Genomic DNA, 72,089 nt, shown 5'->3' with positions numbered 1-72,089 from the left:
TACTAAAATAGTTTCTTAATGCTTTTCTTTGTTCTTGTAAGAGATTAAAACTCTCTTTATGGTTAATTCTCTTGTGATTTCACAATGAATTCTATGGTTTTGTGCAATTAACATTTTATTCTTCAATATTTGTAACATATTAGACTATACAATCTGGTATTTTTGAGTTCTAATGCTTGTTTTGGGAATTGTTTTTGAACGCATATAGATAATTCAATTTTGTTCTTTAATTTGAATTTTGGTTTAGTTTGCATTATTTTGAACAATCTCTTGGATGCGTGATTCAAGAGATGAAAAATTAAAAACCTTATAAGGAGTCATATGGAGACAATGCTAACTAGGATTGAGGGTCTAACCACGCAATTAACACGTGTAGCACACTAAACAACCCACAAAGCACAACTAACGATACATATGTCTCATTGGACCTACCCTACTCATCCATATAAGTAGAAATCCAATAAAATCACTATAAATAGGTGAATACCCTGAGATAAAAGATAATGAATCTTTGACTTTTACTATATATCATTTATTTAAACTAAGAACTGACTTAATTGTCTAAGTATAATCACAAATACTCCTACCAAAATTTAAAGTCAAAGACCAAAAAACCTAAAGATTGAAAACCCTAAAGACCAAAACCAAAAATTCTCAAATATAAAAAATTATCCGATTATGCATCAATAATCATCACTATAAATATTGTAGAATTGGTGCAACCTCATGTAAACTATCTCAACAATGTACTAAAAGACACTTTTGTAGCTGCACATAATAACTTTAAACACTTAAAAATATTTATTGAAAAAAAATACACTTATTTTAACTTCATCTTTATCAATTATAAAGTTAATAATCAATATCTCCCAAGTTTATAAAATTAGATGGAGTGTGTCCCCCTTCTTTTCATGACTTTGTGGCTTTTATTGCATGCACCACTGGTAAAATCGCTCCATCACAAGTTATTGGTTTATAGCATTTCAGAAAAGAAAAATAGCAAAACATAGTCATTAGCTCATTTGGGGAAGTTTCTCTCTTTAATTGGGTCAAAACTCTTTGACTGGTAACGGTAATCTTATTTACCTTGATCGATGAGACCAACAACCCGTCTTAATTGTTGCATTCTCTGAGATGCTGAAACCGTTTTCTTGACAAAGTCTGGTCAACGGTCAGAGATTACAATAAACACAGTATTAATGTGGCTAAAATTAACTTTTTTTTTCTTTTTTCCAAATTTGGAAAATGTGACCAAACCCAAGTACACGAAACAGGGTAGAAACTAGGAACAGAAGATGAGAAACTGCAAAAGGGGATTCCCAATTTCAAATGAGGGGCCTCCTTTTGTACTATTACTAAAATACACAGACATAATTGGATACTGCAAAATGAAATAATTAATTGAACAATGCAATAGTGAAGTTCTCATTTGAGAGGAATCTAAAGTTCTTCTCAGAAATCACCCATAAACTCATATGCTCTTTATATATATATATAGATCACAAAGACTAAAAGCACTTAGCTTCAGTATTGCTATATAAATGAGTTGCATGAATATGAAATATTAGAGGAAAATACAGGTCCTTTTCTTGCGTGGTTTCTTCTTTGGCTTTGGTGGCCTCAATGCAACCTTTATTGCAGCATCAAAAACTGTTTTCACATTCTGCAAAAAAAATAAAAATAAATAAATAAAATAAAATAAAATAAAATTCATTGTACTGTTATACACTATTAAAAAAAATTATTAAATAAAAATTAATTTTTAAAATAATATTTAATTTAATTAATATAATAACTAATTGTTTTTTTTTTATCTAAAATTAGTTTTTATTTGATTTGCTCATTAAATTTTATAAATAAAATTTTAATCTGTGCACTTTTAGTGCTGTTTTCTTCATCCACATATCAAATAACAATTAATCATATTACCGGATCATATTACTCACTAATATGATGTGTTAAAATGGAAAATTCTTATTGAATGTGTAAAAACAATTTTATCATTTAAACTCCGGAAAAAAAATCATTTAACTTCATCTAAGTACATGGCTTGGGTTAACTTAAAAAACTATGCCTCAAAATAGTTTAATATTAAAATTCACCTGCTGTGTTTTGGAGCTGCACTCAATATAAGTGACTGCACCAATCATTTTCTTCAATTCTTCACCCTGCTCACACCAATCATTGTTAAATCCATTATACATGCAAATAAATTTCACCTTTTTTATTTAATTTGATGATGACATGCCTGAGCAGTTGTAATTCGTGTGGCTCCGGGATGATCAATCAGAAACTGCTTATCATCTCGCAAATCTGTTCATACATAAGATTTAAATGAAAACTTGTGTTAGGTTCCATTGACGAATTTTCTTGCTTTGTAAGCACGAATGGATGAAATTTTATAAGATATTTGATGATCTTTGTACACATAGAAGCTAATTACGCTAAATAAATAAAAGATACTACCAGTTGGAAAACATAGTTTGTTTTTTTGTGGGATTAATCTCAGTGGAAATTTGGACTACCACCAATTAACCAAAATACAAAATAAAAAAGTCCACTATGGATAACTTTTGTAACTTGTTGTTACTTCCTCTGTTTTCTGCCATGGCACATAAGTCACAACATTCATTAGAATAAATGTTGATGAGTATTGCATGAATGAACATTGAGAACCAGCAAAAAGACTGTCTTTTGTATGCACAAACCGAACACCTGGTATACCCAATTTTACATTTTTCCTTAAAAGCCAAAAGAGTGAAACCAAAAAGTAAAAAAATCATTTCTTGTCAACCCATGATGACGATTGCTATGCTACTTCAATGGAATTATCTTACCTAGTTTTGTTCCCACCAGCACTATAGGCACATTTGGAGCATAATGTCTCAGCTCAGGTATCCACTGCTTGTCACGAATCCAACATGAATGTGCATATTTATTTCAGATATTTGACAATACAAATCTGAAAACCAACTGAAGTTACAAAGCAAGAGGGACCCTAACCTTTTTGGAAATGTTCTCATAACTGGCTTTGCTGATGAGAGAATAGCACAACAAAAACACATCAGCTCCTCTATAGCTTAAAGGCCTTAGCCTGTTGTAATCTTCTTGTCCTGCAATCCACAAATTATTCCAAATCCACAAATTATTCTAAATTACCAATTGTTATGTAAGTGACCGTAAGACCTCGACGCACACTGGTTAATAGTCTAACATGAATCCATCATCCAAAGATCATTCGACTAACGTGGTTGAAATGGTTCTCAAAACTCAACCAACATTCCTCAAAACTCAACCAACATTCCTCTATATAGTATGATTACCATAATCATGATACGGATATTACTATAATGTCAAAATCAACCTCATAACTTGTTTTAAGCTAGCCTAGAATTGAAGGTTTATTATAATGCTATAAATATGTATGCACTTCACTCAAACTAAAGATGCACATTTCCTGCAACAATTAATACTCCAATTACCGAACACCTAATAAAAAATTAATACTCCAACTACCGAATATCAAATTTTTTATTTGAGCGTTGGAATGAACCCCGATTATTCTTATGAATTGGCACTTAACATCAATGTAAAATATATAGCTTAACTTAAGAAAGAAGGGTGACCAACCTGCAGTATCCCATAAACCAAGATTGACCGTACTACCATCCACAGTTACATTAGCACTGAAATTGTCAAACACTGTTGGAACATAGTCCTATAAGAGAAAAGCAAAGAAAATAACATTAGCTTCATACCATGCGATGTCCAACATTGAACCTTCCATGACTAGGGAATATAGTTAACAGAAACATACAGTGGGAAACGTATTGCTGGTATAGGATATAAGCATGCATGTCTTTCCCACAGCACCATCTCCAACTGTTACACACTTGATAAACCTGGCCGTACTCATTGTTTTATCTTCTTCTTTTTCAAAATACTCCAATGCTTAGAACTAGTGAAACAATATTTATGAACAAGTTTGAGGTAGAAAAATAAGGAAAGTGAAAGAAAGTATTCAGTTGTGGCTCATAGAATTGGTCATATTTATAAATTGCAGTGATTACTCTGAAAAGCATTTCTTTTCTTTAAGTGCAAGGACACAAAAAAACTAGATATGGTTGTAGCAAAGTAGGTATAGTGGTGGCGTTAGTTGGTTAAGTGTGGGAGAAGGGAGGTAATGCATGATGAAAAGCTAAGAATTTGCCTAATTAACCAATACATTATGATGGAATTAAAGAACAAATTGAGGTATGATATGATGAAAAGTAAGTCAAATAGTTTGTTGCATTCTATTTGGTATGTTTTTGTTCCTACTTTTTAGTTATGCTAGAATGGGTTGATTGAGCCAACATCGGTTTTGTGCTTTTCTTTGTAGTGGGTCCACTTTAGTTAGAGAAATCCAAAATTGAATTGCTTTTTACTTCACCTTGTTGCAAAATACAAAACATTTAACATCTTAGAAATATAAAATGGGTTTTAATGCTTTCTTTATAAAGGAAGTAAGAAGATTAATAAGATGTTTCAGAAGGACGTTGAATATTGATTATGATTGGCAAATGAGGAAAACAAAAGACAACGTGAGTTTTTCTTTTCTTTTCTTTTTTTAATTCATGCTTTGAAGAAGAATGTTACGAACCTATGTTGATTTAAATCAATATTTTAGTTCAGTCATGCTGTCTCTAATCATGCGCACTTTCTTTTACCCAAAGTAAAGCTTTTATAATTCTAATTCATTAAAGACATGGTAAAGGAGAATTATGAAATATTTATAGGGATAATTAATTGTTACATGATTGCGTGACGTTGTGATAGAAAAAAATGGTTAAAACCTTGTTTTTATAAATAATATACAAATAAACTAGGTTTATAATGTATTTAAATGGAAAATTTTAAGAAGATGATTTATTTTTATAGAGAATTTGAAACATTCTGTATTCTGTGATAAAATATGATGTCTGGGTTTCAAAAGAAATTAAAATTCTAGAATTTTATGAGTAATTAGATTACATGAAATTGAATAATTTCAACTTTTATTTAAAAGTAAAAATTTGAAGTTTTTCATATTTTCAAATCATGTTTTTTTTTTCTCTTTTTAAATTCTCCCCTCGAACTCATTTTGGTTAGGATATCGTGATGGAATCTTCATCTCCACCCTTGCAGTTGAAAAATCCAAAAAAAATGAAAAATTCTTAAACTTTCAAATTTCTTAAAGAAATTTATATTATTCCTCTTTGAACTTAGAGCAAGATTACTTTTATGATGACCTCAAAGAACAAGAAGAATGCTTAAAAGTTACTTCAATTCTCATTAATCAATGTGAATTTTACAAAAGACAAGGAGTTTTATTGATAGATGGAGGTTTATGCTACAAAAGGATGTCAGATTAAGCTACTAAGAGTGTCAACCAAAGAAGGAGAACTAGAACCCCAAAAAAAAACTAAAATGGCTTCTCGGTTTCTAACACTGCCAACTTTCTCTTGCTTTATCCATGTCAGATTATCCTATGCAAGATCCAATTGGAGGCTCAAAGTTTGACCCAAAAAGAGGCCCATCCTTACAACATCCTAATACAAAGAAAGATAAACATATATAATTTAAACAAGAAGAAAAAGAAAAAAAATCCTAGTAATCTACTCTCCAATAACATAGAAAAGGGACTTTTTCTTCCTGCACCTCCATATGTTCTTCTGCCACCCCATACAAAATGTAAAAATACCTTTTTATCCTTCTTGTGTCACTCCCATAGAGTAGCTTTCAAATTATGTAATCTGGACACACATTTGAAAAAAGACTTCTGGATTACATAATCTGAAAGCCAAAAAAACTATCGGATTATATAATCCAAAAACTAATCATGCATCTGAAAAAAGACTTCTGAATTATGTAATATGGAAGTTGATAACGAATTTGGAAAATAACTTCCAGATTATGTAATTTAGAATATTTTTATAAATATGAAAATTTATGAAGGTGAGAGAAGGACATATGGAGGTGCAGGAAGAAACAATCTAGAAAAGATTTCTTCTTTCTATATCTCTTTAGCCACACGATTGGAAATTCAAGAGCCTTTATGACTACTCAAAGATCACATGTGATGACCATGTGGTTTTCTGCTCTTTTCTTACGTTTTATGTGCAGGTCTTGGTCCAGTCTTTTCTTCTTGAAGACTGAAACCCACTTATACCAATTGATCAATATAGGGTTCTGTTATGCTATAAAATCTGGTGCAACAATTCTCATTTACAAAAACAACCAATTGAGCCATCTCTTGCAACATCTCTTTCTCTCTGTGTGTGGGTGCCTTTGCCTTTTCTTTCTGCTATCATGGAGACCACTCCACCTACATCAAAGAGGATCAAAACAAGAGTTGTAAGGTCTGGAGGGAGGCTTGAGAGCTGGTTTTCAGGGGATAATGAGCTTATTGAAAGGTATCGCTTTGAGACAAGCACAAAAGTGATCAACAATCCAAAAGTTGTCTCTTTTGATTGGTTGAAAAGCCAAAAGCTGGACAATATTAGAAAGATTCTCAAGGATTAGTTGCTGAGAAGATTCTTAGAGATGAAGGGAAACATATATCTAGATTCGATTCGGGTATTCTTGGAGTTGTGGAAGATTTCAACAAAGTCCAATACTACAAAAGCTGTTTGAAGAATCCACAAGCTCAAGTGAGAACTTGTTATGTTGGAGGGCTGAAATTGGATGAAAGGTTGTTGACTCTTATTGTCACTTGGATTCTAACTCCAAGGGGGAGCAACCATTCTGTTTTAACAGAAGAAGATCTTGTTTATATCTACTGCATCATGAAGAAGATCAAGATCAATTGGATTCATATCATCAAAGAACATATGCAGAAATCCATAATGTTAAGTATTAAAGGAAAAGAAAGAATAGGGTAAATCCCTTGTGTATATTGAACACATAGGGTTATGTTTATATAAGAAAAAGAAACATATGGGCTAAGCCCATTACATAAATATGAGATATCTAACAATATCTATAATATCAAATAATATCTAATTATATCTAATTATATCTAATAATATCTAACACTTCCCCTCAAGCTGGTGCATATAGATCATATGTACCCAGCTTGTTACAAATGTAATCAATCCTAGGTCCTCGTAAGGGTTTAGTAAAAATATCTGCTAATTGATTATTTGAATTAACAAACTCAGTCTTGATATCTCCTGATATAATCTTTTCTCGAATGAAATGACAATCAATCTCAATATGTTTTGTCCTTTCATGAAAAACTGGATTTGAGCTAATATGAAAAGCAGCCTGATTATCACATATCAGTGTCATTTGAGTAACATCTCCAAATTGCAATTCTTTAAGTAACTGTGTAAGCCAAATAAGCTCACAAGTAGCCGAGGCCATAACTCTATATTCTGCTTCTGCACTAGATCTTGCCACAACACTTTGTTTCTTGCTCTTCCAAGAGATCAAGTTATCACCAATGGAGACACAATAACCAGAAGTTGACCTTCTATCAGATGGAGATCCTGCCCAATCAGCATCTGAATAACAAACGACTTTAGTATGGTTATTATGACCATATAACAAACCTTTTCCAGGAGAGCCTTTAATGTACTTCACTATACGAATGATTGCATTCCAATGATCTTCACATGGAGAATTAAGAAATTGACTCACCACACTGACTGCAAAGGAAATATCAGGACGAGTAATAGTGAGATAGTTCAATCTTCCAACTAATCTCCTGTACTTCTCAGGATCTGAAAGAGGCTCCCCCTGATTGGGTAGAAGCTTGACGTTGGGATCCATGGGAGTATCAACTGATTTCGAATTCATCAACCCAATTTCCTCCAAAATATCTAATGCGTATTTTCTTTGAGAGATAATAATACCAGTATTGGATTGTGCTACCTCAATCCCCAAGAAATATCTGAGTTTGCCAAGATCTTTGGTCTGAAAGTGTTGACAAAGGTGTTGTTTTACTTGTGAGATGCCATGGTGATCACTGCCTGTAAGAACAATGTCATCAACATATACTACAAGATAGATACACCCAGCACTCGAGTGACGATAAAAAACTGAATGATCGCCTTCACTGCGAGTCATACCAAATTGTTGAACAACATTGCTAAATTTTCCAAACCAAGCCCTAGGAGACTGCTTGAGGCCATATAAGGATTTGCGAAGACGACATACCAATCCAGAAGACTCCCCCTGAGCAACAAAACCGGGAGGTTGCTCCATATAAATTTCTTCCTGCAAATCCCCATTAAGAAAAGCATTTTTAACATCCAGTTGATAAAGAGGCCATTGTTGAAGAGCAGCCATAGCTATGAATAACCGAACAGAGGCCATCTTTGCTACTGGAGAAAAAGTATCACCATAGTCTAAACCAAAAATTTGGGTATAACCCTTAGCCACAAGACGAGCTTTGAGACGATCAATAGTACCATCAGGACCACTTTGATAGCAAAAATCCACCTGCAACCAACAACAGATTTCTTAGATGGTAAAGGAACAAGTTCCCAAGTTCCATTATTCTGAAGCGCATTCATTTCATCAAGCATGGCCTGACGCCAACCAGGATGAGCTAAGGCATCACCTACAGATTTTGGAAGGATATAGAAGAAATAGACGAAAGGCAGGTATAAAAGGGTTGAGATAGTCTATGGTAACTCAAAGCAGTATAATGTGGAGAGGGATTACGAGTAGAACGTATACATTTACGGATAGCAATAGGAAGATCAGGTTCAACAGTCGGAGGTTCAACTATAGGAGCCGGAGGGGGATGAGGTGTTGGCACCAGAATAGAGTCTGCTGATGGACGATGAGACGGTTGACGACGACTATACACCTGAAGAGTTGGCGGCGGTGGTGAATTGTTAGGTGCACTAGGCACAACAAGAGGAATATTAACTTGATTAGATGAAGAAATTGAAGGAGAAGGACAAGACTTAAAGTAAATGGAAGATTCACTGAAGGTGACATCTGTTGAAATAAAATAACGGTTTAAAGACGGTGAGAAACATTTATATCCTTTTTGTAATCTAGTGAACCCTAAAAAGACACATTTTTGTGACTTAGGAGATAATTTATCAAGACGAGGACTAAAATTATGAACAAAACATGTGGACCCAAAAACTTTGGGAGGTAAAGAGTGGAGAGGGTCATGTGGAAATAAAATAGAATGAGGAATTTTGTTATCTAAAACTGAAGATGGCATGCGATTAATGAGATAACATGCACTAAGAACAACATCACCCCAAAAACGCTGAGGAACATCACCATGGATTAAAATAGTATGAGTTGTTTCAACAAGATGTCTATTCTTGCGCTCAGCTACCCCATTTTGTTGAGGTATATAAGCACATGAAGTTTGATGAAGAATACCATGAGAAGCCATAAAATTTTTAAAAGAATGAGAAAGATACTCACGTCCATTATCACTGCGCAAAATTCGGATGGAAATTCCAAATTGATTTTTAATTTCATTGTAAAATATTTGAAATATAGAAAACAACTCAGAACGGTTTTTCATTAAAAATACCCAAGTACATCTTGAAAAATCATCAATAAAAGTAACAAAATACTGAAATCCTAAATTAGACTTAATACGACTTGGTCCCCAAATGTCAGAGTGAACTAAGGCAAAAGGAGATGAAGCACGTTGTGAGACACTACGAGGAAAAGAACTACGAATGTGTTTCCCTAACTGACACAACTCACACGATAAAGTAGACACATTAGACAAACTTGGAACAAGCTGTTGCATCTTGGCAAGACTAGGATGACCCAACCGAGCATGAATGAGAGATGGAGAATCCATAATTGCGCCAACATGTGCAGAGATATGTAGTTGATAAATTCCATGAGACTCACATCCGGTGCCAATCATCCGTCCCGAACTCCGGTCCTGTAAAGTAACAGAATCTTTGGTAAAAGAAATAACACAGTCAAGGAAACGAGTGAGACGACTAATGGATTATAAGTTAAATGGAGACCCAGGGACATAAAGAACATTATCAATAGATAAAGATGAAAAAAGATTAATAGTACCAACACCATGTGATGGTACCCTATATCCATTGGCCATGGTAACTGAAGGTAAATAACCCGTAGTAGATAGGGAAGAGAAAAAATATTTATTACCAGTAATGTGATCAGTGGCACCTGAATCTAGAACCCAAGGGCCATGGGAAGTGGAGTGAGTGAGGCCAACAAAAGATGTACCTGAATGTGCAACAGAAGCCATGGAACTAGGGTTCTGACGATCCTCATACCATTTAAGAAATTCATTGAAAATAGCAGGCTGGCTTGGGGTATCAATTGAAGTATGGTCCATGGTAGAAGGTTGCACAGGGGCAATTTGAGCTACCGCAACAGATATAGGAGGACGACCATGTAAGGCATAACATCTGTCAATTTTGTGGCCAAGTTTGCCACAATGGTCACACTTGTGACGCCCTTTGCCCGGCTTGTGAGGGCGAGTATGATCATTATGCTGAGAGATTAAGCAGAAGAGTCATCAACATGAGACGTTATATCAGCGGTGTGTTTACCTAGCACGCGCAAAAGGGTAGAACAAGTGGAAGTAAAATTGGGCACAATAGGAGATCCCAAAATTTGATCACGAACGTGAGAATAATCATCAGGAAGACCATGTAAACCCAATAACATGAAGAACTTGGATCTTTGTTCTAGTTCTTGAGAAGGAGTAGAGGCAGGAGGTAATAACTCATTAAAATCATGAAGAAGAGCATGAAGTTTACCTAGATATTCTGCCATTTAACCATCAAGACGTTTGGGAGCAACAATTGTGAGAAGATTTTGACACACACCGTAAAGACGTTGAGTATCATTGGTGTATAATAATTTTGCTTGTTCCCAAACTTCTGAACATGTTTCATAGGTACGAAAAATTTGTTTTAAAGATGAGTGAATGGTCGATTTGATAACAATGCATAATTGAGCATCAATTTTCGACCAACGAACAACCTCATTTTCAGCAAGAGTAGGATGAGTAAGATGATCAACATAACCTTGACTCTTAAGCCATAATTTAATATCTGATGCCCAAGTGTCATAATTGGTTCCATCCAATTTGTCAATGGAAAGATGAACATTGACGTAATTAGTATAAATAGATGAATCCGGCATAATGACTGCAGAAGAAGCCATAGTGGCAGTGAAAACGGAAGAAGCCATAAAAGATAAGGACAAATCCAATCACCGATTAATTGGCGGGAGCAACAAAGATGAAGGCTTCGACAGCGATTCCGGTGGCGGCTCCGGCGAAGGTCCGCGGCGACTCCGGCGAAGGTCCGACGGCGGCTCCGACGAAGGTCCAGCGAAGGTCCGGAGGCGGGTCCGGCGAGACAGTGGGGTGGTGGCTGGAAAATTCCATTGAATAGTGGGTTCACCAATAAAAATTGAACCCTAAACCCTAAACCCTAACCTTATGCTCTAGATACCATATTAAAGGAAAAGAAAGAATAGGGTAAATCCCTTGTGTATATTGAACATATGTTTATATAGGAAAAAGAAACATATGGGCTAAGCCCATTACATAAATATGAGATATCTAACAATATCTATAATATCAAATAATATCTAATTATATCTAATAATATCTAACATTAAGTGACTACCACTATCCATATGCTGTTTTAATCTCTAAATTCTTGCTCTATTTTAAAGTGAATCTTGAAGATGAGACCTCTGAGTTGGTTAAATCAACACAAGAGTTGAACAATGGCTCACTAAGCAAGATGAGATTCACCAAGATAAATGAAAGATGGGTGAGTAAAGATGGTGATCATGGTGGTTCATCAAGTGCTGCAGCTGCTGATCTTGATGAAGAAGATCAAGATGCTGATATGAATGTACAAAATGAGGAACAACCTGCTGCTGATAATGTTGGAACCAGTGTTGGACATCAAGGAGATAGGATTCTCTCTATGACTCCTTTTGAGAGATTCATGGTGAATAGGCTTGATACCTTTACTGAAAACCAAAGAAATCTCCATGATCTTTGTGTCACAAATTTCCAGAGCATTGACAACAGATTTCAGAGCACGGACACTCGCTTTCAGACCCTGGATGAACAGATTGAAGCTGTTCAGAACCAGATCTTTGAGCTGCAATATTGCAAGGATGACTGAAGAAAAACAACCGGTTGAATGCTCGAAACAACCAATTGTTTTTGCTCTGTACCGATTTAAGTGCTATTTCTTTTAAATTCTGTTTTATCTTGAACAATTTATGGTTTATCTCTTCTTATACATGATTAAGGAGACGCGCTGGGAAAAAGGGCTATGAATGTGGTCATAATTTTGTCGTTGCTATTAATTAAGAAGACGCACTGGGAAAAAGGTACACAACTTTGTTAAATATGATAACATTCTTTCACGCTTATAAGTATTGAATATTAAAAGCAGTCCTATTCCGGACTATTGACGTGGTCATAATTTTGTCGTTGCTATTAATTAACTTTAAGAACTTAAACGAATAGAGGAGGTTAAAGTTTGGATAGTTTGTCATAAGGGGAGATTTGGGTGAACATCAGTAATACGTGAGGATAAAATGATCGGACTTTAGCAAGCAAACGTAAGTTACATATAGTTTGAGTTTTTCAAAATGATAGAATCCAGCAATGATATTACTCATCGTCGACAAGTTGCCCATCCACGACGTTCTTGAAAGGAACATTGAGACGTCAAGGTTGAGGTTCACTGCTTTAAACTGTTCGATAGCCCCATTGAAGTCGTCCATGAAGCTTCGAGATATCTCATCTTTTGTAGTCTCCAAGGCGGTGTCCAAGGTGGAGATTTTGTTGTGAAGCATGCTCTTAGTGGATTCCCATGCTCGGTTTGCGGCTTGGCGCTCTTCTCTATGCCAAGCATAATCTTCCACACTCCTTTGTAACTTCCCAAGTACCTCATCCTGATCTTGGGTCATTGCGGAAAGCTTGCTTTCTAGTTCAGCATTGCAAAATTCGGCATCTTCAAGTGTTTTCAGAGTTTGTTGCAGCTTTATCATATCTAGCTTGATTAGGTGTTGGACTACGTAATCGATGGTGGCGAGAACATCAGTCTAAGAAGAGGGGTCGCCGATGGGTTTCGCTATTTTTTTTTCAGGGATTGGTTGGTGGAAGAGTCTTGGTGAGGAGATGAGTGTTCTGTTGGGAAAAACGGGTAATTTTCCCACTAAAACAGAACCCTAACAAAGCTACCCGACAAATAATATTGAATAAATAAAGCGGAATAATAAAAGAGATAAAGAGGAAAAAACACACCCGAAAATTGTTAACGGAGTTCGGCCTGTTTAGCCTAATCTCCGAGCACAGCAAAAACAACTCACTTTTATTATTATGAGAGAAGATATTACAAATTGGGATATATAACAGTGAAGGAGGAGAATTTAATTTATAACCCTCAAACCTCCTTCCCAAACAATGAACCCACCAATGTGGGACTTGGGATTAAGTCAAAATCAACAAATCTCCACCTTGGTTTAATTTCAAGTCCCACCTAAAACAAATCTTCTCAAAACATAACAAAAACAAACTTTACAGTGCTTCAAATTTGTGCCTCCGGACGCCAACTTCAAATGTGCAAGATATTAACCAAGTCTAAACAGTGTTCAAACTTGGTCCTTGTAACCACCTTGATGAGCATATCTGCAAGATTCTCCGTAGTGTGAATCTTTTGGAGAACAATCTCCTCTTCTTCAAGAATCTCACGCACAAAGTGATAGCGAACATTAATGTGCTTCGTCCGTGCATGAAAGACTTGATTCTTTGCTAAATGAATAGCACTCTGACTGTCAGAATATAACTCATGTTGTTTCTGACCAACTCCCAAGTCTTTAAGCAACCCATGAAGCCAAATTGCTTCCTTCACAGCCTCTGTAATCGTCATATACTCTGCCTCTGTCGTAGACAAAGCCACCGTAGACTGCAAGGTAGACTTCCAACTAACTGGCGCTTTTGCTAAAGTGAACAAATAGCCAGTTGTAGACCGTCGCTTATCCAAATCACCTGCATAATCAGAATCACAATATCCAACTATGCATTGACCAAGTGATTCATCTTGCTCAAATGCCAATCCAACATCTAAGGTATTTTGGAGGTACCGTAGAATCCATCTCACAGCTTGCCAATGACCCTTGCCCGGATTATGCATGTACCTGCTAACAACACTCACAGTCTGTGAAATATCTGGTCTTGTACACACCATTGCATACATCAAGCTTCCAACTGCATTTGCATGGGACTTTCGCCATGTATTCTCGTTCTTCATCAGTCGTCGGAGATAAACGGCTACTCAATTTCAAATGAGGAGCAAGTGGGGTACTTACAGGTTTTGTATCTTCGTGTATACCAAAACGTTGTAGTACCTTCTGCAAATGCTTCTGTGACAGCCAAAGTTTTCCCCTCTCCATGTCCCTGTTTATCTCCATGCCGAGAATCTTCTTGGCTTCCCCCAAATCCTTCATCTCGAACTCTTTATTCAACTGAGCCTTTAACCTGTCAATCTCAACTTGGCTCTTTGCTGCAATCAGCATATCATCAACACAATGATCATATTTGCTTCTCTTGTACTTTTGATCCTTCATGAACTTATCAAATCGTTTATACCACTGTCTCGGAGATTGTTTCAGTCCGTACAACGATTTGCTAAGTTTACAAACCCAATCTTCTTTACCATCAACCTTGTATCCTTCTGGTTGAGTCATATAGATTTCCTCCTTCAAATCACCGTGTAGGAACGCGGTCTTTACATCAAGTTGAGCAAGCTCCAAATTCAACTGTGCTACCAAGGCCAACAAAATTCGAATGGAGGAATGTTTAACAACTGGAGAAAATACCTCATTATAATCAATTCCCTCCCTCTGAGCAAAGCCTTTAGCAACCAACCTTGCCTTGTAGCGAACATCTTCTTTATTAGGAAATCCTTCTTTCTTTGCAAATACCCATTTGCACCCAATTGCCTTCTTACCTTTTGGTAATTGTGTCATCTTCCACGTCTTGTTCTTCTTCAAAGACTGCATCTCCTCTTCCATCGCACCTGCCCAATTACCACTCTCTGAACTCAAAATGGCTTTTGGGTAAGTGGATGGAATGTCATCAACAACTGGAAGTGCATAGGCAACCATATCCATGAAACGAGCAGGCTTCTGAATATCTCGTCTCTGTCTTCTAACTGCAATTGGCGCTGATTGCTGTTGAGATTCTTGGGTAGGAACCTCTTCTTCATCTGACTCTTCTTCTGCCATAGGAGAGTCACTTGTGGTATTTTGTGTTGGGATCACCACTGTCTGCTCAAACTCCACCTGCTTTCGGGCACACTCCACCTGTTGCGGAGTACTATCAGCTCCTTCTGGATTTACCTTCTTTAACATGGCAGATTCATCAAAGGTAACATCCCTGCTGATAATTGTCTTCTTTGCCTCTAGACACCACAAACGGTATCCCTTCACTCCAGGACTAAAGCCCATGAAAAGAGCCTTCTTTTCCCGTGGATCCAACTTTGATTCAATCACATGATAATATGCAATAGAACCAAAAACATGCAAAGAATCATAATCAGTTGCAGGTTTTCCAGACCATACCTCTAAAGGGGTTTTGCCATCTATAGCAGATGATGGCAAACGATTGACGAGATGTTAAGCGTATGTCACAGCCTCAGCCCAAAACTCTCTGCCTAACTCAGCATTAGACAACATACAACGAACTTTCTCCACAAGTGTCTCGTTCATACGCTCCGAAACCCCATTCTGTTGTGGTGTTTTTCTAACAGTGAAGTGCCGAACTATGACACAATCTTGGCATACCTTCAGGAACAGATCACTCTTGTATTCTCCTCCATTGTCTGTTCGGAGAACCTTAATCTTCCTTCCTGTCTGGTTTTCAACTTGAGCTTTCCACTTAAGGAAACTTTCAAGCACATCATTTTTGTTCTTTATAGTAAACACCCAAACTCTCCTGGAAAAATCATCAACAAAAGTGACAAAATAATGCCTACCTCCGATTGACGGAGTCTTGGCAGGTCCCCACACATCTGAATGCACATAATCCAGAATACCCTTGGTATTGTGAATTGCAGTGCCAAACTTCACTCTTCGTTGTTTTCCCAGAACACAATGCTCACAAAATTCAAGTTTGCAAGCCTTCGTACCTTTCAACAGTCCCTGCTTGGTAAGAATTTGCAAGGATTTCTCTCCAGCATGTCCCAACCTCATATGCCACAACTTTGTTGCCTCAACATCCTTCTTAGAGCTAGAAGTTGTTGTCGCTACTGTCCCCACCACTGTACTACCTTGATAGTAATACAGATTGTTCTTCCTCACGCCTTTCAACATCACCAGTGCTCCTGAAGTTGCTTTAAGAATTCCATCTCGCATCGTCACAACTAGGCCTTTAGATTCTAAAGCCCCCAATGAGATGAGATTCTTCTTCAACTTTGGCACGTACCGTACATCCCGCAAAATTCTGGTAGATCCATCATGATTCCGCAACTTGATTGAACCTATCCCAGCTGTCTTACATGGATTATCATTACCCATGTAAACAACCCCACCATCAAGTTCTTGAAATTCAAAGAACCAATCTCGAATGGAACAGATATGATAGGTACAACTTGAATCCAATATCCACTCATCTGGATACGATGATGCTGAAAGCGAGACAATTAAAGAGATATCTGATTCCACATCACTTTTGCATTCTGCAACATTTGCATCTTGTGGAGCCTTCCCTTTCTTCTGCAGTTTTGGACAGTCTTTCTTCCAGTGTCCTTTCTCATGACAGAAAACACACTCATCTTTGGCAACGACTCGACCTTTAGACTTAGACATCCCTTTTCTCTCCTTTGTTTGGCTTTGCTGACGACCTCTTGCCACCAATGCTCATTCTGGTGTCGTTGATTTGGTTTTCATCTTATCCTGCTTTCTCAATTCATGACTATATAAAGCAGAACAAACAGCATCTAACGACACATTCTCCTTCCCGTGAAGGAGCGTAGTCTCCAAATGTTCAAATTCATCAGGAAGAGATGATAACAACATCAAAGCCAAATCCTCATCCTCAAACTTCACATCTAAATTCAACAGGTCTGCTACTAATTGATTAAACATAGTGATGTGTGCATTCATAGTAGTACCTTGTTGGTAGTCAAATCGAAACAACCTTTTCTTCATCAGGAGCTTGTTCTGACCACTCTTCTTCAGAAACTTGTCCTCCAATGCCTTCCACAGTTTGTGTGCAGAAGTCTCGTTTTTTACAGCATACTTCTGCTCTCTGGACAGGCAGGATCGAATAGTTCCGCATGCTAACCGGTTGATGATACTCCAGTCTTTCTCCTCTACCTCTTTTGGTTTCTCTCCTTCAATAGCAATATCAAGACCCTGCTGAAAAAGAGAGTCCAAGACCTCTCCTTGCCACATGCCAAAATGTCCAGTGCCATCAAATATTTTCACCGCCAATTTCAAAGTGGACACCGGGAACCTCGACCATGATGACGAGGAGCCCGACACTCTGGATACATTCTTCGTTTCTTCTTCTTGATTTGCCATTACAAACTCAAAATATAATATTCAATATTACAAATAATTTCAAACAACCCAAGGCGATCCTTCGGCTCTTGATACCACTTGTTGGGAAAAACGGGTAATTTTCCCACTAAAACAAAACCCTAACAAAGCTACGCGACAAATAATATTGAATAAATAAAACGGAATAATAAAAGAGATAAAGAGGAAAAAACACACCCGAAAATTGTTAACGGAGTTCGGCCTGTTTAGCCTAATCTCCGAGCACAGCAAAAACAACTCACTTTTATTATTATGAGAGAAGATATTACAAATTGGGATATATAACAGTAAAGGAGGAGAATTTAATTTATAACCCTCAAACCTCCTTCCCAAACAATGAATCCACCGATGTAGGACTTGGGATTAAGCCAAAATCAACATGTTCTTTGTCCAGATTGTTGTGGTCCGCATGAGGGTTGGTTGGGCTTCTTCTTTTGATGGAAACGACAATTGTTTGTTTAGAGTCCATTTTCTTAGAAGTTGATTTGTTCTTGGCTTGAGTGCCTTTGGTGCGACGAGCCATTTCGGCTTTTGTCAGCAGCATGGTGTTTTTTGAAAATAAAGAAATGGTGAGATTTAGGAAAAGGATGAATAACAAGCATTTATAGTAAGGAAATGTACCAATGTAGACTTTAAGATCACTTAGTCGGCATTCGAGCCTTAAGAGAGTTGGAGTATCAAACAGGATGCCGAGGTTGTCAAGTGTTAGGCAAAAATCTAGTTCGTTGGTCTCAAGGTTGTCAAGAGAAGTTTGATTGTGGGGGTGGGACGACCAGTATAAGGGAAAGCCTTTCTAGAAGGTTAGGGTCGCGATTAGATTTTTGAACTTTTATAAATTTACCCTTAAAAGACTTGTAAAAGGATTGGAAAAGACTCAATATGCCACGACCCTTAACCCCACTACCGGAGGCCCAAGAGGTTCACTTGGAGATTCTATATTCAAAGTAAAAAAACACGATTGAGCTCGGTCAAAACGGAAGTGGTCACAAAGAATGTAAATAAAAGGCTCGAACAAAGGCCAACTATTGGGGGTGAAGTTGAGCAGGGAATATGTTCATGGTGCTAAGGATTCCTTTTTCAAAAGGGTTCAAATGAAGTCGGCGACCGAGCTTGGTAAATAGAGTTTCATAGGAAAAGCTAAAAGGGGGTTCATTAATGCAATCTTTGCATATAGGTTCATCGGGTTTGCAGGAGACTACAACAATGTCTTTCTCGAAAGTGCTTGGGCATGGTGTAATTTGCGAATCCGTTAAACAGAGGTAAAAATGGATACTTCATGTAAGACATCAGTTTTGGCCCAAAGATATAAATCTTGATAACTCATCTAATCTAGCATGTGATTGGTGTAAATAAGCACAGTGAGACAAGAATGCGAGGACGAGATTGCAGGGAAGATATAGAGCGTACAGTGGGATTGGTTGAGCAAAGAAGTAGCGTAGGGGGTGTGTAACCGGAAGGATGCGCAGAGGTAGTACGTTGGGAAAGAAGAAGAGTGTTAAGAGGAAGTGTAAATGGAAGGCCAACCGTTGAGGGTTCTTAAGACTTTTGAACTACCACCAATCGCGAGCAAACATGTGGAAAGGGAAGAGGGAAAGACGTTTCATGTGATAGCACAAGGTAATAAATGGGCATAGATACCTAAGGCGGCGAAGGCAGAGGAAAGGACGAAGCTGAGGGATATCGCAGGGAAGGTCAAGGGGGCTATGGAAGTCAGCATGGTATTGAGGTGGCAAGCCCGATACAGTGCATGTGTCAAGGGTCGAAGTGGCACAAGGGTCATGCTGAGTTGGCCACGAAGATGAAGGCTTTTAGCCTCATTGACTTGCATTTGAGGCTAGGGTAACTGTAAGATCATGGGTTGAGCCCGATACAGCACATGGGTCATGGGCCGATTTTGAGGTGGTGCACTAGGGTCATGCGGAGTTGGTCAAAGAAGTGAAGAATTTTTTAGTGTCATTGACTTACGCCTGAGGTTAGGAGGCTGTAAGATCATGGGTCGAGCTCAATATAGCATGTTGAAGAATCTTATGTTGATCTTATGTATAAAGGGACTTTATGTGTATCAAAAAAATCATGTAAATCCCGAAAAGTCAACATATAAATAAAGGATAACATTTATTATGAAGAAGGGTCGAAAATAATGCCAGATTGAATGTATATATACTAAAGAAGCTTCTAGGTCTTAGGTCGCCTAGTGACTTGTCCATAACAGGTATATTGGCTATTTGACGCATTGATCAAAGGTCAGAGAGGGAAGGTCAAGACCAAAACTAAAAGGGACCAGGAGCAAATAGGTGAGGTAATAGTTGACAATTTACTAGATCACTTAAATCAATACTTAACTGATAAATGATTTAGTAATTTTGTGGGATATTTTTAACAAATCAGCAATTTATTGTCTACATGGGCTCAGTTACATAGTATTTCTAAATCTGTAATGCAGGCCAGTGTCCACACCTCAGGAAGTGGCTATGTTCTGCTACATCATGTGATGGGAGAAACTTATGGGGAACGTGGGATTTGGTCGTATGTATTTCTCTTGCTAGTTTGATATCTTTCTAGTGCATAGTCAGAATGAAATATTGTTCTTTGACAAAAATATTTTTAATATGCTGGAATGATCTGAAATTAAGTTTACTAGTACTTTTCTTTGCATCTTACCCAAAACATTTAGAGGAAGGAGTCCATAGACAGTTTTTTTCTCCATTTCATACTTAAACATGATAGGTTTACCAAGTACGTTCTTTTATATTTCAAGTATTATACATTACTTCCTTTTGTCCAAAGATGGAGATTATGTTTTGTTTTAACCTCTTTGATTCTGTGTTTAAATTTTCTTTCATATATGTATTATACATAGAAAAACAGGCATAAAAATAAACATGAGTAGACAAATTTGTCAAAAGAAAAATGCCACTACCAATTTTATCTCAAAATGATATTCTTAAGTAACATTCCTGAAAAATTATTTCTTAATTATAGTTGAGACATAAACTGTTAATTAGCTACCCATTCCCTATAACTTTGTATTGTTCATACAAGCGAGTAAATAACATGCTATTTATTTCATATATAGATACAAGCGAGTAAATAATGAACAATTTTTTATAAAATAAGAATCTGATTATGACAACGAGAAGAAGAATATGGAGGGAAAAGATGATAAAATAACTAATTTGTGTGTTATTTAAGAAAAAATAGTTAGTTAAGAAAGATAATCGCCATTATTTAATTTATTAATCTCATTTAAAAATTAAAGATTATTTTTTCTAAACTCCTTTATTGGTTGGTCTTGGTATCAAGAAAGAAAAATGATCATTAGAAATAGAATCTCAGTCAAATGAAGGGTACTTTGGGGATGATCTTAGTAAGTATAGTGAAATTAGTTGTGATTTGCTTATATTGTGATATTATCCATGCTATTTTTTTTCTTAGATTTGTGTTCAAAGGAGTATTTGTTCGCGAATAACTATAAAACTTATTTTATGTTTTTAATATTCTAATTTTATTATTTAATGAGCCCGTAATCATCTGCTCTCAACTAATTTTATACCATTCCTTAAATTTTCAACATTAGCTCCAATGATGTTTTTGAAGTTCAGATTCCTTAATGGAAGCAAGTACATTCTTTGTCTCTACCTTTTCTTTTTTTAATCTACCTGCTGATTGTTGAAAAGACCTTATTATCTAATTAAATTTCTTCTAATCCAAATTGAAAATATCAACTTGTGATAAGATAATTTTTGAAGACCGGTTATTGAGATGACAATTCCCTCCATACTGGACAAAACTATTTCTCCACCTGGTACTTGAAACTGTGTTTAAGGATATCCTACTATGTTTAGTTTACTGGAGGAAGTTTTATTACTTTGCTTTAAAGTATTTGCCTCATTATGATGATTTAAATTCTTGGCACTGTTGAACTGACTTTGTTTTGCCTTTAGCTTCCATTGAATTTCACTAGTAGACTAGAACTGGAACGGTTACTTTTGTTGATAACATCTAGCTTATGAAATGTGCTCTCTTCACAGGTAAGCATGTAATCAACCTGTTTGTGCAGTACACACCCTAGAAACCATTGGATGGTGACTGGCAAGATCACGAATACAGAGTTAGTTTGTTTTGGATTTCTAGTTACATTGATTGTTTTTCCTTATGTTATGCATTTCTGTGCATGAATTTGTTTTTTGTTCCCCCTTGGTCTTGCACTTGTGAGTGCAGGCGGCTGCATAATGCCAAAACTTGTTAATTATTTTATGTTGAATCTATTCAGGAATCGTTTGCACAAAAATGCTTCACGTTGATTGATGAATATGCTCCTGGCCTCAGCACATCAGTTATGACATGCTGACTCCACCAGACCTTGAAAGGGTAATCGGTTTGACAGGTAATTTAGCCATATTCACCCAAACAAAAACATATGCAGTTGATATTTTAAGTGCAAGTCAAAGAGCTTTTTCTAGGGTACAAAAGAGACACCCAAGAGAATGCATAAATGAAACAAAGCTTCCCCAATCCCTCGAACTGGAAAGAATTTGTATATTGTGACAGTTAACACTTTGAACTGTTCTTTTGGGCAGGAGGGAATATATTCCATGGGGCTATGGGGTTGGATTCCCTTTTCCTCATGCGACCTGCAAAGGGGTGGTAAGCTAAATTATGCTGGCTTGGAATATAATCTGGTTTCTGTTTTTTTTACGTATAACTGATTATAACCATGTTCCAACTACTTGTAATTACGTAAATATTTCGTTGATTTGGGACTAAGGTCAAACTACAAGACTCCGCTTCAAGGGTTATACTTGTGCGGAAGTGGAGCACATCCTGGTGGTGGAGTTATGGGAGCACCTGGACGTAACGCTGCTCGTTTAGCTCTACAAGATATTAGAGAAAGAACTTGAGGGGTGATAGTGATACTGAATTATGACTCGCCCACATTGTTACTTCTGCAAACTGGCTTGGAAAATGATGGCTCTTCCATTGGAATTATATGCAGTAACTACTGCAAAGTTTGTAACGCATTAGATATAAGAATCAAGAGAATTATTTATCAAATTGGATGAACTGCATAACAACGATGCAGAAACTATAACATGGATTTCAGAAAACTAGAACTTGTGATTCTTTAAGATGATTTTTGACATCTGTTTCAATGCATTGATTCCAGTATCTTGACACGGTTGATAAAGAATTTAAACACTTAAAGTCAATTTAGATTAACTGAAATTGAGATTCGTTGGGAACAATAAGTGCACAGTAAAGATGTACACAACAGTTTGTTTGATCAACATGGGTAAGGAATCAATCACAAATATTGTACACACCAATTGACTAAGCAATCTGTGTTAGATCAATCGACACAAGCTTTCATGGTGAACTCAACTGTAATTCTGGATGTCAGTCGTTGTATCAGTTAGGAGCATTCATTCCAGAGTTCTAGACAACAATATCCAACGAACTTCGTAGAACATAAGATACATTTCACCTTTTAGCTCCCCCTGTATGTGTGGACAACCTTCCGGAAGTTTAATTGAAATTATTTTACCGTGACCTCCAACCAGAAACAGATTTTGGAACAAGATTGATTGCATTGGATGCTGCGTCAAGCCTTCTTTCATGTATAAACCAAGTTTAGATATATGTTTATGTAGTCACAAAAATACACATAAACCTCAAAATGTTAAATTCATACGGAAATATATGTAAAAAATATAATAATTTTGATACATTATCATTCCATCTATTTAAAATGCATACAAAGTCTTTTTATAAAAAAATAATTAATTAATCAGTAGTTTGTTAAACTAATTGGGAATTTTTAATTAGGTCTTAATTAAAAAAATTATAATTAGGTCCTTGATCATGTAATTTTTAATTAAGTATCTAAGATTTTTAAAACCTATACAAAAAAAATTTCCCCAATGTTTCTGTCGTCATAAACTAAAAACAACGATGCAATTGCAATTCAATGAGGGATTCAATTAAAAATAGCCAAATAGTTTAATGACTTAGTAATTAATTTACCTTATAAATAAAATGCAACATCTATAGTTGGAATGACGTAGCACTTTGATAGATACCATTAACAGTTAAGTATCGATAAGGTAGTTAATTAGTTAGGAAGATATAGTAGATGCGTATTGCTTATAAATAAAGAGGGTAGAACAAGAGAAATAATCTTATCATTTGATAGAGGATTATATAGTCTGATAGGGCAGAATCTTGGTCTTTTGAATATCATGGGAAATCATTCATTTTATACCTTCTAACCCTAGCCTAAGGCTGCAATCACATCGGCACAACATTTGGGATTTAGTGTTCATCAATAAAAAATCTTTTTTTTTCTTTAGATTCTGAGGCAGTCTTAATATTGCTATTCACCATAGCTCCAATCTTGGTGCCATGGGTGGGTTACAAATATTGAAGATGAGTCCACCATTTGTTAGAGAGGAAGACTTACGGGCAAGTTATCCAGGTAGAGCTTTATTTTGAAGCCACTAAAAACACAAGGAATAAAAAGCTATCGAAGGAAGTTGAGGCTCTTAGAGGTAATGTTCTCAACGGTTGAGTAACATGGAAACGACACAACCCATGCTTTATCAACGGTAGTGAAGGTACTGGTCAAAAGATTCCAACCAGGGTATCATTTTGATCAACGTAAGGAAGAGGTGTAAGAGCATGGGGAGGCAAGTGATGGAAGTCAACAGAATATTAAGGATTGTGGATAACAAAACCAGAAGCTCAAAAGCTACAAGAATTAGGAGCAACCTAACAACATACTAGACAAAGAATTTGAAAAGAACAAAATGAAGTTTTATTATATCAAGAATCATAGTGGCAGAGATGGATCTTTTTCTGGGTTGCAAAGAGGTTTAAATTGATAGAAGTCTCAATGTTTAGCAGTAGAGGACAACCAAGGACTAAACCAATGACAACAACGGAGGTCTTAGGTTTGGGTAGTACAAAATTAATCTACCACAAAAGTAAAATAAGGTGGAAGATCTTGATAATCCTCAGTTGCAATCATGTGTAGGAGTGAAATTCGTGAGGGAGCCATGGGATCTCAGTATAACTAATACAGCCTCTGATGCTGTTTCATGGCCAAAACTGACATTGAAAACAGGGATATAAACGAGCATGGAGGTGTTTACATGTTTTGTATTTGACTTCAAAGGAGTGGAATCTGTTCTTGGGCTGCTGGGAAGAATTGGCTTGGTCATCATGCTTTAATCAGTTGAACATCAAATGGAACTTCATTTTAGTAGCTACAAGCCATTCACCTTGATAGATCGTTAGGTCTATATTTTTGAGGAAGTCAGTTAGGTTAGTTAGGCGGATGAGATAGTAGAAGAAATAAGGCATAATTGCCAACAAATAAAGAAGGGGAGGTTTAGAGAGAAATCATCGTATTATTGAAGAAAGTAATAGGCTAGAGTGGGGAGAATCTTATGTAAAAAAGAAAGACCATCTTAAAAACCAGAAGGGAAGGAGACAGCACCTTGCTATTTCTTCAATAGCTCTCATCACCTCAGTTGAACTTGTCTCCAACACCTGCCCTCCCAGAATGATCTCATCTAGTATAGTATGCATCTGCAGATGAACTAATATTTTAGGTTCACATTAATGGAAATTTAAGATGCAGATTTGCTTAGGTTGAAGTATCACTATTGAGCTACTAAGCAAAATAATGAATTGATTTCCCTAAATTGAAGGGCATTTCCAAAACAAACACAAAATTAATGGAGAAAAATAACATATAAAGGAGTTGTCAATCTAGAGTAAAAAGTGCAAAGTCAAACATTCTCAATTGCTTCATATTTGAGAATCCAGCAAGTCAAACTTACAGACTGCAGCAAACTCCAGCAAATCATATATGCAACAAAAAATGTTTCCCAAAATCGTAACAGTTTCTAATTCATATTTTGATACAGGGGTGCATTACCATGTAGAGTCAATTTGAGATAAAGAACATAAGATTCATAATCGAGGGCACAAAGCATAAAACCTTACTATAGTTGAACACGATATCAAGCTCACATACATTTCTGAAGCATTTGTCCAATGTTTCAACAAAGACTGAAGGAAGAAAGGGCCTAAGTAAGTAAATCAAAACAAAAAATTAAAAACAATGTAAGAGGCAGTAATGAACAACTGTTAGCATATCTACATAGCCATGCAGAATGTAATAGATAATATATAATGATACGGAAAATAATTACTCCTCCAGGATCCTTGGAACAATATGCAATAAAATCGAAATGGTTTAAGAAAATGATAAAATTAAAGGTGAAATAGACTGTTAACGCTTAACACTATTACCTCCAATAGAGTTCATAATGTGAAAAAAAGCAAAATCACCACAAAAACATTTAGCCCAAATAAACATTCAAATTAAGGTTTCTTGAGAAGAGTTGTTAGTACCAACTTGTAATTAGGTTTCACATTTTCCTAGAAACTTGGATTAAATACGTTTTCTTTCCCTTTAAAAATATACAATGTAGATTCGTATGCATATGGGTATTCTTTCACATGCTTATGGTGTAAAAAAACAACTAAGTCATATCCCACAATGCATGGTTGGCTACATACATGAACTACATGACATCATTAAGCTCTACCAGAGATCAAAATGATTTAAAAGGTATAAACGGTTTATCATAACAATATAATTTTAACATTACTCTGTAATTTTCACACGGAATAATTTCTAGTTGTTAATGTATATGCTTTGTTTGTTGTGGATTCTGTTATAAGTGGTGCACCATGTGCATACTTTTAGCACTGCTTTTGATTGTAATCATTTTCTGTTTTCATTGTAATAATTTCTTTTAGTGGTGCATGCGGTGCATGTTTTCAGCACCACTTAGACTGTCTATATAATCATTGTATTAACTGTTTCTGAAAAATAAGAATATACACCATTTCTCTAAATTATTTCTTTGAATTCTATCATGGTATCCAAAGCTTGAAAACTCTTTCATGGCTAATGTATCTGAACCAACACAATCGCGCACCTATGCCAATTTCATCAACCACTCCTTCACTGGTTCTCTTCTCCTATTCTATATCAGAGAAACTCTCTTAACACAATTTGTTTTTATCTGGAAACAGTAGGTTGAACTTGTTATCAAGACACATCGTCTTCATCGTTTTTTTGTCCATCCTCTAATTCCCTCGCAATATCTTTCTCTTTCCGATTGTGATCTTGGAATTGAAAATCCAGAGTATAGTGCATGGGAAACGCAAGATCAGCTCCTACTCTCATGGTTGCAATCATCTCTCTCTGCATCGTTCTTAGCCAGAGTCATCGGATGCAAGCATTCTTTTCAACTTTGGGAGAAAATTCATTTGCATTTTAATTCACAAACTAAAGCAAAGGCACAACAGCGTAATATGAAAAAAGGTGATCGTCCAATTAACAAATTCTTACTTTGTCTCAAAACGCTTGTTCATTCACTCAATTCTATTGGTTATCCTGTTTCTGAACATGAACAACTGGACATTCTTATTGAAGGTCTTCCTGTTGAATATGAATCATTCATTTCTCTTATCAATAGCAAACCAGATCTATTTTCATTTGATGAAATTGAATCATTACTTGTTGCTCAAGAAGCTCGAATTGAGAAATTTAAGCAATCCAGTGACAACATCTCTCTCAATTTAACTCTTGACAAAATTATAAACAACTTATACTCCTACTGTTCAATTAACTCATGCATTTTGAGTCTTCTTGGAATTATCTTTCTGGTAATTCTTCACGAGGAGGTTATTTTCACTGCGGCAGAGGTGGCCGTAGAGGTGGTCGCAATGGCCGTGTCTCTATTCATTGTCAAATTTGTAATAAGTATGGACACACTACATCAATTTGCTATCATCGTCTTAATCCAACTTATGTTGCTCAACCTTACAATTTCTATCCGCATTCTAATCCTGCACAACTCTACAATTCACATCAGAATTTCTTTCCTAAGAATGTCTCAGCCATGGTCTTCTCCTTCTTCTGCACCACATCAGTCTTTGCATCACATCAATTTTCTGCACCACCTCAGTTTTGTACTGCAGCAGTGTCTAATCCTCTACTACAGGCATATGCAACACAATCTGTTCCTACACAACAAACTCAAAACTGGTTTATTGACTCCAGTGCTTCACATCACATCACTACTGACGCCACCAATCTTGTGGAAGATGTTTCTACTCAAGAAGATGAAAATGTTTTTCTAGGAAATGTTTGCCAATCATGTTATGGTTCTGCATCTTTTCCCTCGAGTACTAATCCATATATCACATTATATCTCAAAAGTCTTTTACATGTTCCTTCCATAAACAAAAATCTTGTTAGTATCAGTAAGTTTGCAAAAGATAACAGTGTATGTATATTTTGAATTTCACTCATCTGTTTCTTTTGTTAAGTCTCAGATTGATAACTCTGTTTTACTCAAAGGATATCTTGGTCAATAACCTTGAGTTTGAGGGGGACTGTTAGTGTATATGCTTTACTGTTTGTTGTGGATCCTGTTACAAGTGGTGCATACTTTTAGCACTGCTTTTGATTGTAATTATTTTCTGTTTTGATTGTAATCATTTCTGTTAGTGGTGCATGCGGTGCATGTTTTCAGCACTGCTGCTTCATTGTATTGGCTGTTTCTGAATAATAAGAATATACACCATTTCTCAAAATTATATCTTTGAATTCTATCACTAGTATCTATTTTTTATTATTTCAGTTAGTTTTGGGATGATTACGGTAGGTATGAAGTCCTTAAAGTACAGTGTATGTATAGGAAATTCTAGAAGAGTTTCTATCTTGTCATCCATGTTTTTATCATTATAACTTCTTAGTTTCCAAGTATTAAATAAGTTATATGTTCATACTCAAAAGGATCCAAAACCTAGAACAACAATACTCTAATTCTAACTTCAATCGTCCTTGTCCTGAACCCATTACTGATAGAAAGAAGCTTCATTGGTTGTCTCTACCTTCATCATCATATTGATGACACCCACGGAAAAAACTACTCAAGTATGATACATTTTCTCAGGTTTGTCAGCCTAGAAGCAAGACGTAGCCATGAGGATGGTAAAACGTCAGTTTACGCATGTTCCCATACATTACATATTACCTACTTTGGGAGGCACTTGATGATATGTATTAAAAATATTAATCTAAATTACTTTGATGCAAGCATCGATAAAACCAGCATTGCAACATTAAGTTACATCATATATAACTAAAGTTTAAAATTCACTACTTTTATAATAGTTCTTAGCAGGCACAACAATTTTTTATCAACGATAATTCAGAAATCTGGCATTTCATGATATAAATTTTCCCAATTCTTAAGAATAGTATTAATAGGAAAAAAATTACTCCGGTTTTCAACCAAAACTTCGTAGCTTCTTCAGACATTTGAGACACACTGATTGATTCCCAAACACACTGATAAGTCACCATTACTGAGTAAAATTATCAATTAATCTATTCAGCATACTCATCCCTGTAAAAGATATATATTTTCGATTTTGACATTCAATGCAATGCAGTAAAAGTTAGATAATATCGGAATCTACCTTATATCAAATCAAGCATAGCTAGTTCGTTTTCAGAACTATAAAAAATGAACACAAAATATAAAGTTGCAAAGTGCTTGTAGACAAGGCGAGAATCCTGCACGAGAATACAATAATAAATCCATACTTCCATTCCTCGAATGAAAAAAGATGAGATAACAGCATTACTACAAAGAGGCCAAAGAATTGCTCAAAAGAACACAGGCTACACCAGTTGGTCATCAAGTTAACAAAACTTAACAGAAAGTTTTCAATTATAAAATAAAAGCACACTCACAATTACGATCATAGCAGTCCTTCTAAGTTTAGTTTCAAAACAAGTTCATGGTAATTCAGTCCTAGCTATTACTCTTGCCACACCATATGCCAATACAAATCCATAAAATAAATTTAATCAGTACTATGGCGACAAACACTGCAAAGAAAAAGCCCTAATCTCATATTTCTTTCCAATGCCTAACTAATGATAATTAAAATAAAAAATCATGAAACTCTGACAAATCAAATTTATAGGAAGTAGAGAAATACAGGGCCAAAGAAGGACTCAGCATCCACAAAATTGCTGACATGTTCAGGTCTAGTGCATAATACTGCAAAAGAAACGACATTCACAAAAAAGGAAAGCAAAACTGAAAAGAAAACTAAAGAGGGAGGGAGAGAGAAACCTGAAAACACATTGCGAATAGCTTCCTGTTGCTGCTCCACGGGCTGATCCAGCACAAAAAGGAAAAAAAAAGTGTGAAAAATGCATCCATTAAATGATAAATGGAAATGTTGACACCAAGGGTTTGAAGAGAGAGGAGGGACCTGAAATTCGTAGAATTTGGCGAGACGAGGCTTCCCCTGCGTGTTCATCACCAGCACTGCTTTTATCATTTTGCTTCTTTCTGGAACCAATTAAGTATATACATAAATAATGGAGCTCCTTTTCTTATCATACCTCAAATTCAACTTCTTATATAGCACACGAGAATGTATCAACGATATATGAAAGTGAAGCAATCTTACGAATTACACGAACGAGATTTTGAGAAAGATAGAGAGACAGTGAAATAGAAAAGGAATTTGAAATTGAATAGGAGTGTGAGCGGGACGTACCAGTTCAGTCTCCGATCGAAACAATCGACGATGGTCAGTGTTTTCCTTGCTCTTACTGCGAACTGTAAGAACAACGGAATTCTTAAACGCACCGTTTATCGAATTTGTCAATTGTAATAATTTGGTTGCATGGATTAAGCCCACACCACTGCCAGCGTATTAGGATTACAGCGTGCGTCCAAGGTGCACACAAACATAGACCAAAAAATAATATGAGCGAAAAAATATATGGAATTTGCAAAAAACAAAAAATATTACTATTCTTAATCTCATTATAAATAAAACTGCTTAAATTTTTTAAATTTGATCATAATTATTTTAAAATTTTTATAAAAACTTAGTTTTAATCAGTTTACCGTATAAAATGTTGAATAATAAATATTAATAAAGTAAATGAGATTTTATTTAAAAATTTAAAATAAATGTCAACTTCAAGTGGTAAAATAAAAGTTAGATCTATTCCCCAAATTTTTTAATTAAATGGCGCCGCCGAATTAATTTTTGAATTAATTTTAATATTAAATATTTTCTAGTTATTATTTAAATGTAAAAAATTGGAATAGCGTATCATTTGAAATATCTGGCGTAAAAATGTTTTTTGTGGGACTTATTTTGCGTTTCATAAACTCCAAAGTGAATTTCCCAATTTGCATTGAATTGAATGCAATTGACGGTGGTTTACGATTAATTCAGCCTTAGCCTTCACCGATGTCGGTGTCGGAAGGGTTCTTCTTATTTCGGAAAACCAAGTTCAAGTTGTGATTTATGTCTTTCTTGACGGGAGAATTAGAATTCAGTGTCGATTACTTTTTTTTATAAAGAAATATATTAAGAAAATAATAATTATAAAATTATATGTAATTATTGTAAGATATTGTACAATATTATACTCAATTATATGTAATTAATTTTAATAATGATTAATATTCCTAATTAGATTATAATTTGGAGAGAGAAACGCCTATATATTTCCTATGAAGTGATGTAACACACATAAGAGAATAGCGTATCATTTGAAATACCTAGTGCAAAAATGTTTTCTGTGAGACTGATTTTGCGTTTCGTAAACTCTAGAGTGAATTTCCCAATTTGCATTGAATTGGGTGCAACTAACGACGGTCTACGGTTAATTCAGCCTCAGCCGGAGGTTTAGCCTCAGCCTCTACTGGTGTCGTTGCCGGAGGGGTTCTTCCTACTTCGGAAAACCAAGTTCAAGCTGCGATTTATGCCTTTCTTGATGGGAGAATTATAATCCAGTGTAAGTCGATTACCTTTTTTTATAAAGAAATATATTAAGGAAATAATAATTATCAAATTATATGCAATATTGTACCCAATTTATGTAATTGGTTTAATAATGATAGAATCTCATTATATTAGTATCCGTACCTAATTAGATTGTAATTTGGAGAGAGAAACTCTCTATATATTTTTTATACATTAAGTCATACACATCAGAGAATAGCGTATCATTTGAAATACCTGGCGCAAAAATGTATCATCACGCTTCGACAAAGTTATGATCTTCACCTATCAACTATCAACTTGAGGGAAGTATTAAGGAAATGGTAATTATCAAATTTTATGCAATTATTGTATGCAATATTGTAACATATTATACGATATTGTACTCAATTATATGCAATTAATTTAATAATGATAGAATCTCATTATATTAGTATCCCTACCTAATTAGATTGTAATTTGGAGAGACTCCCTTATATATTTCCTATTCATGACATATAAGATAATGAGAAACATCTCATCTTCTTACAATTTTTTATCATTTTCTTATAAAATAATCTTGATGCAGTTTAAAACACGTTTTCTTTTCTTATATGCAGGTTTAATATAGATTTGAACTTCTCTTTTCAAGCAAAGCTTTTTAATTTGTTTGTAGATTTTTATTTTATTTTTCTTTTTGATTGAAAATCCGCAGCACTTCCTTCAAGTTTGAGGAGTTCAACGATAATTCTGTGTTTCCCTTTGGCTCTTTCTCTTTTCGCGTATCGAAAGTTCATGTCAGTTCTTTTCAATCTTTGATTTGTGCTCAATTTTATTTTGTGGATTCCTTCTTCTTTTTTTTCGAGTTTCCCTGTTTTGATTTTTCGAGTTTCATGTTGTGGTTTTTCTGCGTGATCTAGCTGATACATTAGGCTGATCTTATTGTTTCAGTTTCATTTAGACTCTTGGAAGCTGACCTAGACTTTCTTGCTGGGAGATGATAACTTCAAGCCCGGTACATTTTGACAAGCAAAGGAATGGCTGCAATGGTATGATTTTCTCCTAATTATCCTGTTTTTTGATGTTTTATTCTGAACAAAGATGGCACTGATAAATGACATTGGATTATCTACAGCTTCACAAGTTCAAAAACTTGGACTTTGGCAGATGTCCAAGAGTTTATTGCCCTGGATAGCCCTGTCTTCCAGTTCGCCAGTCAGATATTCCTAGGTCAAGTAATGTAAAAATATATTGCCCCAAGTGTGGAGACACTTACTGCCCAAAATCGAAGTATCAAGTCCTTTGAAGTGCCATGTTGAACTTCTGTGAACTACTTATCTTTTCTTTTGAAAATTTGGATTTTGTTATTCTTCCATCTATACACTTTATCATTGCCTTCTATCCTCTTTTATTGGTCCGTCAATTAACGTTGTAATTTGTTAGCTGTATCAAGTTTTGGCTTTCTAGCGTTTTACTTTCCCCATACATTTTACTTACTGCGTGTTACTTTTTTTCTTTTTGTATTGGTATCTAAAATATAAAATAGAAAAGAAAATGTGTGTTCATCGGGTCTTCCTGGTCATGCATGCATAAATTATCATTAAGAATGACACAAGGAACTCAACTAATTCTCAAAAGGATTTCTTTAACTTGGATGAGCTGGTAGTACTATATAGACACAAAAAAGACCAAGCTTTATTCTTAAAAGGGTTGTTTTTTACTTCGATTTGTTGCGTCTGGTATTTGAGAACAAACTGTCATATATGAAATATGATTATTAGGCGAATGGCACGTAATATTTTATCTCCTTTGATAAGGGCAGTTGTTTGAAATTTCCGACTTGTATGTATGCTTTTATGTTCTTCTTGAATGTTTACTGATAGAAATGTGAGAAGAATCATGTTTGTATCTATCAATGCTGATTTAGGAGCGTAAAAAGGTAAGAAATCTGCAAAATAATTTCTACTCATATATGCAAAGAAAGACATATAAGTATGACGAATTTTTCTTTTTATCCTTGACAAAAGCGAGAGTAAATGCATGTTGTAGGTGAATTCATTTTTTAACTTTTAAAATATAACAATTTTTTTAAAGATAAATAAATTTATATAATAATAATATAAATATATTTATATAGTAATAGTAAAAGAAAATAAATTAGTAATATAATGTAAATACTATGAAATAATAGTAATATATTTAAAATTTAAATAATATATAAAAAAGTAATAAAATTATAAATAATTCTAGTAACTAAAATAAATTTTTAAAATAATAATAAATTATAAATTATAAACAATAATAATAAAAATAATAATAAATTACATATTCAATAATAATTAAAATAAATTTATTAAATAATAATATTAACAGTAATAAAAAATAATTTTTATTTTTATTTGATTTGATTTTATGAAAATATATTTTATATATATTTATAAAATTTTAATTAACTAAAATTTATACAAAAATATCTCATATTTTATTATTTAAATATTTTTTTTTAAAAATGGTAAATTTGTAAATTTACATTTTACACATTTAAAAAAAAATTAAAAATCTCTTTACAACCATCATAGCACTCATAAACTTCAATAGACTTTCCTCACAAATTCACCCTATTATATCATAATCCAAACAACCTCACCTTCTTTACATTTTTCTTTCAAATCATTACAAATTCACTCCCTCAATCTAAACCTACCCTTAGGAAAAAAAACTCAAAGAACCGGAAACTGTAAGTTTTTTTTCCTCATTTTTTACACAGCTGCCATCCGAAAACAAGTGGTATAAAAAAATTACGAAGATTTGCTTGATTTATTTTGTTTTATGATTTCATTAAGTCAGTTAACAAATCATTTTGTTGAGATTTTGTTATTGCTAACTAGATCCTGGATATTTTGGATTACCCTGTTTTGGCTTATGGTTGTTAAATTATTTATGGGGGAAATAATATCTCGTATTTCATACACAAATTTCCTAAACTGCCTCTAGACATGGATGGAGCTTATTTTGGAGCTACATTTCCTCACCTCTTTCTGATGACTTACGAAAATCTGAAGCCACAAAAGCCATCACAGAACTATGTACCAAGAGTTTTTGGTTTCAAAGTTCACAAGTCCTGAAGCTGGGTAGAATTTCAAGCTTTGATTAGAGTAAAAATCTGAGCATGCCTTGTTTACTCTTTGTTGTATTTTTTTAAAATGCAGCCATTTTGAGTTTCTGAGATGAGTACAGTCTAGATCCAAGTGTTTTGTAAACTGTAAAGATATATGCAGGCACCAACAGCAAGTCAGCTAGAGCTTAATTTTTGCTTTTAGTTTCAAATTCAGTCTGCCACTGTAAAAGGTTTTCTGATAGAATTTTAGGTCAAGTACTTGAATGCACTTCTCAACTTTTATGTTAAACCTGCCCAAGAAGTGGCACATGTCACTTTCTTATCAAATGTATTCATGTCATTTACTTATCAAATGTATTCATGTCATCCTTTTGCCAGCATTCCCTTCAATTTCATTTTCTTGATGTTTTTTAAGAAATTATGTAAATTAATTTCTATAAAGTGACTCACATGACTTAGAGTTTGGGCTTTGAGCCCGAATATGATTTAATAATAATAATAGAATTAAAGGCCCATTGGTTAATGTTGCATAATCAGGAGAATTATGTTATAATTAAGTGCAGATTCTATTTTATATTTATTAGGACAGATTTGTTAGTGATTTGATTTGATTTGATTTGTACAGCTTTAAACACTCATTATTTCTGCCTTTCATTGCCTATTATTTCTTTCTTTAATTAGGTTGTAAAACAGTCTATAAATAGAGACTGTAATCACATTTGTAAAATATCTCAGAAATATATTTCACTTATTTCTTTCCACTTGGTATCAGAGCTCCTGATCTAGGAGACTCTGCTTCCGCAAATGTTTTTTTAGCCTTCATTGCTGTAATCATTTTCCTTGACAGCCTTCATTGCTGCAACTTTCTATTTTCCTTATCCTTTCTCCATTGACCACCACCGACCACCACTGCCGTCGCTCGCCGGAAACTGCACCGCTCGCCGGAACTGCCACTGCTCGCCGGAAACCGCCGCTGGCCGCCGGAAACCGCCACCGGAAAATTTTTTCCGGCAGATTTTTTTTCCTGTGTGTGTGAACAGGATCAAATTTTGCCAATCTGAAAAACTCAGTTGGTTTTGAACTCTCATGGACTCCCTTAGTAAGCCATCTAGCTATTGTTCCTTTACTATGAGTGGTAAGAGTTCTAGTTTTTTATCCTTTAATGCTTCTAGTACTGAAAATATCTGGATTATAGACTCTGGTGCTACTGATCATATGACACCTCATTCCTCTTCTTTTTCATCCTACACTACTTTATCCGGTAAGCCATATATTACTATTGCTAATGGTTCCACTACCCCCATTAATGGTCGTGGTAACATTCACCTTCAACCTTCATTTCCTTTAAAAAATGTGCTTCATGTTCCCAAACTATCCAATAACCTCTTGTCTATTCAAAAGATTACCCAAGATTTAAATTGTACAGTGGTATTTTTCCCTTCCCATTGTGTTTTTCAGGATCTTGCCACGGGGAAGACTATTGGAATTGCTAAAGAGCAGGGCGGGTTATATTATTTACAGCATGAAGAAAGTAAAAAGGGTGCTAGACTACATGCACACACTTCTAATCTTCAGCAAGGTCGTGAATCTTGGTCATCCTCTCAGATATGGCTTCAACACAGACGTCTTGGTCATCCTCCATTTAGTACCCTAAAGTCCTTATTTCCTGTTTTATTTACAAAAGTGTCTGCTGAGTCATTTCATTGTGATGTTTGTCAGTTTGCTAAACACCATCGGACAACTTTTCCTCCCAATGGTAATAAAAGTTCTAAACCTTTTGATCTTATTCATTCAGATGTATGGGGACCTTCACCTATTCCTAATATCTCGGGTGCAAAATGGTTTGTTTCATTTATTGATGATTGTACTCGGGTTACTTGGTTATTTCTCATGAAAGATAAGTCTGAAGTTTTTCACTTGTTTGTAAAGTTTTACAGAATGATTCAAACACAATTTGAAAGTTCAATTAAGAGATTGCGTTCTGATAATGGAAGAGAATATGTGAACCAAAACCTTTCCAAGTTCCTTGAGGAAAATGGAGTTGTTCATGAATTAACCTGTGTGGACACTCCTCAACAAAATGGGGTTGCTGAAAGGAAAAATCGTCATCTCCTTGAGGTTACTCGAGCTTTACTTTTCCAAACATCTGTTCCTAGATCTTACTGGGGGGAAGCAGTCCTAACTGCCACTTATTTGATTAATAGATTACCCTCTCGGGTTCTAGAGGGTGTTACTCCTATTCAGGTTATGACCACATTCTATCCTTCTATTCCCATGTTGAATAGTCTTCAGAATCGTGTCTTTGGTTGTCCTGCTTTTGTCCATGTTCATAGTCCTAATCGGGGTAAGTTAGATCCTCGTGCCATCAAATGTGTCTTCATCGGTTATGCCCCCTACAAAAAGGGGTACAAATGTTATCATCCTCAAAGTCGTAAAGTTTATATTTCCAAAGATGTCACCTTCCATGAAACAGAGTCTTTCTTTCCTAGTTCTCAGCTTCAGGGGGAGAGTATTCAAGAAGCTGAGGACCTTGAGTTGCCACCTTTTCCTTTGTTACAGGATTTCGTTCTTAGGAAGGATGACAAAGACCCTGCACCAACATCATTACCAGAGAAGAATAGTGAAGACAAATATTTTGGAAAACAATATCAGCGAAGGCAACAAGAACCCGTCCTGGTCGAACAACAACTTCAATTGTCTGAACCGGAGGTAAGAACTCATACCAGTGAGACTCTTGAGGACACCTTAAATACTGCTTTTGAACCTAACCTAAATGATTTACCTATTGCCTTGAGAAAAGAAAAAAGATCTTGTGCCAAATATCCTATATCCCAATTTGTGTCTACAGAAAAACTTTCTATGCAGCACCAGAGTTTTCTTTCAACTATTGATTCTATCAAAATCCCTACATCGGTACAAGAAGCCTTAAAAGATGAGAACTGGATTCGAGCCATGAATGAAGAAATGAGCGCGTTAGAAAGGAATGAGACTTGGGAGATTGTAGAGAGACCAAAAGATAAGAAAGCAGTGGGTTGTAGGTGGATATACACAGTTAAGTATAAGTCTGATGGCACACTGGATCGGTATAAAGCAAGGTTGGTTGCAAAAGGGTACACTCAAACCTATGGGATCGATTATGAGGAGACTTTTGCTCCAGTGGCAAAAATGAATACCGTCAGGATTATTCTCTCCCTGGCGGCACACTTTGGTTGGGCAATGCATCAATTTGATGTTAAAAATGCCTTCTTGCATGGAAGCTTGGAGGAAGAAGTATACATGGAGATTCCACCTGGGTATGGTATTGTTAATGAAGGGAATAAGGCGTGCAGACTTAAGAAGGCCCTATATGGTCTTAAACAATCACCTCGTGCTTGGTTTGGAAGGTTTACTCAAGCTATGGTATCTTTGGGGTACCGACAAAGCCAAGGTGACCATACTCTGTTTATAAAACATTCTCAGAATGGTAAACTCACTCTACTTTTGGTCTATGTAGATGATATGATTATTACAGGTGATGATGAGATTGAAAAACAAAATTTGAGGGAGAGACTAGCTGCTCAATTTGAAATGAAGGATCTTGGGAAGCTGAAGTACTTCCTTGGGATAGAGGTTGCTTACTCGAGACAGGGCATCTTTATTTCTCAAAGGAAATACATCCTTGATCTTCTCAAAGAGATTGGTAAGTTGGGTTGTAAGCCCACTGGAGTGCCAATAGAGCAAAATCATAGGATTGGGAATGATGAGGAAAACCCAAAAGTGGAGAAGACACAATATCAAAGACTTGTGGGAAAACTCATTTATCTTTCACACACTAGGCCAGATATAGCCTATGCAGTTAGTGTGGTTAGTCAATTTATGCATGATCCAAGAGAAAGACACTTGCAAGCAGTAGATAAAATTATTCAGTACTTAAAAGCCTCTCCAGGAAAAGGATTGCTATTCAAAAAGGGGGAAAACTTATCCATGAAAGTATATACTGATGCTGACTATGCAGGATCGATTGTTGATAGGAGATCCACCACAGGCTACTGCATGTTCTTGGGTGGAAATCTGGTGACATGGAGGAGCAAGAAGCAAAATGTAGTTGCAAGATCAAGTGCAGAGGCAGAATTTAGAGCCATGGCTCAAGGGGTGTGTGAACTCTTATGGATGAAGATCATACTTGATGACCTAAAAATAAAATATGAAGCTCCTATGAGTTTGGCATGTGATAATAAGTCCGCTATCAGTATTGCACACAATCCGGTTCAACATGATCGAACAAAGCACGTAGAGATAGACCGACACTTTATTAAAGAGAAGTTGGATGATGGTCTTATAGCCACTGAGTACATCCCTTCAAGACTCCAATTGGCAGATATGTTTACTAAGGGACTTCCCGCAAAACAATTCGAAGATCTTACTTGCAAGTTGGGAATGATAGATATACATTCACCAACTTGAGGGGGAGTGTTGCATAATCAGGAGAATTATGTTATAATTAAGTGCAGATTCTATTTTATATTTATTAGGACAGATTTGTTAGTGATTTGATTTGATTTGATTTGTACAGCTTTAAACACTCATTATTTCTGGCTTTCATTGCCTATTATTTCTTTCTTTAATTAGGTTGTAAAACAGTCTATAAATAGAGACTGTAATCACATTTGTAAAATATCTCAGAAATATATTTCACTTATTTCTTTCCACTGTTAATGTGAGAAATATATATCTGATGATATACCTAATGAAAACCTACATCTGATGAAGATTGGGAACTAAAGGCTACAGGGTTCTGTCTTTGCAAATAATAGTTGTCTCACTGTTAACCCTCACGAAAGTGAGTGACAAGAACGAAATTGCTAAGAGATAGATTGGGACAGAGGAGATAAAGTAATTGCTCAAGTAGGATCACTCATGGATCAAGGTAAGTGCCTATTCCTTCATTGTATGATTGTGTGAGAATCATGATATGATAAGATCTGTATGAGAATATTATTGTATGCGTTCATAATCATGTTTAATCGTATTTTAATTTACATGTGGTATCAGAACCTCGTTGCTCATGTTGTGATTCTCCATTAATGCTTTTCCAAAATCAAAGAACCCTAATTTTAAAATATTCTAAATTTAAGAACTCTAATTTTAAAATTAGGATTTATAGATTAAGGTTTCCATTCCTCTATAATAGATCCCTAATTGTCCTAAACCATCAAAAATCAAAGAACCCTAATTTTAAAATAATCCCAATTGAAGAACCCTAATTTTAAAATTAGGGTTTATGGATTAAGGTTTCCATTAACATAACCCTAATCTTCCTGCACCCAACACCATTAACGGTGTTAAAAACCCTATGAACCTATTAGTGGGACTGCAAGCCCTCGCCGCTTCCGTGAACCTTTTTTGCACGGTGGTAGTGCTGTGACGGTGGTAGGAGCCTTTCGAAAAGAAAGGCGTGAGGAAGATGATGATGTGGAATCAATTCCTGATGATGAAATTATAATATAATATATATTATAATATAAATTAATGAAATACATGAATTGTTTCTTCCTTCACTTTAGATTAAATTATAATATAATGATAAATTCAATTTATGAATAGCATGAATCCATTCCTGCACCTTACATCATTTATTTTATTAATGTTTTTATCAAATCTTAATTAAAGTTTTATTATATTATAATTTAATTTAATTTATATTAAATTAAATTTTAATTAAAGTTTTTAATTCAAATTTTATTATGTTATTATTATAATTAATTCAATTTAAATTATATTAAAGTTTAATTAATTGATTGAAAGTGAGGAATGGAAAATTAATTTTTCCCCTTTATGTATTAATTTTTAATGATATGATTTTGGAATTATTTGTATGATAGATTTGTAATCACCAAAGTGATCAAATCTTTATGTTTTATTTAATTCCAAATTATGGATGAATTTTATTTCAATTAATGATATAATTTTTGGAATTATTTGTATGATAGATTTGTAATCACCAAAATGATCAAATCTTTATGTTTTATTTAATTCCAAATTATGGATGAATTTTATTTCAATTAATGATATAATTTCTAGAGTTATTTGTATGATAGATTTGTTAATCACCAAAGTGATCTAATCTTTAAGTTTTATTTAATTTCATATTAGTGATAAATTTTATTTCAATTACTTATAGAATGAATGCTAAATTATTTATGTATGGGTAAATGGAAATTCATTATTATAAGACATTTTTAGGATCATCCAAAGGTTGATTAGTTGTCCTTATAATTAATGGATATGATTGTTGGTAGTGAGTATGTGTTATTAGTTTTGCTTGTATATCCAAAGATAACAAGTGTTTCTAGTTAATGCATATATCTTGCCAAATAAAGTTAATACTATTAACATCATTATGTTTTGTGTATTAATGAATCTCCCAAAGGAGAACATTAGTATGCATAGAATGTTTTCTGAATCTGTATTGTATGTTTAATTTATGACTCAAAGTATTAATGTTAAGCATGTGTGATTGCAGTATCTGTTCCTGTAGCCTTACATTCTCAAGCTACGTCTGTTCCAGTCTTTAATGGTCTAAATTTTTCTGACTGGAGTGAAAAAGTCCAATTTAACTTAGGTGTATTGGATCTTAATTTGGCCATTCGAATCGAGAAACCTGTTGCTATTACTGATGATAGTAGCAATGAGGAGAAAGCTCATTATAGGGTTTGGGAAAAGTCAAACAGACTTAGCCTATGTTTATGCGGATGAGCATAGCAAACAATATTAAGTCTGTTCTTCCCGAAATCGAGAATGCAAAAGAATTCATGAAGTTTGTGGAAGAGCGCTCCCAAATAGTTGATAAGTCTCTTGTTGGGACATTAATGAGTACATTAATCACCATGAAATTTGTTGGTTCTCGTACTATGCACGAACATGTCATTGAAATGACTAATATTGTGGCAAGACTTAAGTCTCTGGGAATGGCAGTGGATGATAATTTTCTCGTACAGTTCATTTTGAACTCTTTACCGTCTGAGTATGGTCCTTTCCAGATGAACTATAACACTATGAAAGATAAGTGGAATATGCATGAATTGCATAACATGTTAGTTCAGGAAGAGACTAGACTGAAGAATCATGGAAACCACTTCATACATTATGTGAACAATCAGGGAGCTAGAAAGAAAGTCTTCAAGAAACATGGAAACGGTAAAGGACCACTGAAGATAAATGAGTCCTGTACTAAGCTCCAGAAGAAGAAGACAAATGTCATTTCTGCAAGAAAGTTGAAAATTTCCAAAAGGATTGTTTGAAACGTAAGGCTTGGTTCGAAAAGAAGGGTAAGCATAATTTTTATTATGTATGTTTTGAATCAAACTTAACTGAAGTTCCACATAATTCTTGGTGGATTGATTCTGGATGCACAACTCATGTTTCTAATATGATGCAGGGATTCCTTTCAACCTGAACCATAAAGCCAAATGAAAAGTTTGTCTTCATGAGGAATAGAGAGAAGGTTCCAGTGGAAGCTGTCGGGACTTATCGTTTAATCCTCGACACTGGATTTTATTTAGACTTAATGGATACTTTTTATGTACCTAGTATATCTAGGAATTTAGTTTCATTTTCTAAACTTGATGTTGTCGGATACTCTTTTAAATTTGGGAATGGTTGTTTCAGTTTATTTCAGCGTATCTATTTGATTGGATCTGGTGCTCTTTATGATGGATTATATAGATTGAATCTTGATAATTTATATGCTGAAACTCTTATGACCTCGCATCATAATGTTGACACTAAACGTAGTTTAGTGAATGAATGTTCTGCTTTCTTGTAGCACAAACGTTTGAGACATATTTCCAAAGAAAGGATGGAGAGATTAGTAAAGAATGAAATACTTCCAAGTTTAGATTTTACTGATCTGAATGTATGTGTGGATTGTATTAAAGGCAAACAAACAAAACACACAAAGAAGGGAGCCACAAGAAGTACTCAGCTTCTTGAAATTATACACATTGATATATGTGGACCTTTTGATGCAAGTTCTTTCAATAAAGAAAGGTATTTTATCACCTTTATTGATGATTTTTCACGTTATGGTTATGTCTATTTACTGCATGAAAAATTGCAAGCAGTGAATGCCTTAGAAGTTTATATAAATGAAGTGGAAAGACAATTAGATAGAAAGGTGAAAATTGTCAAAGTCAGATAGAGGTGGTGAATATTATGGAAAGTATGATGAAAGTGGACAACACCCTGGTCCGTTTGCTAAGTTCCTTGAGAGACGTGGTATTTGTGCTTAATACACAATGCCAGGTACACCACAACAAAATGGTGTTTCAGAAAGGCGTAATCGAACCTTAATGGATATGGTTAGGAGCATGTTAAGTAAGTCAATTGTACCTGTTTCATTGTGGATGTATGCTTTAAAGACTGCCATGTATCTGTTGAACAGGGTTCCTAGTAAGGCAGTTCAAAAGACACCTTTTGAATTGTGGACAGGAAGGAAACCTAGTTTGAGACACTTGCATGTTTGGGGATGTCAGGAAAAAGTTAGAATATACAATCCGCAAGAAAAGAAATTGGATGCAAGAACAATTAGTGGATATTTCATTGGTTATCCAACAAAGTCAAAAGGGTATATGTTTTACTGTCCTACCTATAGCACAAGAATTGTTGAATCTGGAAATGCACGGTTCATTGAAAATGGTGAAACCAGTGGGAGTGATACTTAACAAAATGTGGAGATTAAGGAAGTCAAAGTACAAGTTCCTTTAACTAGTACTTCAACTTCAAGTATTGTTGTTCCTAATGTAGTTGAACCACTCAACGATAAAGAAGAACAACAAATTAATGATCATGAAGTTAACAATGAACTTGTAATAGAACAACCACAAGAAATAGTATTAAGAAGATCTCAAAGAGAAAGAAAGTATGTTATTTCGAATGATTATGTGGTTTATCGACAAGAGTCAGAAAATGACTTAGGTATTGATAATGATCCAATTTCATTTTCAGACGCCATCAATGATGATAATTCTGATAAGTGGTTAGATGCCATGAAAGATGAGCTTAAATCAATGACACATAATGATGTATGGGATTGCTAGAAGGATGCAAGAGAGTCGGGTGTAAATGGGTCTTTAAGACTAAACCTGACTCTCATGGCAATATCGAACGTTACAAGGCCTAACTTGTTGCCAAAGGTTTTACTCAAAAGGATGTCATTGATTATAAGGAAACATTTTCACGTGTTTCTAAGAAAGATTCCTTTAGAATTATCATGACATTAGTAGATCATTATGATCTTGAGTTGCATCAGATGGATGTCAAAACTGCCTTTCTGAATGGGGATTTAGAAGAGGATGTTTATATGGACCAACCAGTGGGGTACATTGAAGAATGATGTGATTCCAATAGCCACATAGAGAAAGGTTCTTGACCTTCTTAGGAATCAACTTGAGTTGGACAATAGTTAGGCACTTTTTCTTAGAATTGGATCATTGTTCTAAGTCAAGAACTCTCCAAAAACTAGCACCAATTCCAAACTCATATGGAAGTTCCAATTATAGTCAAATTGAACCGAACAAAATGGGACAAAAGATAAGCAAACTGAATTAGAAGTGCTGGAAATTAAAATGCACCGAACCAAAACAGAAAAGAATTAGAACAGCTGCTGGAAAATGAAAAATAACGAAAAATGAAGAAGGAAAGGAACACATGGTGTGTAAACTTAAGAAATCAATATACGAGCTTAAACAGGCTTCTAGGCAATGGTATCTTAAGTTCAATGATACTATTGTGTCCTTTGGATTTAAGGAAAACATCATTGATCGAGGTATATATCTGAAGGTCGGCTAGTCCTTTCAGAGTGACAAAGGCCCTTGGGAATGGAGCATACAGGCTTGAAACGCTTGAGGGAGGCGCGATTCCTCGAACATGGAATGCGGCCAACCTCAAATTTTATTTCAGTTAAAGTTAAGCATTGTACACAGTTTTAAGGGGACACTCTTTTTCCCTTCCGAGGGTTAAATAACGAGGTCACCCAATAAATTTCGATTGAAACATATATGTTCTCGAATTGCTTGTGTAGTGTAGTAATGAACCTTTCGCTTGGGTGTTAGAGGTCTCGAGAGGGAGTGGTAGCTTCCTCAGAGGAAACCTCCCCTCGAGTGAGAACACCCAATCTGAGCTGTGTGGTTCCCCAGTGAAGTCCTCTCTTGCCTTTAGGCAAAGATGAGGCTAGTTACGAACTTGTTCCCTTGCGTTAGAGGTCTCGAGTGTGGGAAAGGTAGGTTCGTAGAGAACACCTCCCCCCTCGAGTGAGAGCGTTAAGGTAGAACAAAGTAGTTCGCCAGTCAAATCCTCCTCGTCCTTGGGCGATGTCGAGGTCAGTTATGAACTTGTTCCCTTGCGTTAGAGGTCTCGAGCGTGGGAAAGGTAGGTTCGTAGAGAACACCTCCCCCCTCGAGTGAAAGCGTTAAGGTAGAACGAAGTAGTTCACCAGATAAATTCTCCTCGCGCTTGAGCGATGTTGAGGTCAGTCATAAAAATAATCCTTCTCGCCTCTGAGCGATGATGAGGTCAGCTATGAGTTTGTTCCCTTGGGTTAGAAAAACCAAAGGGCAGCAGGACGGTTAGTAGAGAATACCTTCCCCTTTGGTGAGGACGCCAGGATGAGGAAACAAGGCTCACCAGTTAAGCCCTTTAACTCTATACAGTGGGGGTGACACCAGTTAAGGTTGCACGTGTACACCTCCACAACCTTGAGAGGAGAAAGTAAGGAAAGGTGGAGGTGGAGGAGTGTGCTACCTAAAGTATAATGGGATCGTTAGCGCTGTAGCAGAAGTCAGTGCGTATCGCGACAGTTGTCTATCAAACGACGAAAAACACAAGTTGGAAGAATGGCATTCAAACAGTTCAAGATCAGTGAAGCGATAACAGTTTAAAGTTTATACATAAAGCAAAATTGTTCATTAAGGTGCCAAGTACAACTTATGAGGGAGGAGATCGGGGCACGATCTGCACTTCCACAACCTGCTTCGACATCGAAAATAGTGAAAGGTCTATCTCAGGATGCGCACAGGCAACCTGTTCAAGAGCGTCCTCAAACCCCGAAGCAAATGCGTCAGCCACATCCTCGGTCAGCTCAGCCTCGATTTCTTTGAACTTTGCGGCTTGCTCGGTGAGTTCAGCCTCCCGACGACACAGTTGCACCTCCTGGTCGGTGGCCCTTTCTTCTAGCCTCGCCATCCTGGCTTTCATCGCCTCAGCTTCTTCTTCTAGTTTGATCTTCTCCATACGCAAGGGCAGGATATTGGCTTGCAGCTCGACAGCCTCCTGACCCTTGTCATGAAGCCGTTTGGAGAGGTCTGTTTCGGCATGGCGGAGGCTGGCCAACTCCCTGTTCAGGGCGATCTTGCGGGTGGCGAACGTCTGAGCCAGCAAGGTCATCTCTTCTTTCTTTTTCTCCCCAGCGAGGGCCATTTCCTCCTTAGCTCTGGCCTCCACCAATGCCACCTGCTCCTGGACCCTCAGTGCCACCTGCTCTTGGACCCTCGCCTTAGTGATTATGAGGGCGTTAGATTGAGCAAGGAGAGTGCCAAAGTTGAAGCCCAGCCTCTCCCTAGCAATGGCCTCGTCCAGATCCTCCACCACCATTGATTGGAAGCCCTTGAGGGTGTGTTGGAGGACAGCAGGCAGTTCGGGGGCAGGGGGAGATGCGGGGGCGCGAGGTGGCCTGGGGGTGAGGAGGCGCTTGGAGGGTGGTCTTGGAGAGATGCGGGGGTACCCTCGGTGGATGAATGGGAGGTCGTCATCACCATTGCCCTACGCCTTTTGAAGGCGGGGCCCTCCTTAGTGTCCTCATTAGATTCAATGTCTACCACCCCCTTGCCTTTCTCCAGGGAAGTTGGAGCAGGGTTTGTTTGAGCGACGGTAAGGGAACCGCATCAATGGGGATCGAAGGAGTGGGAGAAGGAGTGGCAGTGGTAGTGATGGGGGCGGAAGGGGTAGAGGCGCCAACGGCCTCAGGCACCCCTTGGCGACGAGCGAGGGTGGCAGACAACTTTGCTTTCTTCTCTTTGCTCAACACCATATCTGCAGCAAACGCAAAGACACGATAAATGCAATAATCAGAATACAAGGAGGCAACAAAGCAGTATAAGACAAGCATGAAGAAAGGGAGCATGAGTTTTGCGTAGTTTAAGAGCGCGAGAAAAAGCAAGTAAAGGTTAAGAAAAGACAGAAGCCAGTACCAACATAGCCCTTAAGGTTTTTCGGGCTGAACTCGTGTTTGATTAGTTGAGTGGTGTTGAACACAACCCCCAGGCCTGAGAGGAGCTGGAAGATTTCCCGGTCAAGGGGTGTTAGGTCTTCGAGACCCCTGGCTTTTTTGAGTTTCAGTTTCCCCACCCAATAAAGGGGAAACCCATCTAAGAGAGTAGGGTCGAGAGCAGTGCAACATATCCTGAAGAACTTCCCCTTGAAGCCTTTGTAGGATTGTTGGAACAGGGTCAGGAGAGCTCTCCCTGCCACACCATTGAAGCATACCCAAAGCTTCTTCGCTGGACTTTTAGCCTCAAAGAAGTAGAGGAAGACGTCCACGGAAGGGGCGAACCCCAGGTGATTGCACAAGATGGCGAGTGCTCTTACAAACGCCCACCCGTTGGGGTGCAGTTGAACAGGGGCCACGTTGATCTCCGTTAAGAGCGCCCGTTCGAATCCTGTGAGGGGCAAACAGAGTTTTATCTGCTTGAAGATAGTGGCGTAGAGGAAGAAGTATGGTTCCCCATAGTTGATGCGATCATCGACGCACACAGGCTCGTCCTCCGTGCAGGGACGAACGGAAACGTGAGCATCACTTTCCGCCCCGAACACTCGAGTCATGTGAGTAGCTTTGTTTTCCCGATTCTTGGTTATATCCTCATCAAAGGTGAGCTCAGAGGTCTCAGCAAGGAGATCCTCAGAAGCCCAGGGGTAGAGGGCCCTGTAATCTACTTGGGGAGGAGGGTTTGAAGTTGTTTTGGTTCTAGCCATATGAAAGGGAGTCAAAGAGGGAAAAGAAAAGAAGGAAGAAGTGAAGGTTCAGTGGAAGTTGGAAAAAGAAACCCAGAAAAGCCCTAGGGCAGGGATGCAACGAAAACGGGGGAAACGTAAAGCCCTAAATGTAATAACGTAAACAGCCCCAGGCAGTTATTGAGCATCGAAATCAATAAACAAGGGTGATCAGTGGGTAAAGTTCGTACCTTTAGATCAGAGGGTTTGAAAGTTCTGAACTTGGCAGAAGGAAATGCGAGATCACTTGAGGAAGAAGATGAAGCAATCAGAGCGTTTTCTAGAGGAAGTGATGGAACAGTAGTGAGGCGCGCATTTCTGAAAGAGTTAACGTAAACTAAGAAGCGCAAGCGACGTTAAGTCCTAGACGTTGATCGAAACACGTTGATCGAAACACGTTGATCGCGGGAAGGAAAGTGCACTGAGTGCTCGTGGACCAGAGCAGCTCGGTGGATGTGATGTTCTGGTCTACGTTTAATAAGTTGCAGCTGTCTCCTGACCAGTTGAGGCCATACACGGGTGTTTGTACGGCTTTGCGGGAGATCAGGTGGAGGTGCGTGGTTATTTGGAGTTGAGGACGACCTTTACGGATGGCTCCACATCCCGCACAGAAAACATAAGATACCTAGTAGTGAACGCCCAGTCAGCATACAATATCTTGTTGGGAAGGCCGACCCTGAATCGGCTGAGGGGGGTGTCGTGTACACGCCATATGAAGTTGAAGCTGCCCGATCTTAGTGGGAAGGTGATCGTGATCAAATCCGATCAGCAAGAGGCCAAGAAGTGCTATGAGAATAGCCTCAAAACGAAGAGGGGTGTGTTTATGGTCGTGGAGCGCCCGCCCATGGAGGAGGATTGCGTAGGCGTGGCCCGCGCAGAGAACGCTCGGGAGAGGCGACCCGAGCCAACTGAGAATGTGGTGGAGAGGCAGATTGGTGGTAAGACATTCAAGTTGGGTAAGTCATTGGACCAAGAAGAACAAAACCAGGTGGCAGAGGTGATATTGCGCCATTTGGACGCCTTCGCATGGTCCGCCTCGGACATGCCAGGGATCGACCCAGATTTCTTGTGCCATCGCCTTACCATGGACCCCAAGGTCAGACCCGTCCGCCAAAGAAGAAGGAAGTTCAACGAGGAAAGGCGGCTAGTCGTGCAAGAAGAGACGAGGAAGTTGTTGGACACCGGCCACATTAGGGAGATTCAATACCCTTAGTGGTTGGCCAATGTGGTCTTAGTAAAGAAGGCCAATAGGAAGTGGAGGATGTGTGTGGACTTCACTGACCTCAACAAAGCGTGCCCAAAGGATTCATACCCTTTGCCGAGCATCGATGCGTCGGTGGACAGCGCCTCGGGCTGTAAGATGCTAAGCTTTTTGGATGCGTTCTCTGGGTACAACCAGATCAAGATGCACTCCCTTAACGAGTGCAAAACGGCGTTCATGACCGAGACATCCAGCTATTGTTACAAGGTGATGTCGTTCGCCTTGAAGAACGTAGGCGCCACCTATCAGAGGTTGATGGACAAGGTCCTCGCACCCATGTTGGGAAGGAACGTGCAGGCCTACGTGAATGACACGATGGTGACCTCACAGGAGAGGGGACAACACATAGCTAATTTGGAAGAGCTGTTTTCTACAATAGCTAAGTATCGTCTGAAGCTGAACCCCGAAAAGTGCATATTCGGGGTCGAGGCGGGCAAATTCTTGGGGTTCCTACTCACCGAGCGTGGGATAGAAGTGAACCCTGACAAGTGTGCGACGATCCTCGCTATGAGGAGCCTGCCTTGGTGAAAGAGGTGCAACAGTTGACAGGGAGGATGACGGCCCTGTCTAGATTCGTATCCGCTGGGGGAGACAAGGGTCACCCCTACTTCCAGTGTTTAAGAAGAAATAGTCGGTTCGTGTGGACCGAGGAGTGTGAGGCAGCGTTCCTGAAATTAAAGGAGTACCAGGCCGCTCCCTCCGTGTTGTGCGAGTCACAGATCGGCGTGCCCCTTCGGTTTTATTTTGCCGTGACCGAGCGGGCGATCAGTTCGGTCCTCGTCCAGGAGCATGGCCAGACGCAAAGGCCAATATATTTTTTGAGCAAGGTGTTACAAGGGTCGGAGGCGAGGTACCAAGTCTTAGAGAAGGCGACGTTGGCCGTGGTGTTCTCGGCCAGGAGGCTCTGTTATTACTTCCAAGGCTTCACAGTGGTGGTGATGACAGACCTCCCTATCCGAAAAGTGCTGCAGAAGCCCGACGTGGCAGGGAGGATGGTACGCTGGGCGGTGGAGCTATCGGAGTTCGATGTCCAGTATGAACCTCGAGACCCCATCAAGGGCCAGGTCTATGCGGATTTCGTGGCAGAGCTCTCCCCAGGGAGTGCGCAGCAAGAAGAGGAGGTTAGTTTGAAGTGGATACTCTCCGTCGATGGGACCTCTAATCAGCAGGGAAGCGGAGCCGGTGTGATTTTGGAGGGGCGAAATGGGTTGTTGATTGAGCAGGCCCTGAGGTTCTCCTTCAAAGCCAGCAACAACCAGGCAGAGTACGAGGCCCTAATAGCTGGAATGCTCTTGGCCAAGGAGATGGGCGCACAGAGCTTGCTAATAATGAGCGATTCCCAATTAGTTACAGGACAAGTAATTGGAGAGTACCAGGCCAAAGACCCATAGATGGCGGCCGCATACTTGAGCTATGTTTAAGTTTTGAAGGGGGCGTTTGAAGTGTTCGAGCCGGTACACGTCCCAAGGGAGCAGAATGCCCTTGCTGACCTGCTCGCCAAGTTGGCCAGTTCGGGCAAGGGGGGAAGGCAGAGGACGGTAATACAAGAAACCCTCAAAACACCACGAACGTTTGTGGCAGATAGCAGGGAGAGCGTCCTTCAGATTAGTGCGTTTAGGGGAAGGGCGAGGAGTCATCAGTCGTTGACTCAGGCCACGCTGAAGACGCCCAGTGTAAGTATTTATCCGGCCTCACTGGGAGGGGAGGACCCCATGCATGTATGCGTGCTGGAGGAGGGGGACACATGGATGACGGCTATAGACGCTACCTCACGGATGGGATACTCCTAGTAGAGCCCGAGGAGGGCAAGAAAATAAAGAGGAACTCCGCAAGGTACACCCTCGTGGACGGAGCTCTGTTTAGGCATGGGTTCACACACCCGATTTTGACGTGTGTGAGCGGAGATCAATGTACGAGAATAATGGCTGAGCTCCATGAGGGAATTTGTGGGAGCCATGTTGGTGGCAGGCCTTTAGAATCGAAGGTTGTACGCGCGGGATATTACTGGTCAACAGTAAGAGAAGATTGCGTGAGGTACGCCTAGCGGTGCAAGCAGTGTCAACAGCATGCCGACTGGCACAAGGCACCACCAGAAGAGTTGAGGTCCATCTATAGTCCGTGGCCTTTCCATACGTGAGGAATCGACATTCTGAGGCCCTTTTCGTTGGCAATAAGGCAGATGAAGTATTTGATAGTGGCCATCGAATACTTCACGAAGTGGATTGAAGCCGAGCCGGTGGCGCAGATCACGGCTCACAAGGTACAACATTTTGTGTGGAAGAATATCGTGTGTCGCTTTGGCGTACCAAGGCGCCTTGTCGCTAGCCAGCAGTTGGACAAGCTGTGTACAGAGGTCGGCATTAAGAAAGTCTTCGCATCTATCGAGCACCCCCAAACGAACGGGCAAGTGGAATCTGCAAACAGAATTCTGCTCAGAAGACTTGAGAAAGCCAAGGGAACTTGGGCGGAGGAGGTTCCCAGGATAGTATGGGCCTACCACACTACGCCCCAATCCCCCACTGGAGAGACATGTTTCAACTTGGTGTACGGGTCGAACGCAATGATCCCCGTTGAAATTCAAGAAAGCTCGCCACGCTTCTAGATTTTCGTGGCGGAGGAATCCAATGAAGAGAGAAGAGTGAACCTGATGGAAGAGGCCCCAACACCCAAAAGAGCGTCTAGGACCAACCTTGCATGAAAGGCAACCAAGAGAGCGTCTAAGACCAACCTTGCATGGAGGGCACCCACAAGAAGCGTCTAGGACCAACTTTGCATGGAGGGCACCCACAAGAAGCGTCTAGGACCCACCAAGAAGCGTCTAGGACAAAGAGAGTTGATGTCCAAGAAGGCCCAACAAGTGTAGCTTAGTTTTAATTGTGGTGCAAATAGCATAGCCTTGTGAACCTTTGTTTAAATTTTGCAAATTAGGATTAAGAAAGGGTTAACCTAGATTAGTAACGGTTTTCTAGAACCTACCACTAATCTAGGACCGGCCATGTGAAGGTTAGGAGGCCATGTGCTCCCATGTGCCATGTGCTCCATGTGCCTCCATGTACTCCTCATTTGCATCTCATTTAGCTTACATTTGCTCCTCATTTAGCTTACCATTTACGGTCCTCCTTAGGCTATAAAAGGAGGAGCCTACCTCATGTAATTAAAAAGATTAAATTGAGTATTGTTATGCTTCCAAACTTGAGCCATACCTTACTCCTTACCTAGAATTTAGGTCTTAATCTTCAATCCTTTCACCTTTAAAGGGACTGCCCGAACCTCCCTAAATTCATACTCTTCATGCACCTCCAGGGCAGCCACTCCTCCTAGGAAGGCCTTGATCCATCAGCAAACCACAAAGCTTCCGCAAACCACCCCAAAATTCATTTAGCTTACCATTTACGGTCCTCCGAGCGTGGTCACCAAGTGCACTAGTCACCTTGGTGTTTAGAAACTTCGAAAGGAAGTGGCGGGGGGCGCCTCCTCTGACCGTGGGCATCAAGTGCGAGAGAAAAGTACAGATCAGTGATAAACCGGGCACCTTAGCGTGTGTACACCCCAAGTAGGAGTCGCGGTATCCTTCGGGACGCCCCCTCCCAAGGCGTGAGCGCCAAGCGCCCGGGTTGTCTTGTTGTTTAGACACCTCAAGCGAGAGCGACGGGGGGCACCTCCTCGAGCGTGGGCACCAAGTGCGCTGATCGCCTTGATGTTTAGACACACTGAGGACGAGCGGCGCTGCCTTTGGCACAGCTCTCCTCAGGCGTGGGCATCAAGTGCAAGTTATAAGGTCCGATCGGTGGTGAACTGGTTGCTATGGTGTTTAGACACCCCGAGGGAAGGTAGGAGCGCCCTCTGGGCCACCTCCTCCCCGGGCGTGGGCACTGAGTACACCGGTTGACTGGGTGTTTAGACACCTCGAGGAGGGTGGCAGCTCCTTATGGGACGCCTCCTCTCGGGCATGGGCACCAAGCCTATCGATCGACCTTGTGTTTAGACACCTTGAGAGATAGCGGCGTGGGGGCACCTCCTCGAGTGTGGGCACCTAGCATAAACAGTAGGTTTCGGCTAAGATAAGTCCTCCTTCGCCTTTGAGCGACGATGAGAGCTCTCATGCTCAAGTAAGAGAGAAAGTTAAGGACAATTGAAGGTCCATGCACGCTTGTCATATTACAGATTGTTCTAAAAGCAAAGGTTAAAAGACGACAAAGCGTGCTACCTATAGTTCGAAAGGGCAAGTTACCTAGAATAACGAATGGAGTTAGTATCAAAAACACTGTTAGTAATAAGAGTAAGTAAAGACGCAAGCAGAAATGAGCAAAGCGTTTAAGTTAAAGGTGCAAAATTACATTCGAAGGTGCATAATGTATCAAAAGTTCAACTTTCAAGTACAAAAACTAGGGGACGTTGGGTGGAAGGCACCGAGGCACGATTTGCCCATCGACGACATAGTTTGTCGTGACGAAGAGTGAAGCGTCAATCTCAGGGTGCTTGCAAACAACCTGAGCTAAAGCATCTTCAAACCCAACGCCATAGGCCTCCGCGGCATCGCCGAGGAATTCGGCCTCGGCCTTCTTGAAGCTTTCAGTTTGAGCCGCCTTTTCCTTCACCGTTCGTGCAAGGGCTTTAGTTTTTTCTGCAAACTCCTTTTGGCTCCTCTCGAGAAGTTCGGCCTGCTCAGCAAGTTCCGCTTTGACCTTTTCCAGGGTTTCGTCCTTCTCAGCAAGTTCAGCTTCGACCTTACCCAGGTGCACCTCCCGGGTGACAGAGCGCTCCTCAAGGTTGGTCATTTTGACTTGGTTAGCAGCAACAACAACTTTTAGTTCCGTTATCTCGGCTTTGAGGGGCACCACTTTGGTCAGAAGTGTGGTGTACTTCTGACCTTCATCGTGAAGCCTCTTGTTGGCCTCCAGCTCTGCCTTCCGAAGGACGCCCATCTCCTCGATCAGGGCAGCCTTCTGGATAAAGAAGCGTTGGGCTTACTTAGCCATTTGTTTCTTCACCATGGCCAGTTCATTAGCAAGGGCCTGTTGTTCCTTAACCCTCACCTCAGCTTGGTGGGAAGAAGAGTTGGCACGAGCAAGCAACCCACCAAGGCTGAGGGCCATGTTCTCGGGTAGCATTCCATCAGCTAAGTCTCCCAGGGCCTCTTGCTGATAGCCTCTCAGAACGTGCTGGATGGCCCAGGGAAGCTCGGGGGCAGGTGCAGGAATGGGTTCTGGGACAGTCTCAGCTCCCTCCTCAAGAGCAAGGTATCGTGGAGGTGAGGAGGCACTGGGATGGTTGTCCCTAAAAGAGGCAGGACGTCTGTCAGACAGGGGATGTGTACCACCCCCTTGTTTTTCTCTAGGGCGGCTGGTGGAGAAGCCCTAAGTGTGGCCAGAGGAATAGCCACAATGGGGGTTGGAGAAGTGGGAGCTGGTGTTGTATGTGGTAGAGTGGGGTCAGGTACAAGGTATGGAGAAGCAAGAGTTGGTGTTGTTTGTGGAGAAGCGGGCGTTGGGGTAGCCTGGGCAGGAGAGGCGAGAGGAGCAGTAGGAGAAGCAAAATGGGTCGGGTGTGTGGAAGTGCCTGCCTTGCTTGTGGTGGCATTGCCACGAACAGACAAGACCCCAACGAGTCTTGCATTTCTTTCCTCAGTCATCACCATGTCTGCCCCAAAGAAGAAGAGTTGAGAACCAGATAAGCAAGTTGAAACATGGGCATCAGTTAAAAGCATGAGCATCAGTTAAAAGCATGAGCATCAATTAAAGCAAGTATCAGTTAAGCACGAATGTGAGTTAGTAAAAAATAGAAGAAGCATGAGCAGAGTAATCTATGAAGAAGGTTAGTGAAAGGTTCCTATACCCAAGTAGTTAGAGAGGGCAGTGGGATCGCACCCATGCTTGATGAGTTCCGCAGTGTTGAAGACCACACCCAGGCTAGCCAAGACCTGGCAGACCTCACGATCAGCTGAGGAAAGCTCGTCCAAGGTCTTGGCCTTCTTGAACTTAAGTTTCTCCACCCAGTATAGTTGAAAGCCGTTTAGGGCTGTGCAGTCTTGATTTGAACAGCACACCCTGAAAAATTTACCCTTAAATCCCTTGTAGGATTGCTGGAATAAGGTGAAGATGACTCTCCCCGTCACCTCGCTCAAGCTTACCCACAAGTTATTCCTAGGGCTTTTGGCTTCAAAGAATTGTAGAAAAACGTCCACTTAGGGGACATGGCCGAAAAACCCGCAGAGAATCGAGAACGCCCGGATGAAGGCCCAGTTGTTGGGATGCAGCTGGGCAGGGGCCACGTTGAGCTCCGTAAGTAGCTCCCTTTCGAAGCTATTAAAAGGGAGTCGTTGCCCGATGCGTTTGAACACCGTTTGGTAGAAGAAAAAGAATGGCTCCCCGTCGTTGGAGTGATTATCAACGCATACCGGTTCGCCAGCTATACAAGGGTGAACAGAGATATAGGCATCGTGTACCCTCCCAAATGACTTCCCTAGAGGTTCGCTATTTAGGTGAGCCCTCCAATCAACGACAATGGTGAGGGAAGAAGTTTCTGCGAGGAGCCTATCAGAGGCCCAAGAATACGAAGTTCTGTAGTTAATGCTAGGAGGTGGAGGGTTGGCAGTGACTTTTGTTCTCGCCATGGTCAAGGAAGCTGGGAAGAGAAAAGCAAAGGTTCAGCAAATGGGGGCTATGGCGCGAAACTAAGGAGAAACCCAAAAAACCCTACCCACCCGAAAAACCCAGAAAACAGGGGAACGAGGAAATGCGGAGAAAAACGTAAATGCAAGAATCTAAACAGTCCCAGGCAGTCTATCAATGCATGGAATCAAGAGTAAAGAGTTATCAATGCATAAAAACCATACCTTTTGTGGTTGATCAGCGAATTTTTTTGCAAAGAAGAATCAGAGAAAGCTCGAGGAAGAAGATGAAGAGTGTAAGGAAAGGGGCAAGTGATGGAACAGTGCCTGAAGCGCGCAATTTCGAAAGACTTAAACGTAAACTTCAGAAGCGCAAGTGACGTTAAGTCCTAGCCGCACGATTGGGCCACGTGTCTGTTGATTATAGTATGAATGGAAAGGCGTCAGTTCAGCGCACTGTATCTGTCCTGTCACAGAATGCCACGTAGGACGGTAGGGCGAGGCTATAGTCTCATTGCTGAACAAGTTGTCAGCTCGAGACTGGGGGGCTTGTGTACCGTACGGTCCTCGGGCGTTGACCAAAGTCAAAGTGGTGGGACCCTGAGAGAGGGATCCACTATCAAGTACTGCAGGGCAGGGAGGAGTTTCTTTAAGGTCCACGGCCTCGGGCGTTGACCGGCCTCGGGCATCGCCCAGACTCAGCATAATAAAGGCGCTCGGGATGTTTAGCAGGCTAGGGAGGTGTCCCCTCCTGATACCCACGGGTAGGGATAACTGTGGAGGAGGCGGCACGGTAGGGGCATGGAGGCCTCGGGCCTCGGCACCTCGAACAGTAATAACAGTTGAAGAAAGGTGGCTTTCAAGCCACACCCCCAGTTATCAGTAGGGAGAAACCCAACTCACGAGGGATCCGTGCATGAGGTGTAGGGACGTGGCAGTACGCACCACCGTTAGAGAGCCACTGGGACAGAGACGACCCCTAGGGGGGTCACGTCCAAGAGAGTGATCTGCATGCATGGCACGTGAGGAAGGTAGAGAACTCCCAGGGCGAATGACTCAGAGAATGGGCGCATGAGTTGGCACCCATGTAGTCACCCCCGCGCGAACTGCACTTCGGCATGGCAACCTTACGCACTGAGAGGGCCCTAAGAGTGGGAACAGTGTTGCTAAGGAGCGCCCACAAAATGCGCAAGTCTCAGGCTGACACGCAGACAGAAACGCTGGGAAGGTATATAAGGTTTCGCGATATACAAAATAAGGTACGTTTTTACACATTCGCATACCATTTCACTGATTTGAGAGAATTCAGTTACACATTTCTCTGGACATTGATCTTACGGTGTTCTGCGACGAGAAGTGTTTGGTGTTTCTTGTCCAATAACTGACTTTATTGTCAGAGTACAAATGGTCGCGAGGGCGCCATTTGTCTCTCTGTTTCAGGTGCTCAGCGGAGGAAGGAGAACGATGGAACAAAAGCAAAGAGCTCTTGAAGCGCAATTTGTAGATACGCACGAAGGCAATCCAAGCCAACCGACCAGAACAATTCCATTCCCAAGGTCCTCCGTTACTCTGAAAGGGCCAGTCCACTTGGGAGATAGCTTGTTTTCCAACTAGTACGGGTGGGCCTTCCGCATCACCAGGTCGGCGACTTGGAACTGCCGAGGTCTTAGCTTGGAGTTGTACTTGTACTGCACCCTCCTTTTCAAGGCTTCAGCCTTAATCCTTGCTTCCTCCCTTACTTCATCTAGTAGGTCCAGGTTTACCTTTCTCTCTTCATTGGACTCCTCGACCACGAAGTTCTGGAAACTCAACGAGTTCTCCTGGATTTCTACTGGAATCATAACGTTCGAACCATACACCAAGCTGAAGGGTGTTTCCTTGGTTGTGGACTGGGGAGTAGTGTGGTAGGTCCACACAATTCTAGGAACTTCTTCCGCCCAGGTCCCCTTGGCTTTGTCTAGCCTTCTCTTCAGACCTCTGAGCAGAACTCGGTTGGCAGACTCGACCTGCCCGTTCGTCTGGGGTGTTCTACTAACGCGAACACCTGTTTCACTCCCAGCTCTGTACATAACTTGCCCAATTGCTGGCTTGCAAACTGGGTACCGTTGTCAAATACCAACTTCTTCGGAATTCCGAAGCGCCACACTATGTTCTTCCACACGAAGTGCTGGACCTTATGAGCTGTGATTTGTGCCACTGGCTCAGCCTCGATCCACTTTGTGAAATATTCTATGGCAACCACGAGGTACTTCATCTGCCGTACTGGCAAAGGGAAAGGCCCCAGAATGTCGATGCCCCAAGTATGAAACGACCATGGGCTGTAGATCGACCCCAACTCCTCTGGGGGCGCCTTGTGCCAGTCAGCATGTTGTTGGCACTATTTGCACCGTTGGGCGTACCTTGTGCAATCTTCCCTCATGGTTGGCCAGTAATACCCTACTTGAATGGCCTTCGATGAGCGGGATCGATCGTCGATGTGGCTACCGCATATCCCCTCGTGCAGTTCTGCCATAATGCGCGTGCATTGCTCGCCACTTACACACACCAGGATAGGGTGAGTGAACTCGTGCCTGAATAACTTCCCATCGATCAAGGTGTACTTGTTTGAATTTTTCTTGATTTTTCGGGCTTCTGTGGGTTCTAGCGAGAGCACTTCATCAGCCAAATAGCGTTTGTAGGGTGTCATCCAAGTTTCTCCTGTTTCAATTTGGTAAACTTGCAACGACATCTCACCGGCCACCGGGTACACGCGTATTCTAGGCGTTTTCAACATCTCCTATGTTAACGACCGATGACTCCTCCTTACCCCTTCCGATGTGCTAATCTGCTGGACTTCTTCTGCTATATTTCCCATGGTGGTTCGAGGTGTCTTTAGAGTCTCCTGAATCACTGTCCTCTGCCTACCCCCCTTGCCCAAACTGGCGAGCTTTGCAAGCAAGTCGGCTCGGGCATTCTGCTCTCTGGGCACGTGAACTAACTCGAACACCTCGAACAACTCCTTCAGGACTTGGACTTACTCTAGGTATGCTTCCATCTGAGGGTCTTTAGTTTGGTACTCTGATATGATTCCAATAGCAAGATAGAGATGTTTCATAGACATTACATGGAATCAACTTGAGTTGGAATATGAATAGGCACTTTTCTAGAATTGGATCAATATTCTTTCATTCAAGAACTCACCAAAACTCATGTAGAAACCCATTTTGAACAACAAACCCATGGATAGAAACTCAAGAACACAACATATAGCAATAATACCCATGGAGGATGTGATAAAAACAACAAGAACAACCAATTTGCACCGATTAAAATTGTATAAAGGTGCAACAAATGAAAGAGGACATCATAAGGAAGAGATTGCATCGATTTAAAGTGAAAACAAACAAGTAGAACAAAAATGGGTAATTTGGAATGAAGGGAAAATGGATGAAGAATATGACAAGAGAAGAGAACTTATGTGGTTGGAGTTCTTGGTTGATGAACACGCCACTTGAAGGGTGAAGGCTCCAAGATAAGTGTGAATTGCCGCCACTTGAGGAACCAAGAGCACTCAAGATGAGACTAGAAGAGGAGAAGACAAATCTCACTCACCCACTCACCAATTTGGGAGAGATTCTTTACTCAAACAATCAAATCTGTTTTATGAAGACTCTAGCCCCTCCTTTTATAGAAGGATGACTGGTCTTGAAAGTGTAAAGAAGCTTACAAAGGAAGCTACCTAAGGTCCCTTGCACATGTCTCACTTCTAGTGCCTATAGTGAGCTATGAAGGGTCAATCTACTAGAATGTTTTAATACTAATATCTAAAGATGCTTTACATAAGAGGTATCTTTAGGTTTCCCTTTTAGCACCTACCTAAACACTATTCTATATTATTTACAAATTTATACAAAAGAAACTATAAAGAGAGATATTAATTGAAGCCCATTCTTGAAAGCTTGTAGACTTCTTTGGCTTTAGGCTTGGTCCTCTCTTTATTTTATGTCTTCTTTTAATTTTGAGAAGACTAGAAGGAAGAACTTCAAATGTGTGGGTGAATGACCTCTTCCTTCATTAATAAAAGCCTCCCCTATTTGATCTCCACCATACTCCCTCGTGACTTGACCTGTGACTAACAAAGAGTAACTCTTCGCCAGCAAACCTTTCGCTCCCATCTCCTTGGTCAGCAGCATTCCAATGATCAAGGCCTCATATTTTGCTTGGTTGTTGTTGGCCTTGAAAGTGAATCGTAGGGCCTGCTCAATCAGCAACCCATCCGGTCCTTCCATGATGACACCAGCCCCACTACCTTGTTGGTTTGAGGAACCATCTACAGAGAGCATCCATCTGAAACCTATTCCTTCTTGGTGTGCGGCTGTTAAGGAGAGTTCTACTACGAAGTCAGCGTAAACCTGGCCTGTAATTGGGCCTCTAGGATCATACTATATGTCAAACTCTGATAGCTCTATTGCCCACCACACCATTCTTCCTGCCACATCCGGATATTGCAGGACTTTTCGAATTGGGAGATCTGTCATTACTATTACGGTGAAGCTCTGGAAGTAGTGGCGAAGTCTTCGCGCTGAGAACACTACTGCCAGCGCTGCTTTTTCTAACGCCTAGTATCTCACCTCTAGCCCTTGCAACACCTTGCTGATGAAATAGATCGACTTTTGCACCCGGTCTTGTTCTTACAGTAGAATCGAACTGATCGCCTTCTCTATGACCGTGAAGTATAGGCGGAGTGGGGTACCTAACTCTAGCTTGCACAACACCGGTGGACTGGCCAGGTACTCCTTCAGCTTCACAAACGCCCCTTCGCACTCCCGGGTCCATACAAATATACTATTTCTCTTCAGACACTGGAAATAAGGATGTCCATTGTCTCCCCCTGCCGATACAAATCTGGATAGAGCGGTCATGCGCCCTGTTAACTGCTGCACTTCCTTTACCAAGATCAGGCTTCTCATTGATATTATCGCAACACACTTTTTGGGATTCCCCTCTATCCCACGCTTGGTGAGTAGGAACCCCAAGAACTTGCCTGCTTCAACTCCGAACACACACTTCTCTGGGTTCAGCTTCAGCCTGTACCTCGCTATCGCGGTGAAAAGCTCTTTTAGATCTGCCACGTGCTGCTCCTTCCGCTAGGAGGTGAACACCATGTCATCTACATATGCCTGGACATTTCACCCTAACATGGGCGTTAATACTCTGTCCATCAACCTCTGGTAGGTGGCACCCGCATTCATCAGTCCAAAGGGCATCACCTTGTAGCAATAACAAGACAACTCTATCATAAATGTTGCTTGCACTCGTCCCTGGGGTGCATCATAATTTGGTAGTAACTAGAGAAAGCATCCAAGAAGTTGAGTAATCTGCATCCAGACGCGCTGTCTACCAAGGCATCAATATTAGGCAGCAGGTAGGAGTCCTTCGGACAGACCTTGTTGAGGTCTGTGAAATCAACGCACATCCTCCACTTTCCATTGGCCTTCTTTACCAACACCACATTGACCAGCCATTCAGGGTGCTGAATCTCCCTAATGTGGCCAGCCTTCAACAACTTCTTTGTCTCTTCGCGTACGACCTGACGCCTTTCTTTGTTAAATTTTCGTCTTCTCTGGCGAACAGGCCGGACTTGGGGGTCCATGGTGAGACGATGACATGGGAAGTCAGGATCTATGTCAGGCATGTCAGAGGCAGACCATGCGAAGGCATCAAGGTGTCGCGCTATGACCTCGGCAACCCAATCCTGCGACTCTTGGCTCAGAGATTTGCCAAGCTTAAACATCTTCCCACCGATCTCTCTTTCTACTACGTCTCCGGTGGGTTCGGGTCATCTCTCTCGAGCAATCTCTGCCGCGGGTGACCCCTTCTTCCCTTGGAGGCTGGGTAGTAACAGCAAACACCCCTCTCTTTGTCTTGAGGCTATTTTTGTAGCACTTCTTAGCCTCTTTTTGGTCAGACTTGATAGTGATCACCGTACCCTCAAGGGAAGGCAACTTCATCTTCATATGCCTCGTGGAAGCAACTGCTCCAATCCTATTTAAAGCGGGTCTACCTAATAGTATATTGTAGGCTAATGGAGCATTAACAACGAGATAGCTTATGCTGGTAATGCGTGAAGTCATGCCATCCATGAAGGTCATCCTCAGCTCTATATGCCCACGCACCTCCACCTGGTCTCCAGCGAAACCATACAAACATCCGGTATAGGGTCTCAATTGGTCTGGGGTCAACTGTAACTTGTTGAAGGTCAACAAAAACATCACATCGACCGAACTTCCTTGATCCACGAGGACGCGGTGCACCTTCCTTCCTGCTGTGACTAGCGAAATCACTACCAGGTCATTGTCATGGGGTATTGCATCCTGGAGGTCGGCCTTGGTGAAGACGAGGTCGACATCGGGAGTCTGATCTACCTGCTGTACTTCCACCGCCACTACCTCTTGCGCGTACTTCTTACGCTGGTAGGCAGTGCACCCTCCTCCTGAAAATCCTCCCGAGATCGTGTTGATCTCCCCGTGAATGGGCACCTCGTGCCCCTGATCTTCCCCTACGGTTACCAACGCTTGATTGTTCTGTGGCTCTTGAAGATAATCCTTTAAGAACCCGCTTTAGAATCCTTTAAGGCTGAAACTCACACCAAGCGTTCTTTTTGGGCCCCATCTTCCTGTCGGTCTTTGCGGGCACCTTCAGCCTTGCCGTATGTTCAGGATGGTGATTAACTCCTTGAGCTCCACTAAAAAATTATGCTTCGGGGGCAGGTCCCCCGGTGTGCACGTTCCCGCCTGGGACTGTTCGTAGGGTTTTCCTACTCCCTTCTTTTCGGTGGTCACCTCGTGCACCCTCATGGGCTGAGGTCCTCTTGCTGCTCAAGGTCGGATAGGGCCGACGAGACCATGTTTTTTTGTTACTCGATCATCTGCGGCGATGTGCGCCAAAGCCCGACGCCTGATCTCAGTGAGCGTCTTCGGGTAGAACCTCAGTAGCAATTCACTGAAAGGTCCTGGCAACATTCCTTTGACGAAGGCGTGTACCGTCATGGCCTCATCTGTGGGTTTCAGCCTTACCACTTGGACCCCAAACCTGTTCAAATACTCCTTCAAAGACTCCCCCTGGTATTACTTAATGTCAAAGACATCGTAAGAGAACCGAGTGGGTGCCCTGTTGACGAGGTACTGTTCTCTGAATAGCGTCACGAATTGGTCAAAAGTGGTGATGTGTCTGTCAGGGAGGCTGACGAACCATTCCAGCATCGCGTCTGCCAACGTACTCATAAGTAGCTTGCAGTACACAACGTCAGATCCTCCTGTGAGCATCATTTGAGTGTGGAATGCTGTGAGATGGGCCTCTAGGTCCTCGACACCTGTGAACGTGACCTTCAGGCACTGAGACGTGGTTGGCAATGCCGTATCCATGATCGCTTGGGAGAACGGCATGGGACGTGCCCTAGGCGGTACAGTTGGGGCACGTTCATCCACCGCGCGTTCCCCTACTTGCTGCAAACTCCTGCGCAACTCTTCATTGGCTCTACGCAACTCTTCGTTGTTCGCCTGGGATGTGACTATTTCAACCCTAGATGTCGCCACTTGTTCCTAGAGGGCGCGCAAGGTCTCCGTAATTTGCTGCATGGTAACGTTGTCCCCTCTAGGAGGCACAACACCTAGAGCCATAGCAGATCCTTGCCTTGTACTCCTCATGGTAAAGAACTCTTAATCACAATTGCGAGTGGGACCTTGTTTTAACGGGCCCCACGGTGGGCGCCAAATGATCCTGTCGGTTGACTTGTGTTGCCGGTTGACTCGAACGACAGCCTTTGGCCCTTCTATCTCCGCCTGATAATCGTACTACCTTGATCAAAGAATCTCTCACCTGTAAAGACAAAGCGGCGCCTTGACGGCCGTTTACACTCCGACGCTCAAGTCAGTCTAAGGGCAAAAAAACACCAAGTGTATAAAGTAGTTTCAGTCTTAGAAACTGTGTACCTTGCTAGGGTTCTTGGCACTCTTTATATAGGTTGAAACTAGGGTTTACCTTTCTGTTGTTACCCTTGTCTAGGGTTCCTTGGGAAACGTCCTTGTGCCGCTATTTTCATAATCTTAGCGTATCTGGCACATGAACTTCCCTTAACTGGAGTGCAACGAATAACAGAGTGGCCGCTTGGGTACCAACTTGTGCACCTAATCTCTAGCGCCATCTGCTTTATGGGTGCTCTAAGCATTCACGTGCCATGCATGCAGCTTTCACTGGAAACCCTAACCCTAATGGGCCTTAGCACCTCCCAGGATTATTCTCTCGTGTTGCGCCTGCATGCGCTATACACACCACGTGCATGGATCCTTCGTGACTTAGGCTTCCCACATATCTCATGTCTTAACTGTTAACTTAGCATAACCCTGGGGCCCACCTTACGTGGTTCAACATGACGTTCAGACCACCGATGTTTGATCTCTCCTTTTGTTGGCAAGGACCGATGCCGATCTCCAACATCGGGGTCTTATGGTACCGATGTTCGAAGTCTCACCAATCTTCTGACAGGTGCGTCTGGGACCCAGCTTACGTGGCCCCCTTCCACATATCAAGCATTGGTGCGCGATGTCTAAGGTCAGTTACTGGGGTCGATGACCGAAGACTGGCCAGGACAGTACTATTAATACTATTAACACTAATAGTACTATCAGTATTATTAGTACCAATAACACTTATAGCATTATCGGTATTATTAATACCAATAACACTGATAGTACTATTAGTATTATTAGTACTAATAACATTGATAGTACTATTAGTATTATTAGTACATATAACATTGATACTACTATTAGTATTATTAGTACCAATAACATTTGTTCCTATCGGTCGACTTGATTGCCCTCGTACGTCCACGACGATCACACGCCCAATTCTCAGTGCCTTCATTCGTGCTTTCCTTCGATCAAACACCTGAAAATGCAAAGACAAAGGGCGCCCTAGAGGCCGTTTGCACTCCGATGCTGAAGTCAATCTTAGGGCTAGGAAACACCAAAACTTAGCTGAAAAAGCTCTGTGTGTAATTTGTGGATGTATTCACGTAAGTGCTGCGTAAAAACTTGCGTACCTTATTAGGTTTGATACTACCCTTTATATACTCTAGGGTTTCTCCTGTTTCTGCTAACCGCAGTTAGGGTTACTAAAGGTGTGCCTTAGCACCACTATCACCCACTTTTAGGGCAATCTAGCGCGTAAGGCTCCCTTACTGGAGTGCAACCTCTCACGGGATGACCACCTGGATAACAACTTGTGCACCTAATCTCTGGGGCCATCCATCCTGGGAGTTCCCTAGCTGTTCACGTGCCATGCATGCAGTCCACCCCTGGAATGTAACCTGCTCGGACTTTATCTCTTCTAGTGGCTCTTTCCCTGTGTTATGCCTGAACGCGTCATCCACACCACACGCATGGGCCCCTCATGATCTAAGCTTCTCCCTACTGGTAACTGGTGTCTTGTCGGGGATCCACCTCTCGTGGCCATGCTTCGTTGTTTGACTCGTCGAGGTTCGAGGACACATCAGCATATCCAGATGACCGAGGCCTGACCACTCCACGATCCTTTAGGCTTACCGCTTGTGGGACCCACCTTACATGACTGAGGCCTGACCACTCCTTGATACCCTGGGCGTGTCGTCTACAAGGCGCTGGCCCAGTGGGACCCAACTTACGTGACCCCACGTCTACTAGCAGTCAATGACGCCCGAGGACTGGTCGGTACAACATTGATAGTACTATTAGTATTATTAGTACCAATAATACTAACAGTACCATTAATCTTATTTGTACTACTAATACTGATAGTACCATTAATATTATTATTACCAATAACACTCATAGTACCATTAGTATTATTAGTACTAATAAAACTATTAGTACTATTAGTATTATTAATACCAATAACATCGATGGTACTATTAGTATTATTAGTACCAATAACACCGATAGTACTATTAGTATTATTAGTACCAATAACATAGATAGTACTATTAATATTATTAGTACGAATACAATGATAGTACTGTTAGTATTATTAGTACCAATAACACTAATAGTACTATGACTATTATTAGTACCGATAACACTAATAATACTATTAGTATTATTACTACCAATAACACTGATAGTACTATGAGTATTATTAGTACTATTAAAGTGACAATACTATTAGTATTATTAGTACAAATAACACTGATAGTACTATTAGTATTATTAGTACCAATCACACTAATAGTTCTATTAGTATTATTAGTACCAATAACATTGATAGTACTATTAGTATTATTAGTACCAATAATAGTGACAATAGCATTAGTCTTATTAGTACTACTAATATTGATAATACCATTAATATTATTATTACCAATAACACTCATAGTACCATTAGTATTATTAGTACTAATAACACTATTAATAGTATTAGTATTATTAGTACCAATAACACCGATAGTACTATTAGTATTATTAGTACCAGTAACCCTAATAGTAGTATTATTATTAGTACGAATACAATGATAGTACTGTTAGTATTATTAGTACCAATAACACTGATAGTACTATGAGTATTATTAGTACCAATACCACTAATAGTACTATTAGTATTATTACTACCCATAACACTGATTGTACTATGAGTATTATCAGTACTATTAACAAAGATAGTACTATTAGTATTACTAGTACAAATAACATTGATAGTACTTTTAGTATTATTAGTACAAATAACGCTAATAATATTATTAGTACAAATAACACTGATAGTACTATTAGTATTATTGGTAAAGCTTGAAAACACAATTTAAATGAGTTGTTTATACCAGTAAAGCTTAAAACACAATTTAAATGAGTTTGAGGGTAAGAGAGAGATACACCAACAGTTTATACTGGCTCACTCTTAAGCCAAGAGCTACATCCAATCCCCAGAAAATCATTGGGTAATCCACTAAGTAATCAAACCAGATTACAACACACAACCCACCAAAGTAGTGACCTTGAACCTTTTAAGAAACACACTCCCTTTGGCAAATCACACACCAAGAGTAGTGATCTTGACCACCTCAAGAGCACACAACACTCATTGGTAACACAACACCAGAAATACAATAGGTTGAGAAGGGATTACACTTGTTTACAGAACAATCTGAAATCAATACAATTGCAATCCAATTCTACTCTCTTTGAAAACCCAAAGCTTGATGTGAATGTTAAAATCATGAAATCAACTTTTTCACAACTGAAAAACTCAAATCTGTTTCTCTTCTTTGTTTGAAAACATAAACAAACTATTTATAATTTCCAAATATTGGTCAAAGCATTTAATGAAGGAGCGTATTCAGTTGAAAATCATTTAAAGCACATTCACCACCAAAACTGAATTCTGTTAGGATTTCCAAAGAAACAATCGGTTGAAACCACGAAACAAACGATTGTTTGGTTAGGCAGTTAAGTCAACCAAACTAAAACACTTTTCAACTTTTTCAAGAACTCCTAAGAGTAAAACAACGGGTTGATTCGACAAAACAACAAGTTGTTTTTCACTTAGTTGATAAAACAATTTATTTTCTAAAAGGTTTTAAGTCACATCAGTTTTAGATTTAACAAAAGAGTGGATGACCTTCTATTCTACCCAAATCCCTCCCAAAACACAGCTGCAACACACCCTTGAATCAAGCACATAGTATTTGGATCCTTCAAAGCACTTGATCACTCATGATCAACACCAATAACCCTGATAGTACTCTTAATATTATTAAGACCAATAACACTGATAATACCATTAACATTATTAGTACCAATAATATTAATAGTAATATTAGTATTATTAATGTCAATAACACTGATAATACTATTAGTATTACTACTACCAATAAAACTGATAGTATTATTAGTACCCATAACACTCATAGTACTATTAGTATTATTAGTACCAATAACACTAATAGTACTATTAGTATTATTAGTACCAATAACACTCATAGTACTATTAGTAATATTAGTACAAATAACACTCATAGTAATATTAGTAATATTAGTAATATTAGTACCAATAACACTAATAGTACCATTAACAATCATAGTACTATTAATATTATTAGTACCAATCACACTAATAGTACCATTAGTATTATTAGTACCAATAAAACTGATAGTACTATTAGTATTATTAGTACCAATAACACTAATAGAACTATTAGTATTATATTAGTACTAATAACACTTATAGCACTATTAGTACTAATAACATTGTTAGTACTATTAGTATTATTTGTACCAATAACTGTGATAGTATTATTAGTATTAATAACACTGATAGTACAATTAGTATTATTACTATCAATAACATTGATTGTACTATTAGTATTATAAATACCAATAGCTGATAGTTTTATTCGTATTATTAGTACCAATAACACTGATAATACTATTAGTATTATTAGTACTAATACAATGATAGTACTATTAGTATTATTAATAACAATAACACTGATTGCACTATTAGTATTATTAGTACAAATAACACTGATAATACAATTAGTATTATTAGTAACAATATCACTGATAGTACTATGAATATTATTAGTACTATTATCACTGATAGTACTATGAATATTATTAGTACCAATAACATTGATAGTACTATTAGTATTATTAGTACCAAAAACACTGATAATACTATTAGTATTATTAGTACAAATAAAACTAATTGTACTATTAATATTATTAGTACCAATAACACTGATAGTAGTAATAGTATTATTAGTACATATACAAATAGTATTGTTAGTATTATTAGTATCAATAACACTGATAGTACTATTAGTATTATTTGTACTAATAACATTGATAGTACTATTAGTATTATATGTACCAATAACACTGATAGTTTTATTAGTATTATTATTACCAATAACACTGATACTGATAGTATTATCAGTATTATTAGTACTATTAACAATGATAATATTATTAGTATTATTAGTACAAATAACATAGATAGTACTATTAGTATTATTAGTACAAATATTATTGGCAGTACTATTAGTATTATTAGTATCAATAACATTGATAGTATTATTATTATTATTAGTACCAATAACACTCATAGTAATATTTGTATTATTAGTACTAATAACACTGATAGTACTATTAGAATTATATTAGTACTAATAATATTGATAGTACTATTAGAATTATATTAGTACTAATAATATTGATAGTACTATTAGTATTATTAGTACCAATAACATTGATAGCACTATCAGTAGTATTAGTACCAATAACACTTATAGTATTATCGGTATTATTAATACTTATAACACTGATAATACTATTTGTATTATTAGTACCAATAACACTGATAGTACTATCAGTATTATTAGTACCAATAACACTGATAGTATTATCGGTATTATTAATACCTATAACACTGATAGTACTATTTGTATTATTAGTACCAATAACACTGATAATACAATAGTATTATTAGTGCCAATAACATTGATAGTATAGTTACTACCAATAACATTGATAGTATTATTAGTATTATTAGTACCAATAATACTGACAGTACTATTAGTGTTATTCGTACTAATAATACTGATAGTACCATTAATATTATTATTACCAATAACACTCATAGTACCATTAGTATTATTAGTACTAATAACACTATTAGTACTATTAGTATTAGTAGTACCAATAACACTAATAGGACTATGAGTATTATTAGTACCAATAACACTGATAATACTATTAGTATTGTTCTTGCAAAAGGAGTCGAGGTCTCTTATTCAAACTGATGACACAAACTTCACGGGTTGATCTCTTGGATTGGGCTTTCGGGTTTGGGTTCCCGACTTCTCCTTCCTTTCATAGTGTTGCTCTCCTAGTTGGGCTTTAGGCTTCTCTTCTCACAATTGGGTTTTTGGCTTCTCCTCGCACAGTTGGGTGTGTGTACCTGCAAGGCGCTTCGAAGCCAAAGTCATAAATAGTTTATATCTTCATCAGATAAAATTCACGCTTACTTACCTTTTGGATTGAAGCCCTATTTATAAGGTTCTCTTATTGGGCTTATAACTTATTTGGGCCTTTCATTTTGCTCCAGCCAAGAAGATTGAAAACAAAATACAACAACAAATAGAGAAATACATGAAACATAGCAATAAGGGGAAGAGAGATATCATTTTTTAGGAGGGAGACTAAGTTTGGCTTCACCTTAGAAAAGATAGATTCCCTAATCAGAGGATGTCTAAACTTAGTCCCTGGGGTGATGGTCCCTTCCAAGTTCTCAAAAGAATCAATAATTATGCATATCAAATTGACCTGCCTGAGGAATATGGAGTACATACTACCTTCAATGTTATGGGTCTAACACCTTTTGTAGGTGGTGGCTCATGTTTTGTAAGATCAATTTATATAAGTAAATGCTGCCAAATTTTTGCAAGCTTCTACTCCCTTGTCTAGCCTCTCTACAAGGAACTCATAGCTCTATATGAGCCATCCTTGATCCATCACCTCCATTGCTTTCGCCACCTTCACCTCATTATTCAAGAAGAACAACCCATCATTTGGTATCAACCCATCACGAGACATCGATATAAACGAATTTTTTACGGGCATCAATTTCAATCAAAGAACTTAATATTAGCATGCTAATCAAAATACATGAAAGTGATAGAGACGAAACCTAATCCCTATTTTTTCACTTGAAGCAATCAATTCTTTGTCTGTTTTCTTATTGATCATTGACAACACAATCAATTCAACACTCTTTTTATTGTTCTATTTGATATTTAGCGATTATTATACTGGATAATTTACTGTTCTTTGTGGGATCGATATCCATCCTTATGAGAATTATTACTTTTGAAAAACGTGGTGCACTTGCCGTAGAATGTCATCAATATTACTTGCTTAAGTGAGTTTTACTAGAACAAGTCCTACTTCAGTGTTGTGAACTCGCTTAAGCGAGCCTTGGACGAGTCTTGGGCGAGTTCCTATGGAATTCTCTTGCTTGGGCAAGTTTGGCAGAGTTTGGGCGAGTTTTCAATGTTGCAAATTTGTCTTTTCATCTTGCCTTTAACTTGTCCATTATCCTTTAGCCCTTTTATCTCCATTTTCCCATAGATTCCTCAAAATTAACATAAATTTGGGAATAAATAGTTCATATTCATCTTATAATCCAAAAGTATGTAAAAGGGTTAAATTCCTATGTTAGAGGTTGAATTATAACTGTTTTATCAATTACAGTCCATAAGTGCCTATGTTTTTGTATGAAATATTACGGGATTATGGTACTTATCAACTCCCTCCAACCTAAATTTTGCTTGTTCTCAAGCAAAGTAAATGAATATAAATAAATCATATTTGAGTTCAAATATCAAAATAGCTTTATTTACTAAAAACAAATTAAATTAGAAACTTATGGTGTTTCCAATTTCAAATACAACAAGATATAGATACAATCAACTTTCAAGATAACAACTGAAATAATGAACTGACAATTTATCAAGGAAATTCTTCTCATATTCTCATATGTAAGTGTTTCTCTCAATTTCCACTGAATCTTAGCAAATCAAAGTTGCTTTTTAATTCAACTTTATATCACAATCACATTAGAAACATGAATCTTGAGGTCTTTTGTAAAGTTATAATGAGGTTAGGCTTCCCAAAACAATTTTGTTTTTCAGACAACAAAATGCACACTTAAAAGAAGAATAACATACCTACAATCCATATAGAGTATGTACCGACCAATCCCCGGGTGTTGACTAAAGCACTAGTGTTGTTAGTGCCACGTGAGCGGGTCCCACGAGCAGTGCGGGCCACCTCGCAAAACACGTGCGCCAAAGGGCCGAGAGTGCTCAGACGTCGGTCATCAGGATGCAATGACTTGCCACTAAACAGTGTGCAGAGGTCGGGCATCGGAAATCCAAACAGTAGAGATGGGCCACGAGAAGTGGATCCCAGATCACACACCAGTTATCAGTAAGGGAGAAGCCTAGATCACGAGTGCCCATGCATGTAGAGTGGACGACGCATTCAAGCGTGACACAAAGTATAGAGTCGCTGGAGAGCTATGGTCAGTAGGGGCCACGATCAGGGGTGAGCTGCATGCATGGCACATGAACATCTAGGGCACTCTTAGAGGCGGGTGACCCCAGAGATCAGGTGCACGAGGAGGCATCCAGGTGGTCATCCCGTCAGAGGTTGCACTCCAGTTAAGGACCCCACGCGCTAGGTTATCCTAAGAGTAAGGTAACGACAGTGTTGGGTCCGCCCATCAGAAAGGCCCATTTCAGGTAAACAGGAAACCCCATTTTTTAGTTTATAAATAGTAAGCTAACAGACTTGGCCAGGGGAGAATTCTCTTGCGCCGTTAACATACACACAGAGCAAGATATATAGTTTTCGGTGTTTCTTAGCCCTAGTATTGACTTGAGCGTCGAAGTGCAAATTGCTGCTAGGGCGCCCATTGTCTTTGTGTTTCAGGTGTTCATTACAGGGACCGCAACAGCGAACGCAAGGACTCTAGACGTGGGTGTAACGTAGACGCACGAAGGCGTTTTGAGTCAACCGGCATGAACATTTGGCGCC

General features: G+C 39.0%; 3 protein-coding genes and 1 pseudogene across 3 annotated transcripts; 1 reads left to right on the top strand and 3 right to left on the bottom strand.

Annotated features, from left to right (window-relative positions):
- Positions 1-1,376: 1,376 nt before the first annotated feature.
- Positions 1,377-4,027, bottom strand: LOC137806650 (rac-like GTP-binding protein RAC13). Its single transcript, XM_068606865.1, has 7 exons — positions 3,818-4,027; positions 3,631-3,718; positions 3,004-3,113; positions 2,838-2,901; positions 2,249-2,313; positions 2,103-2,168; positions 1,377-1,663 (listed from the first exon to the last, which is right to left on the bottom strand). Exons 1-7 carry the CDS (start codon positions 3,914-3,916, stop codon positions 1,565-1,567), a joined length of 591 nt encoding a protein of 196 aa, XP_068462966.1. The 5' UTR covers positions 3,917-4,027; the 3' UTR covers positions 1,377-1,564.
- Positions 4,028-21,910: 17,883 nt separating this feature from the next.
- LOC137806649 (uncharacterized) lies at positions 21,911-22,746 on the top strand. Its single transcript, XM_068606864.1, has 3 exons — positions 21,911-21,964; positions 22,158-22,224; positions 22,346-22,746. Exons 1-3 carry the CDS (start codon positions 21,922-21,924, stop codon positions 22,476-22,478), a joined length of 243 nt encoding a protein of 80 aa, XP_068462965.1. The 5' UTR covers positions 21,911-21,921; the 3' UTR covers positions 22,479-22,746.
- A 15-nt stretch (positions 22,747-22,761) lies between these two features.
- Positions 22,762-30,412, bottom strand: LOC137806648 (AP-3 complex subunit sigma-like; annotated as a pseudogene).
- Positions 30,413-45,550: 15,138 nt separating this feature from the next.
- LOC137839109 (uncharacterized) lies at positions 45,551-46,216 on the bottom strand. Its single transcript, XM_068648239.1, has one exon. It carries the CDS (start codon positions 46,214-46,216, stop codon positions 45,551-45,553), a length of 666 nt encoding a protein of 221 aa, XP_068504340.1.
- Positions 46,217-72,089: the final 25,873 nt, after the last annotated feature.

This window comes from Phaseolus vulgaris, chromosome 3 (genome assembly GCF_000499845.2).
Source record: "Phaseolus vulgaris cultivar G19833 chromosome 3, P. vulgaris v2.0, whole genome shotgun sequence".
NCBI lineage: Eukaryota > Viridiplantae > Streptophyta > Magnoliopsida > Fabales > Fabaceae > Phaseolus > Phaseolus vulgaris.
Note: the sequence above shows the minus strand (reverse complement) of the source record. Positions and strands in the feature narration are given on the sequence as shown.

Excerpts from the sequence above, each read along its gene's own strand:
- LOC137806650 (XM_068606865.1), bottom strand. The coding sequence starts at position 3,916 with ATGAGTACGGCCAGGTTTATCAAGTGTGTAACAGTTGGAGATGGTGCT. Across the intron at positions 2,902-3,003 it reads ATGAGAACATTTCCAAAAAG|TGGATACCTGAGCTGAGACA; the intron begins GTTAGGGTCCCT and ends CGTGACAAGCAG. Across the intron at positions 2,169-2,248 it reads CACGAATTACAACTGCTCAG|GGTGAAGAATTGAAGAAAAT; the intron begins GCATGTCATCAT and ends TGGTGTGAGCAG.
- LOC137806649 (XM_068606864.1), top strand. The coding sequence starts at position 21,922 with ATGCTGACTCCACCAGACCTTGAAAGGGTAATCGGTTTGACAG. Across the intron at positions 21,965-22,157 it reads AAGGGTAATCGGTTTGACAG|GAGGGAATATATTCCATGGG; the intron begins GTAATTTAGCCA and ends TCTTTTGGGCAG. Across the intron at positions 22,225-22,345 it reads ATGCGACCTGCAAAGGGGTG|GTCAAACTACAAGACTCCGC; the intron begins GTAAGCTAAATT and ends TTTGGGACTAAG.
- LOC137839109 (XM_068648239.1), bottom strand. The coding sequence starts at position 46,216 with ATGGTGGTGGAGGATCTGGACGAGGCCATTGCTAGGGAGAGGCTGGGC.